Source organism: Euleptes europaea, chromosome 7 (genome assembly GCF_029931775.1).
Source record: "Euleptes europaea isolate rEulEur1 chromosome 7, rEulEur1.hap1, whole genome shotgun sequence".
NCBI lineage: Eukaryota > Metazoa > Chordata > Lepidosauria > Squamata > Sphaerodactylidae > Euleptes > Euleptes europaea.
Window position 1 is genome coordinate 63965210 of NC_079318.1, and position 72089 is coordinate 64037298.

General features: G+C 43.3%; 1 protein-coding gene across 1 annotated transcript; it reads right to left on the minus strand.

Annotated features, from left to right (window-relative positions):
* Nucleotides 1-2738: 2738 nt before the first annotated feature.
* Nucleotides 2739-59112, minus strand: KCNK12 (potassium two pore domain channel subfamily K member 12). The gene is made up of 2 exons (XM_056853260.1): nt 58605-59112; nt 2739-3647 (listed from the first exon to the last, which is right to left on the minus strand). Exons 1-2 carry the CDS (start codon nt 58945-58947, stop codon nt 2752-2754), a joined length of 1239 nt encoding a protein of 412 aa, XP_056709238.1. The 5' UTR covers nt 58948-59112; the 3' UTR covers nt 2739-2751.
* Between the last annotated feature and the right edge of the window lie 12977 nt (nt 59113-72089).

Sequence of the window (72089 nt, forward strand, 5' to 3'; positions counted from 1 at the left end):
AAGTGCTGGCTGGCAAGGGACAGCAGGATCCCGTCTTACCACTGATTATTATTTTCCCTCATTAAAATGTATGACTGGGCTATGGTTGCCTTCTGGCCACCTGGTGTTGAGAGCCAAGTCCAAACTGAAAGATCTGATCTTTCTTATCTATCTACACAGTGGTTTCTATTCTAACTGGCAGCATCTCAGGTAGAGGTTTGTCACATCACCAATTATCTGATTCTACTTTAAGGTGGAGATTCTGGGGATTGAACCTGGGACCTTCTGCATGCAAGGCAGATGCTCTATCACTGAGCCATGCCCCTCCTCTCTGGAAAGGCCTCTGCCAGGGAGCCCATTAGAGTAGACCACAGTGGGGGGTAGGTGAACTGATGCAGTACAAAGCAGCATCTTAAATCTTATGCCAACAAATGCTAGCTCTTGAATGAATTAAGAAAATGTGGATTGTATTTGTTTATTTTGGAACTCTTAACGCATGAAATATAGCCTTGACAAGAGTTTTCAGCTGCCAGAGAGGATAGGCAGACGATCAGTGCAAACTGAAGACCCCCTCAGCATGTGTGATTTGTGGAGGTCAAGTGTGCATCTGACGCCCTCTAAAACATTTATGGAGACATTGCTTGAAATGCAGGATGCACCAAATGTTTGCTAATTTCAATATTTGCTTTGATATGAGCATATCTGATGCAGCCAAACTAATTACCACAAAAATAATCATCAACAACAGTTGCCTTCTTTCTATGGGGTTCAGCGCCCTTTGGTTTCCCTGGGTGCTGCCACATCTTGGTGCCAGTATTCATTTGTATTCTTAATCCTCCTTGAACTCACTGCTTTTAATCTGACTGGCGGAGGATGACCCATTTGTGTGCCTTCATGAAGTTCTTATGTCAGGCGTAGTCTTCTGAAGACTGGGGTGCTATGCAGAGGAAGGCGATGGCAAACCACCTCTGCTCATCTCTTGCCTTGAAAATCCCCTGAGGTGGAACTTTATGGGGTTGCCATGAGTCAGCTGTGACTCAACAGTGCACTTCACTTCCGTAGTCTTCTGATAGCATGGACAAAATCATGTGAGTTGCCACAGCCAATTAGTTTATGTGGTATGGAAGGCAAATGAAGTTAAGAACAATGAAGGCAAAAAAGAAAAAATGGTTTTGGGAAGCAGCAGCAGCCAGAACAATTAAAGAGCTCTGAACCACACTGAAACAATCCTAAGATAATTGTTGAAAATGACATTTGATGACACTCAAACAAGCAGAAAAACTAGACAAGTAATTCTGGCTGAGCCCTACTTGAATTAGATGTGTATGTCAGAGATCGTTGGTGCAGGAAAGTTGTGCCTTTCTAAATCCAGGAAAGTCTTAGAAAGCTTAAAAGGGTGTAACTCTGTTTAGGGTTGCACTGTGGGAGGTCTAGTGAACTTGAATCTGGGGTACCTGAGTTCTAGCACTACCTTTGCCATGGAGTTATTTGGTGGCATTGGGCAAATCACTCTCTCTCAGCTGCAATTTCCCATCTATAAAGACGGAAGGATATCAATAACCTGCCTCGTACAAAATTAGAAAGCATTTTTGCAAAGTTAAAAATATTACGTAACTGATAGTAGCATTATCATTCTCATATTTAGGTGTACATAGATTTTTTTCAGACTTGGATATGCCTTCTGGGAATGAAACAGAATATTTTAAAAGTGTGAAAAGCAGCACTAAAGCTTCACCCAATATCTGAATGCATAACACCCTAAGTAGACAGAATCTTCAGTCATGATCCAAAGGCACATGCTGCAATCTTGCTGAAGCTATGCATGTGTGGGGTCTCAACAGTGCTTAGATGGGAAACCTCCTGGCAATCCCATGTATGCTGCCATAAGTTCCACAGAAGGAAGGTGGGACATAAATGTAATTAACAACATGGGGAGAAATGAAATCAAGTTAACCATTTTCATCAGTTCTTCATAGAAGTAAGCTGATCTAGAGTGTTTTGAACCATTGTTGCGGCATTTTAATCCTTTAAAATATCAAAATATTCTTGAGCTTAAAATTATGGTGACCAGCCACACTCCTTCAGTTCAGACATAATGGGAAACCATGGTTTAATTACGGTTCTTTTGTGAAACCAGGACTCAGCTTGCAGGTGCTCATTCAAATCCTGGTTTCCTTGGCCAATGCAGGTGTTGTCACTTTTTGCTCTTTCCTCCATCTCACCTGCAGAGTACAGGTTGGTATCTCAGCGTGCACTGGCATGAAAGCAGTGCCAGGGAACAAATCAGGATTAAGCCAAAAGATCCATCTTTGTTTGTCATCTGAAATCGTAGTTGAGACTAACTGTGGTGAATAAACAAATTCTAAGCCACAGTTTCAGATCCTAGTATGATGTACCGTAACTAACCATAGTTACTGGAGTAGCCCGCATTTGGGCAATCACACTACTATTCATGATCAGTTTAATTAAACCACAGTTCGGCATGATGTCTGAACTGAGCCTCCACCATTAAACAATAACACACTCCATTATTATAAGTACTAATCATGATTCTCTGTGTAAGAATCAAAAAAGGGAGAGAAATACTGATGCATTTGGGGGAACTTTTGTTTTTAAAAAACTCTTTTAAACAAATTGCATGTATTTTTTTTTAAAAAACCCACAAACCTTTCCATAAACCTACCCTTGAGAACAGCTGGACCATTTTATATTGTTTTATTAACTAAAGAATAAGAAAGTGTCTTTGTCCTATAGAGGATAATTTCAAAATTTCTACCTAGAATCGCTTGTCTCTGCCAGTCTGTTATTCATGATGGCTAGAGCACCCACACCTCCCGAAAAGCCATTTTGTCTAGTGTTTATACAGACATTCCTAGGGTAGCCATTGGCTGTCTCAGATAATTGCTTTTGCAGAAGCGCCAGAGAGACTTTGTTGGAGGCGGTGAGATCCCTCATGGAGATCATTTCCCCCGACAGCCTTCTCCCTTCTGTGTCACTGTCATACTGTCCGTCGGTTTCCACAGAGATGTTGTGCCGGCGGAAGCGGGATCCCGGCGTGATGGCATTGCGCCGCCCAAGGCGAGCAGTTGGCTTATGGCAATCAGGGCAACACCTGCATCGAAACTTTCTTAGCATCCAGTTTAAAACCTGCTTGATTACAATCGAGATGACATTAAAAAGAGAGTATATGCAGCATACCCCCATTAATATAAACATGAAGTTCCCAAATCTGTACAATCCCTGATTTCGGTACACAGCGTTTTGACTGCTCACCAGATCGCCAAATCCAATGGTGCTGAAGGTGACAAAGCAGTAGTACAAGGAGTCAATATAATTCCACCCTTCCACGGCTGTGTACATGGCCGAGGCACAGCAAGAGATAATAATGGCCAAGATTCCCAGAATCAGCATCACATGATAGACTGATGGCTTCCACCCAATCAGGCTGTCCGCATCAGAGATGGCAGAGCCCCTTCGGCAGGTTGGAGGTAGAAGACCGCTTCTCCGCAGCTGTCTCTCATGGCAAGCTTTCATGACCAAGGCCAGAAGTGAGATGATCCGTTCCAGGAAGAGATTGAAGAAGAGAATAGTCCCGGCACACCCAAAGAGACCATAAACTATAAGGAAGGCTTTTCCAGCTACTGTCGCTGGGGTGGACATCCCAAAACCTGGAGAGGCAGAAAGATAAAGCCATTAGGATCAGAGATAGCCTGAGAAGTTTTGGTGCCTGAACTAAAATATTCAAATGGTCAAAACAGGGGTGGAGGTGGGGAAGGACCAACCTAAAAACAAAATTGGGTACCCAAAGGTTGGGTGGAAAAGAGCTCAATTAAACTATGAAATATATTTATTATGAAACACTCATGCATGTATTAAAAACAAGCCCATATGGCAACAAATATAAGGTTTTGTCGAATGCTTTCATGGTCAGAATTCATCGGTTCTTGTAGGTTATCCGGGCTGTGTGACTGTGGTCTTGGTATTTTCTTTCCTGACTTTTCGCCACCACGGTCACACAGCCCGGATAACCTACAAGAACCGATGAAATATAAGGTTGATGATCTAAAACCACCTGCCAAATGCTTTTTGGCCCCCACAACTTCATCAGTGGTCTAGTAAAACATATTATGCACACATACACATAAATCAACAGATAGAACGATCTTGTAACAGGCCAGGTATGTATTTAAAGATGTATTCCAAATGGACTCTGTGCCTATGATATCAGATTGTTATTAAAATATGTTTTGAATTGTAAAGGCACACATCCATGGAATGCAGTCTAAATATTTCTTTCTGGACTGGACTCACCTTACATTCAAAGTGTGCATAACATTATCAACCAAATAGACGGCAATCAAGCAACACCTGCATCGAAACTTTCGTAGTTTTTGTTATAAAATTTGTAATAATGTATGTTCCCAGAACATGATGATCTAAAAATTACTATTCTTCAGTAAAAGAACTTCAAAAGGTAGACTTCAGTATGAAACTGAGGAATTAGAATCCAGAGGTTTGACATACTACTTCTCCTCCCCCCACCCCCAATTTGGGATTCCTTAGTTGTTTTAGGTATTAAGAATTTTAGTAAAACCTGGGACTCCTTAACCATTAGAAGAAGAAGAGTTGGTTTTGATATGCTGACTTTCTCTCCCACTTAAGGCAGAATCAAAGTGGCTTACAATCACCTTCTCTTCCCCTCCTCACAACAGACACCCTGTGAGGTAGGTGGGGCTGAGAGTGTGTGACTCGCACAAGGTCACCCAGCTGGCTTTGTGTGTAGGAGTGGGGAAACAAATCCATTTCACCAGATTAGCGTCCATCGCTCATGTGGAGGAGTGGGGAATCAAACCCGGTTCTCCAGATCAGACTCCACCGCTCCAAACCACCACTCTTAACCACTACACCACGCTGGCTCTCAGGAGCTTTATAGCTTAGCTAAACTGGAGAAATGGCCAGTTTTACTGCTATTGAAAATGATTTCTATACTTTCTTGATTACATTTCGATCTGCCCTGTTCTTTCTGCATTGATGGCCCTGCCGTTTATTTTTTTATAACCTCATATATAAATGTTTGCCCACTACACTGCTTCTGATAAAGTGAGCTGCAGCCCTCAAAAGCTTATACTGAAATAATTTTTTTAAGGTTTCATTAAAAATAAAAAAAACTTTCTTAGCATCCAGTTTAAAACCTGAGCTAGCTGGAAGAACTTAAGTCTTTTAAGGATGAGAATGTCAAGACAACCCAGAGTCCTTTGCATCATCACAGGGTTACCAGAAACCTTCCATTTTAAGGGATGTACTTTTATCAAAGATCTGCCTGTCACTTCAGAATTCTATTCTATGCCATCATTTGGAAGTCTGTGGAATAATCAACCCAGCTTGGCAGTGTTCCTTTCATTTGAAACTGTTATCTGGCAACCTCGCTCATACTTTACTCAGTGACAAACCAAGGGCTTAATTCAAGAGCTTATTTACTAGAGCATGATTGTGGTGGGGAGGAGTGCGAAATCTTAAATAGAACACTGTTGATGGATGAATAATTTTTTTCCCAACAAAACCCCATATTCAGGAGGCTAAAGTATGATAATATACTACCAGGGAGCGAGACAGCTGTAGAGATTTAGAACTCTTGCAGGGGAAAAAAATTACACCCTTGTTTGACCTCCACACCAATCAAATTCTTTTCAGTGGCATCTAAACAACTCAAGGACATTAAAAAAAATAGGATGTTGCCAATTTAAGCTTTCAGATCATTCACCAGTAAATGCAGGGCGAGTTTTCAAAAGCAGTCCTTATCCCCTAAACTGGCATACAAAGAATGGAAACAGACAACTGTGAATGACACAACTGCAGCTTAAAAGCTCACTGCAGGGCAGTTGAAGAAACCACAAGGTGAGTCACAGGCCTTGGACCACATGAGAAAATAAAAGTCATTCCCCATCCCAAAGGCTTCTAATTTGGAGAAGGAGGGGTGAGCAGCAAGGGTGGATTTACTACCGTATATGGACAGAGACTACAAATTACTGCACTACTACAGGGTTATTGATATTTATTTAGTGTGTTTTTAGTGCACTTTTCCTCCAAGGAACTCATTGTTTTCCTGTACTCCATTGTATCCTCAAAACAACCTTGTGAGGTAGGTTAATCTGAGAGAGAGTGCTGGTCCAACGTCAGCCAACAAGTTTCATGGCAGAGTGGGGATTTGAACTCGAGTCACCCAGATCCTAGTCTGAATGCTAATCACTATACCACACCAGCTGTCAGATACCATGGTATAGGTGGCTATTCTGTGTTTCCAAGGGCCCATTTCAGATACCTTAGTCACAATGGAACCGCTTCTTGTGGTTTGGTCCTGTGATGGTTGGGTAATATATGAAACCAACCACCACACAGAATGTGTGCGATAACATGTTTATTTCCCATTATGATAGCGAACGTGTTTTCCTATTGCTATTCATTTATTGTTCAATGGGGTTTTCTGTGCTGGCTTCCACTCCTCTTGAATTCCACTTTAACCAGGAGAATTTCTGAAATGAATTGTGGAAATGGTGCATGTACAGTTTGCAGCAGCTGTCAGCTCCTTCAGATTGTTTGTGCTCTTACATTAGTGATGCATAGATATTTGTCTATGCGAAGACTAACATCTGGGATGTTTCCCCATCATTGTCTCTACTAGTCGCAGCTACCTAATGTTCCACCAGCTCCCAAGAGAAGCTGCAGTACTTTGTGAAGCTTCTTCATTGTATAAATGAAGTTCAACTAAAATGGAACTGTATATCTGAACAACTGGATTCAATTAAAAATGTAATAGGTTTGAATTGTAAGCTACTTTAGTATTTCATTCAGCTGAAAACCATTACAGAAGTGTTTGCATGGTGTAGTAGTTAAAATATTGAATTAGAGCTGAAGAGAGTGGAATTCAAATCTTGACCCTGCCATGATACTCATTGGGAGACCTTCAGCCAGTCATTTTCTTTCAGCCTTTCCTGTCAGAGTCATGAGGATAAAACGGAGAGGGGAGAACCATATTTGCCACCTTGATGGAACTCCTTGATGGAAAGATTGGATAAAAATATAATAGACAGATGTGTGTTGATAACTCACAGCAAAAAAGCAGCTGTACACATGATTGGGCCAAGATTTTTTTGACCAGTATTTTACCAGTATTCACAATCCTGTTCATTTGTGAAACAACACACAAAAAGAATACTGATATAAGCTTGTACAAATCACCTGTCGTCAAGAATTTTTGCAGTGTCTTACTAATATGCGTGAGTACACGTACACAACAGTAAAATGCCACCTCAAAGAATCTTGTTACAGTATTATAGACAACGATTGTGGTGGTGTTTAAAGAGTGAGACTAATATGTGGGAGACTCAAGCTTGCTGGGTGACCTTGGGCCAGTCATACAGTCTCAGCTTAACCTATGTCACAGGGTTGTTGTAACAAACGGAGGAGAGGAGAACGATATATAAGTCTCTTTGGGTCCCCATTGGGGAGAAAGGTGGGATATAAATTAAATAAAACAAAAAATAAGTAAAAATCGCATCAAGTTTTATTGATTTATTTGCTGGTGATACACCAAGATTATTCCCTCACTATTGGTGCACACATGTACATTGTTAATATAAGTGTGTGTGTGTGTGTGTGTGTAGGAGGAGAAATGTGAATGAATTTTGGGAACAGAAAATGGCAGAAAACTGCACATGCTCATTACTCTGCATTAAAGTACCAACACTGTCATGGGCGATGTATGCTGTCATCAAAACCAATACCTCACACAAATACTCTCCTTTTGCATTGCAAATACTTCAAGCAGACTCTCGTGCTGCTAAGATAACAACTCAGTTGGGCCCTAGTAATTTGTTTCCCCTGAAATATAAGGATGTTGGCCATTTATGCAGGGATGTTTCCCTCGCAGTCACCCCACCGACTGCTTCAGGGTTTCCTTTTGATTATGCACGCCCTTCCCAACCATCAGAGGTCACCTCGCTCTCCCCGAGCGTTTCCAAGCGTTTTGCCCGTGTTTTCCGAATGCTGTTTTAGCCAGAATCCAGAAAATGCGGGCAAAACACACGGGAACACATGGGGAGCGTGAGGTGACCTCTGACAGTCAGGAAGGGCATGCATAATCAAAAGGAAGCCCTGAAGCAGTCGGTGGGGGTGACTGCAGGGAAACAACCCTGCATCAATGGCCTTAGAAGCACCCACAGTATGAAATATAAAACAAGTGTTTGTTCTACTGTTCAAACATGGCAGTACATCAGATCTAAAGAATCATTTTGTTGTTTTTCAAACACTTGTATTTATGTAGTGCTATAACTGTTAGGTTCTTCTGTCAGTTTTTCTCATGCATTAAATGGAAGAACATCTTTGAATTTTGTTTAATTTTTCTCATGCTGTACTTCAAGAGTCCCCATTTGCCTGCTTATGGTATGGGACCTCCAGGAAATTGCAGCCATTGCCTGCTAATGCTCACCTGGTCAGTGGGCAGAAACTTGCTGGCCAAACAGGGGGCACAATTATCATCCCCATGTGATGACGAAACGTCTGGCACAACGCCATTGCTTCTGGGTCACACTAGGGGTGATGCTTTAGCAGATTTTGGCCGAGTGCTTGAGTGTTGACCCTGGTATGATGCCGTCACTTCTGGCTCATACCAGACATTGCATCATCACACAGGGATGATGATGGCCCCTCCCCTTGGTAAGTTCCTGCCTCCCTCTATCTCCCACTGGTTGCCAGGCCATGTCTGTACTTCCACGTGTAAAATACCCTCCTCTGAGCAGAAGAGTACATTGGAATTTGTGAGGATAAGGTTCCTTTAAGTGATGGGTGGGAAGGAACAACTAAACAGACACTAATGGTGGGGTGTGGTTATCAGACAGAAGCGCTTCAGGAGCCCAAGCAGAAAGGGGCTCTACAAATGGAGTCCTCTGGTTAGCTATGTTAATAAAATACTGTTAATTATAGAGAAATACTCCTGCATAATTTACCAGCCAGAGAACACCACAGAATTCAGCTCAAGATCTGCTATTTTACAAAACAAAAAGAAACAGAATATTGTCGAAGGCTTTCACGTGGTTCTTGTAGGTTATCCGGGCTGTGTAACCGTGGTCTTGGAATTTTCTTTCCTGACGTTTCGCCAGCAGCTGTGGCAGGCATCTTCAGAGGAGTAACACTGAAGTAACACTGAAGGACAGTGTCTCTCAGTGTCAAGTGTGTAGAGAGGGGTTGGGTTTGAGCTGAGTACTGTCCTGCAGACATAATGTGCTAATCATTGTCCTGTAAGTATCAAGATAATGTACTAATGAGGGTGTGGTATGTTAATATGGAACCATTGTATCCTGAAGTGATCTGTTAATGTGTGAAATCCAAAGCTAATCTGCATGGCTATTGTTGACTGCAGCCTTTGTTAGTCTGGAGGTTTTTCAGGACAGGAAGCCAAGCCTTATTCATTCTTAAACTCTTTCCTTTTCTGTTAAAGTTGGGCTGATGTTTATGAATTTCAATGGCTTCTCTGTGCAATCTGACAAAATAGTTGGTAGAATTGTCCAGTCTTTCAGTGTCTTGGAATAAGACCCTGTGTCCTACACACCCTGTGTCCTACACACTTGACACTGAGAGACACTGTCCTTCAGTGTTACTACTCTGAAGATGCCTGCCACAGCTGCTGGCGAAAAGTCAGGAAAGAAAATTCCAAGACCACGGTTACACAGCCCGGATAACCTACAAGAACCAAAAAGAAACAGGTTGGTTGGAGTGTACACCAGTGGCATACTGGTCCAGTGTTCAGTCCCTCTCCCCAGGAAAACCTGGTAACTGGGGTGGGGGCGATGGGAGTCTCTATTCTCAGCTTTCTTCTCAGTCTCCAGATCAAGCTGTGCAAATGAAGCGTGATGAAACTAAAGAATACCAGGTGACTCAAACAAGTGAGCCAAACTGTGGAGGGCAACACCCACCACCAACCCACCTGGGCTTCTGTATGCTTTGATGGTAAGGAAAAATTCTTTCTTGGGGGAGAGTGTAATGAAGGGAATCTCTTTTTAAAAATTGGCACAGTCAGACATTGGCTAAGATTGATGACCCATCAGAGGGCCTACAGCTGACAGAATCCATAGCTCCTACTTGTCATCTTACTCCGTGTTGCTGGTTGCTCACTAATTCACTGCCTCCCTGGTTCTTGCCACAATCAGATTGCCAACCGACCAAAGGGGGGGGGAAGTCCTGTCTCTTTAATACAGGGGTGGGGAACCTTTTTCCTGCCAAGGGCCATTTGCACATTTATAACATCATTCGGGGGCCATACCAGGTGTAGATCTCCCGGTATGTGGGGGGGGGGAAAGGCTAGGGTTGCCAGGTCTCCGGCCACCACCTGGAGGTTGGCGACCCCAGGGGAGGCCATGCAGAGAAGGCTGGAGGGCTCCCCCGGTCCTCCGCCCCTCCCAGGCGGGAGGGCAGCCAGTGGTGGGCCTGAGCAAACGAGGCGCCAGGGAGGCGCAGCCCGCGGTCGATCGGCAAGGGAGGAAGGAAGGAAAACAGAGAAAGAGGAAAAGGGAGAGAGGGTGAAAGAAATGGAAAGGGGGAGAAAGAAAAGGACACAGGGAGACAAAGAAAGAGACAGAAAGAGAGGAAGAGAGAAAAGCCTTCCCCCACACACACACCCGCCGGCCCCACGTGACCTGGCCTGAGGCTCCCTGCCCTCCCCGCCCCAGAGTCCACAAAAGGCCCCCTGAAACCCGATTGGCTCCTGAGCACATGCTCTGCCGCCGGGAGTCACGGGCCTCTTCCCCCCCCCCTTGCTGCTCAACAGCCGACAGGCAGCAAGAGGGGCTTACAGTGTGCCCCGGCGTTCCTGCACGCTGCGGTTATAGGGGGAAGAGGAGGAGGCGAGAGGAGGTCCAAAGGGCGCCGCAGCAACCCTGCAAGCCGTGGCCCCAGGAACACCCTCAGGGAGGGCCGCCCTATGCCACGCCTCCACGGCGGGGGCCCGGAGCTCCCGAGGGCCACAAAAAATGTCCTCGGGGGCCGCATATGGCCCCCGGGCCTGAGGTTCCCCATCCCTGCTTTAATAGATGCTTAATGGGATGTTATATAACAGGCGATGTTATTTATCTCAGTTCCATGAAAAGCTTCCTGCGCTCATTTTCACACACAAAGCATCTCTTAAAGGGACAGGATATTATCTCTAGGCCTGTTGGCAACCCTAGAAGTAGCAGAAGCCCTTTTGTTTGCCCCACACTCTCCCTCTAGGGGGTGATAGGGATTTGGCCTAGGTTGGGGGCGGAGCAAGAAGGCAAGGCAACCAAATGAGTGTTCCCTCTGAAAAAGTGTGGGAGGCCTGCCAAATGAGCATGAAGGATGGAGACGAGAGGCAGCTGCCAACTCCTTTGCCCCACAGGGAGAGGAAAAGTGAGCAGGCAGCAATAGCAATAAGGAGGACAGGATGACTGTGGGAATGGAGACCCACTGAGGGCATCTGTCTTTGCTGACACATAGTACTTTAACCTGCTCCAGTTACCAGAAATGTAGTAAGACTTTACAAACCCCACATCAAAAACTCCCTGTGAGGGTTCTTAGGACACTGAGGAGAAATGTTCAAGCCTAGCTTTCTTTCTGATTTAAAAAGAAAGGGGGGGGGAGCACTGGAACTTGTGGGCCTGCCATTTCCAGCCTGAAGGTACCACTGCAGGTGTCTTCTGAACTGGCCTTGAGGCTTCCAAAAGAAAATCAATCCTACCACTTCAGAATTAGGCACAGCCCCTTACCTAATTTTAGAAACTGGCAAACACACTGTGACAACACAAGCAATTTATAAGCATGGAAAAAGCAGACCCATTAGCAGACCCGTTGTTAGAACAATAGCACAGTAGATTAACCTTAACTGCTACATAGCCTCCAGGAGCAGAAGAAATAATGAGAGAATTTGGAAGCTTAGAGTGAACAATTATACCTAGGAAATGAGCATGACTTCCCCAGCAATATATTTTATTGCTAATAGTTTGCAAATATGTCCTTGGAGCCCCACGAGGAGAGGGAACACCATGTGGCAGTTCCAGGGTCTGCTCCTCCCTTCTGCTGTACCAGCATGGACCCACCTTTCCCCCTTCTACAATACATGAAGAAGTGCTCAGTAGTGGCAGCAATGACTGGATATGCTTCAAGGCAGCATCAGGTCCAGTGAAGCAGGCGTTCCACTCCAGTGCGTGGAGGCAAGGGGTTGTGGCTCCCATGTGTCTGGTGCTGGGAAAGAGATGGATGCTATGGCAGAAAGCACTGAACCTGCTCCCTGCCCTAAGCCAGATGTGATGCCCAAGAAAGTCTGCCAAGGGGCTTCCTCTTGGAAGAAGAAGAGTTGGTTTTTACAGTGTGTGTGTGTGTATTTGTTACTGAATATTATTTTCCTGTTCAATGCATTGTTTTCCTAATTGAAGCTATATATCTAGATTTCAAGGTTTCTCTGAGTCCATTCTTACATGCAGCTTAATACACATCTGGAGTTCTCCCACATTTCCCCAAGTTTGCAACATTAGTAGCCAATTAAAAATCACCGATTGAAAATCATCACTATCCTGTAGATTCCAAGTAGTGGAAGAAATCACACTATTGTATTTAAAGTTTGAAGGGCAAATACATTGTCCAAAATCACGTTTAAATATCGCAAATGTCCGCCAATAGTGGCTGGATTACTGGATGTGACCAAAACATAAGAATGATGGTGACTAGAGGTTTGCTATGTTTTAAACTCATATTAGTCACTTGCATGCCTTTTTCATTAAATAAATGTAAATAAATATGTTCCATACATTCTGTGTGAGGTCTAATAAACTCTGTAGTGTATTTTTTGCTGAATCACCCATAATGCAACAACTACCATATAGATTCCAATGAACTCCCCGGTCTATGAGACTTTGTCCCTGCTCAAATGATTCTGTAGTGACAGTCCTTCATGTTTTATTTTACTGTGCTTTGTATGTTGCTGAGAGAAAATGGTTAATCAAACCTTTATTACAGCGTTTTACCTTAGCCGGAAATTCCTTACACCAGTCTGAGAGCTTTTTCTTGAGATATCTCTTGGCTACTAATGTTGCAAACAAGAATATGGGGATATCACGTTCGGTAGCAAAATTTTTGTTCAATCCAATTACCAAACGTAAGGCACTCACAAACAAACCAGATTCCCCGCAGTCTGATAAACATTGAGACTTTTTTATCACAGTGTAAATTATTATGCATGGATTTTAATTGGTCAATCATGTATAAGACCTATATAATGTTTATAATTAATTCTCAGCTGTTTACATGTTTTGGATTACTTTATATTCCTCCTAAACTTAATATTTTTATTTTCTGTACATGTGACGGATATTTTGACTGGTCATGGACCGTTTCAATAAACTGACTGACTGACTGACTGACTGACAACAACTACCATAGATTGTTTGATGGCTAGCAAAACACCTTCCCACTTAGATTGAGAGATTGTTATTGTCCATTAATTTTCTCACTGTGATCTACATTTGTTGATGTTGAATCTAGTCAATGATTTTGTTTCCTTCTATGCTTTTATTGCAGGTTTGGGGAGGATATCAATGCCCTCAATGAGTTTAACAAGTGAGGCCTGATCTATTTTTCTGCATTCCCACAGAAACTTAATTTGCAAAGGTCCACATTTGAAGGTAAGGAGATGCTTAAACTGGTTGTACCACCACTAAGTTGTCAAAGGAAGGCCATGATCGTCTGAAGTTAGGCATATTCTAAAATATTTGAGATATTGCGAGTTTGGTTCCAATAATAAAGCGAATATCGCAATAAAGCGAGTCACACCTTTTTTTTATTTCCTAATGCATATAAAAGTTATGTTTACACTATACTGTAGTCTGTTAAGTGTGAAATAGCATTATGTTTAAAAAAATGTACTGTCATAATAATGAACCATTTGAAATATTGCAAGAATTACCAGAATGTGACACAGAGTCACGAAGTGAGTACATGCTGTTAGAAAAATGGCACTGATATACTTGCTTGAAAACGCAATATCTGCAAAGTACAATAAAGCAAAGCTCAATTAAACGAGGTATGCCTGTATATCATTCGGTCTGATCAGATGGTCTATTAGGACCAAGTCTTACCTAATGTAGAGCTTCCTGTCTATCTGAAATATTTGGTTGGAATTAGCCTGCCATGGATGAGAAGGCAAATTTCAGAAGCTTCTACATTCTAATTTTGTGGTGATCATTGGAAACATTAGTATAATGTTGTTTGCTTCCTAATACTAGCCAATTCACAAAGTGATGTGTGTGTGAGTAAAGTGCCGTCATAAAGAGTCTAAAATTGCTCCATTTGATGTGGTGTCAGTATCAGTACTGACAATAGTCAATAGTTTACTGGGAATTGAGCTCTTTCTCATCTTTTCTAAGCAAGAGAGGAGGAAGAGCAATGATGAGTTAATCAGGGAATAGTTTTATCCAGTCCCATGGCAACCGGAAGACTCATGTAATTGGCAGCTGTTATGGAGCTGTAATAACCTCCTCCTTAGGGTTCTACAGAAGTTTATATGATGCAAAACCATGTGGGTCAAGTAAAAATAGATCCATAACTTGTTCCAGTGTTTCCACCCACTGCCCCAGTTTGTGTGCATGTTAAGTGCCATCAAGTCACTTCCCTATGAATCAATGTCCTCCAAAATGTCCTATTGTTAACAGCCTTGCTCAGGTCTTGCAAACTGAGACCCATGGCTTCCTTGATTGAGTAAATCCAACTCATGCTGGGTCTTCCTCTTTTCCTGCTGCCTTCAACTCTTCCTAGCATTATTATCTTTTCCAGTGAGTCTTGTCTTCTCATAATGTGACCAAAGTATCATAGCCTCGGTGTAGTCATTTGAGCTTCTAGGGAGAGTTCGGGCTTGATTTGATCTAGAACCCACTGATTTGTCTTTTTGGTGGTCAACGGTATCTGTAAAACTCTCCTCTAACATCACATTTCAAAGAAATTTACTTTCTTTCTGTCAGCTTTCTTCATTGTACAACTTTCACAATATGTACTAATAGGGAATACTATAGCATGAATTAACTCGATCTTGGTCATCAGCGACACATCCTTACACTTAAGAACCTTTTCTAGCTCCTTCATGGCTGCCCTTTCCAGTCTCAACCTTTCTTGGAGGCTTATCGCACCCAGTCCAGGAAACGTGCGGAAAACACCTTAAAAGCGTTTGTTCCGGATGCGAGTTCCAGTCCCCCCCCGCACTCCTGCCCGTTCTAACGTCTTTGAAACGTCTGCTTTCAGAGCGCACCTCAAATAAAATAGCGCGCACACAAGAGAGAAAGGGGCATGGAGGGAGCAACACGTCATTATGACGTTGCTTGGGTTCCCCTCTACCTCCCCCCTCAGCATTTTGGATCGTCATTGCAACGGGACGATAGGACAATGGGCTCACGTTTTCCCCTGATGTCTCTAGTTGTCGCACGCACACAAACCACACACAGAACTCTCTAATCAGATTGCATTGTAACCGACTAGTGAAACTAATGGGGGGGGGAAGTGCCCTAGAAGTTGGGTGGTTGGGAAAACAGAGGGGTCTTGCAATCAATCGGGACCCAGAAGCAGAATAGGGAAAGTCCTTCTGCCTAGAGATTGGGGGGGGGTGCACTAGAAGTTATCATGGTTTAAATAAAGGGGGGGGGGCTTGCAAGCGTACACTTTTATTTCTCCAATTACCAGAGGCTGACAGAAATGCTCGCTGTGGTGGTTTGGAGGTTAAGAAAGGGTTTTTTCCCTCCAAAAACATGAAATTCCCTTTGAGGCTACGTAGAGAGCAGACAATTCCCCAATGTGATGGGGAGGAATGCTTGGCAATACAATCCACCCGCTCATGTTTAAGTGATGGTACAGTCCAAGCACAAACCAATCAAAAGGAGCGTATCCCATCTGGGATCCTGTAGCCTGCTCTCTTCCACCCCCTCAACTTCGTCTCAACGAACAAGCCTCCCTTTGACCCAACAATAGCAAAAGCAGATGGCGATAAAAAAAATGGAGGACACAAGCAAATAAAAGAGGGAAATGTTTGATTGGGACCCTGCACACATACAAATGGTTGATCTAATGTTCCAACGGTCCCGTGTTCCTTTGTAAGACCACAAGCACTTGGGAGGGAGGGGGAATTAAGTAACAATAATGATTGGATGCAAACGGGAGGGGAGGGGGAAGGTGGGATGGGAGGAGAAAGGCTTTTCATTGGGTGTTGCAAAAAGAGGGGAGGAGAACTGAATAGTGCATGTAACTGAACGCACCCCTTGGATTGCTGGTTTTGAAATGACATAACGAAATACATCGTGGTATAGGCGTTTTGGGAAAAAACAGATGTCTGGCGCTTCCAAAGCATTTCTAAGCCGTAATAGGAGGTCTGAGGTGCGATCTAACCTGGATAACACGTTTTTTTAAGCGTAGTATATACTGAGTGCGTTAGGCCCCTTGGTTGCAGTCTCTCTTTATAGATCAGGTTTTTTAAAGTGCTACAAATCTGGAGAAAGAGGGCCATTATGAATCTGAATATTTGTTAAAAGTTTCAAAGCTGTATGTGTTATTTACGATTGAAATATTCTCTCAATCTAGCAGTGGAAGACTGCATCGTGCTACAGGCAGGATCTCGTGAAAAGAAATATTGGCCTGAAGTTGTGTAAACTCCTCCAACTATTAAATTACAACTGCCCCCAGTTAACAGATGGATCATAGCTGTAAATATGCTGTTTGCCTTCAATTCCCATCTGCAGAACTTCACCCAGCTTCTACTTCCCGGATTACAGAGAAACACTGTTCTCTCTTTCATGCTCTTTCTACAATAACAGCAAAGTAAACATAATATCTCCATAACAACCATATACATCAACATTACCTCTTTGGAAGTTGTTAGCAAATAACCATTTTCACAGTTCCTAAAAAGTGTACCTATTTCCCCATTGTTTTCTTTCATTCTGGTTGTTCTAACCAAGTTTTCTATTGCATTTTAAAGATTCTCTCTAAAAGACAGGCGAACTGAGAAGGTAACACCATACCTAAGTTTTCTAGATGCAGGCACTGGTTCTCAAGAGAAGCAAGTGTTGCTTGATCAAACTAGGGGGAATCAAACTCAAACAAGGCTGGTAATTGTAGCATGTGACAAAAATAGCCTGTGAACACCCCAGATGAAAACAATTAGTAATAGCAAATTGGTAAAGCAACGATAGTAGAGCCTGAACAACTTGTGACTTAGCAAACTGAATAGATTTATTAGCAGTGTCTTAAGCTTGCCATACCCCCGCCAGGGGCGGGGGATCCTTCACTTTGGGCCCCTCCCCCCAGCTCCCCCCAGCTCCCCCCAGGAGGCTAGCGGTGGCCTTACCAGGCTTAAAATGAGGCCCAGGCTTCGACAGCACCAGCATGATGATATCATGTTTTTGTGGGCGGAGCCTGAGGAGGGCGGGGTTTGGGGAGGGGAGGGACTTCAATGCCATAGAGTCCAATTGCCAAAGTGGCCATTTTCTCCAAGTGAACTGATCTCTATCGGCTGGAGATCAGTTGTAATAGCAGGAGATCTCCAGCTAGTACCTGGAGGTTACAAACCAATTAGAACACCTGCGCTGATAAATTAGTGACAGCTGGAGTAAACAAACAGCATGAAGGCTCAGTAATTACAATCCATATAAACAACTTTACTGGTTAAAGCCATATAATAACATTATAGGAACACAATCCCAACAGAAAGAACACATAAATATTGTGGAGGCGTATCTTCCAAACCTGTTTATATGGATTGTAATTACTGAGCCTTCATGCTGTTTGTTTACTCCAGCAGTACCTGGAAGTTGGCAACCCTAACCATAGAGGTTTTGCCCAAATACCAGAGTGCCTCCCTCAACATTGCCGGTGTGATGACGTCACTTCCAGATAGGGTTGCCAAGTCCTTCTTTGTCACCGGCGGGAGGTTTTTGGGGCAAAGCCTGGGGAGGGCAGGGTTTGGGGAGAGGAGGGACTTCAATGCCATAGAGTCCAATTGCCCAAGGCGGCTATTTTCTCCAGGTGAACTGATCTCTATCGGCCAGAGAACAGTTGTAATAGCAGGAGATCTCTAGCTAGTACCTGGAGGTTGGCAACCCTACTTTCAGATGTGAGGTCATCATGCAGGTGACGTCGAGGCCTAGGCATCATTGTAAGCCTGGTAAGATCCCCACCTAGGGTTGCCAAGTCCCTCTTCACCACTGGCGGGAGGTTTTTGGTGTGGAGCCTGAGGAGGGTGGGGTTTGGGGAGGGGAGGGACTTCAGTGTCATAGAGTCCAATGTCAAAGCGGCCATTTTCTCCAGGTGAACTGTTCTCTATTGGCTGGAGATCAGTTGTAATAGCAGGAGATCTCCAGCTACTACCTGGATGTTGGCAACCCTGTCCCCACTCCCCACCCCACACCTCTCACACCAATGGCCAGGGGGGACCTGGCAACCCTATAGTGTATGGTGGCTAGAGTTGCCAACTCCAGGTTGGGAAATATTTGGAGATTTTGGGGGTGGAGCCTGGGAAGGGAGGGGTTTGTAGAGGAGCAGGACCTCAGTGGGATATAATTCCATAGAGTCCCCCCTCCAAAGCAGCCATTTTCTCCAAGGGAACTGATCTTTGTCATCTGGAGAGGAATTCTAATTCCAAGAGTTCTCCAGGCCCTACCTGAAGGTTGGCATCCCTAATGGTGGCCCAGTTTGGGGCCAGGGCATAAGGCAGTAATACTGCAGTCAAATGGCTTTGAATCCAACATTAAGTGTATTTTACATGCTCTTTCTGACACAAAGCATTGTGAACTCTCAAAATAGCAAAAAACCATTTCTCTCCTCCTCGTTCTCTTTCCCTATTCTCTCCAGTGCTGGCCTGGTGTGGCACGGGTGTAAGGCAAGCAGTGTTTCAGACTATGACTGTAATTAAGGATGCTATGACGCAGAAATCATTCTTCATGGTACCATTTTATTACTGCATGGATTCTGGCAAATGCCATATTGTAAATCTTACTGCTAAATCCATGCCCAAGGGTGAAAAGTATAATCTTTAGCATTATAGGAGCTACCAGTGATCCTAATTTAGGGCATGAAAAGAGGACCAGGCAGGCCATGCAATGCTTCATAAGTCCTAAGGTGCATATTATGAGTATTTTAGGGTTGGATTTTATGTTACACTGCTATTAGCCTGTTAGACTCTAATCCTAGTTCATAATGACTTGAGAGAATAGTTTTGCTGCTCAGTTAATCATCTCAAGAATTTTTTCATCTTCTGTACCCAAATGAAAAATGTAGGACATGAAACCTATGCTTACATTCTTTAAAAGGTAGAAAGTGATGCTACAAAAGATCCTGAGTTTATTTGAGAATAAGACAATTGGCAGCTGCACTCATTTATCTGGAGGCTTTTTCTGGCTAGTACAAGTCCCTCTGCTATAGCTTTGAATGAAAGTTTTGGAAGAAAAGAAGGAGAAACAGTGTACATAACGTTCCACTCATTTCTGCTGAAAGAGCAGCTTAAAGGGCTTGCAGGGTGAGAAGATTCACACATTTAGGTATACACTTAAATTTAAAATAAATATGTAAACAAGTGGGGTACAAACTTGTATTTGTGAACATGTTGTCTCTTACAAACATGTATCAAACATATTGGGAGCCAGAACTAGCTGCCGCTCCCTATCAAGTCGTAAAGTCAAGTCTATACTGCACAACGTGTGAGAAAGAACTCTCTACAGGAGAGAGGGTTTTACTATGGCCCATTCACAGAAGAGAGAGCCAGCATGGTTAAGGTGTCAGACTAGGACCTGGGAAACCCAGGTTCACATCCCCGCTTGCCATGGAAGCTTGCTGGGTTACCTTGGGCCATTCACACACTCTCAGTCCTGAACCTGACTAGTATTTGGATGGGAGACTTCCAAGGAATAACAGGATCCTGACACGGAGGCAGGCAATGGCAAACCACCTCTGAACCTCCCTTGCCTTGAAAACCCTGCGGTATCGTCGTAACTCAGCTGTGACTTGATGGCCTTTGCCCCACTGTGAGACAAGATTGCCCTTGCTTCAAATAACTGCTCTTAAAGCACATATGTGGGCAAGGTTCTTGCAAATTAGAAATTGCCACTCCCCACCCCCACGTGTGAAACCTCTTGTCTCAGTAATGTGAATGATGCCGAAAAATCATATCTTGGGACATGAGCTGTGATTCACAAAGGCTCATTTAAATATATATATAAAAATCACAATCTTCAGACAGAAAAGAATAAATATTGAAATAAATATTGAAAATAAATATTGAAATAAATGTTGTTCGTCTTTATGATGCCACTGGCTTTTTAAATTTTTTCCAGAAAAAAACAACCAACACGTGTTAAAAATATTTTTTTCATGTCCCCACATGGAAAAAAGGGCACTTCAGTGAAAACTGTTCCATTCACATGGAAGACTGAATATATTTTAATAGTATTTTAAGATAATATTGTCACTGCAGTCCTTCCTGATCTATTTACCACATTTACATCACATGCTTATTTCATGGAGCTCAGGGTGACTCCATTTTGTTCTATCTTGTGAGGTAGGCTAACTAGGGTTGCCAGGTCCCTCTTCTCAACCGGTGGGATATTTTGGGGGGTGGGGTTTAGGGAGGGGAGGGACTTCAGTGCCATAGAGTTCAATTGCCAAAGCGGCCATTTTTCTCCAGGTGATCTGATCTCTATCAGCTGGAGATCAGTTGAAATAGCAGGAGATCTCCTGCTACTACCTGGCAGTTGGCAACCCTAAGGCTAACCTATGAGATACTGATTGTTTCATCCATTTTATTCTTTAGTGCGTCACACACTATGCTGAGCTACCTCTTCTCAGTTCCTTCTGGCAACCCTAGAGAACGCTCTCTGTTGGTTGGGGTGTCCTATTTGAGTCTTCAGTGGATAAGGTCAAGCTCATTCTATTGTGGCTCACTGAAGGCAAACTCTGACCAAACCCCAAGGCTGGAGATTTGTCTTGGTGCCACAAACCATTTCTTGAACGGCTTTTTGTATTGCTGTTTGATAAAGTTCTACTTATAAAACGGATGCCTGTAGCTTAGTGTGAGAAATGAACGTCCTCACAGCTAAAACCACAGAGTGGCCATCTCAGAGAGGGAAGCAAAGACATTGTGAGATTTATAGGGGCCTTCATGAGGCAGTGAGGAATCAGAAAGAAAGATTTATAGGAGTGTTTATAGCAGGCAGCAGCAGAATGAGAAGATTTATGAACACGTTTTCAAAAGGGGTAAGTTGGCCTGATATATGATATGTACTGCATTTCAACTTTTTTGTTGCCCTACCTGTTGGGTTTTAGTAACACCCCACTCACTATGTAGGTTTGATGCAATTAATTCATCTTCCTGGGGGTTGCCAACAAGCCTGGAGAAAAATGTCCTTAATTGATGCTTTATGGGTAGAAATGGGCAGCTGAAGCTTCTTGCGGCATGGAGGTAAATAACATCACCTGGTCAACAACATCCCAATAAGCCTCTCTTAAAGGGACAAAACATTTTTTCTCCAGCCTAATCTCCTCTCTCCCTGAGCCAGTGTGACATAGCTGTTAGAAGTGTTTACAGGTATTAAATCCAGGATGTGACTACAGATGTGAGCCAAAGGACCAGACCAGGATATGGTTTTTGTGCTTGTTTGCTTACATTGTATTTGTTATTTTGGAGGAGAAAAGTGTGGTAAAATGCTTCACTAAGTAGAACATTGAGCTAGGACCAGGGAGTCCCAGATTCAAATTCCGATTCAGTGACCTTGGGCCAGTCTCTTAGCATAACCTAATTCAAGGTGCTATTTTAAGGATCTAACAATAATACTTGTAGTTAAACTACACCAAATTTATAAATGAAATACAGAGTACGTGGATGTATTAAGGATAACATGGAAGACTTGCACCCAATAATCTAAGCTCAGCCTCCTCCCCTGCTGTAATTAGATCTGAGAAAAACTTGAAGATGCCTCATTCGCCTATCAAGGTGAGTATTCGCTGGCAGCAGCTCTCTGGGATCTCAGGAAGAGCTCTTTCAAATCATAGAATCATAGGGCGAAAACGCATGGTCACTTTATCCTCCTTTAATCCCTGTTTCAGCCAGGATTCAGCCAGGATCGAACACATGCGTTTCACTTAATGTGCATTCAATCCTGGCTAAAACAGGGATTAAAGGAGGATAAAGCGACCATGTGTTTTCGCCCATAGAATCATAGAGTTGGAAGGGACCACCAGGGTCATCTAGTCCAACCCCCTGCATAATGCAGGAAATTCACAACTACCTCCCCCTACAACCCCAATGACCCATACTCCATGCCCAGAAGATGGCCAAGATGCCCTCCCTCTCATGATCTGCCTAATGTAATAGAATCAGCATTGCTGACAGATGGCCATCTAGCCTCTGCTTAAAAACCTCCCGGGAAGGAGAGCTTACCACCTCCCAAAGAAGCCTGTACCACTGAGGAACCACTCTAGCTGTTAGAAAATTCTTCCTAATGTCTAGATGGAAACTCTTTTAATTTCAACCTGTTGGTTCTGGTCCGACCTTCTGGGGCAACAGAAAACAACTCGGCACCATCCTCTATATGACAGCCCTTCAAGTACTTGAAGATGGTTATCATATCCCCTCTCAGTCTTCTTCTCTTCAGGCTAAGCATACCCAGCTCCTTCAACCTTTCCTCATAGGACTTAGTCTCCAGACCCCTCACCATCTTTGTTGCCCTCCTCTGGACACGTTCCAGCTTGTCTACATCCTTCTTAAATTGCAGTGCCCAAACTGAACACAATACTGTAGGTGAAGTCTAACCAGAGCAGAGTAAAGTGATACCATCACTTTGTGTGATCTGGACCCTATACTTCTGTTGATATAGCCCAAGATTGCATTTGCCTCTTTAGCTACAGCATCACACTGCTGACTCATGTTCAGTGTTTGGTCTACTAAGACCCCAAGATCCTTTTTGCACACACTATTGCTGAGACAAGTCTCCCCCATTCTATAATTATGCATTTGATTTTTCCTACCTAAATGCAGAACTTTACATTTATCTCTGCTGAAATGCATTTTATTGGTTTTAGCCCAATTCTCCAGCCTGTCAAGATCATCCTGTATCCTGGCTTTGTCTTCTACCGTGTTTGCTACCCCTCCTAATTTAGTATCATCTGTAAATTTAATAAGCATCCCCTCTATTCCTTCATCCAAATCATTTATAAAGATATTGAACAACACAGAGCCCAGGACAGATTCCTGAGGCACTCCACTAGTCACTCCTCTCCAAGTGGATGAGAAACCATTAACAAGCACTCTTTGGGTGCGATCAACCAATTACAGATCCACCTAACAGTAACAGGATCTGAATCACATTTTCCCAATTTGTCAACAAGAATATTATGGGGAACCTTATCCAGAGCCTTACTGAAATCAAGATACCGTATATACTCGCGTATAAGACGAGTTTTTCAGCCCAAAAAAAGGGCTGAAAAAGCCGGCTTCGGCTTATACGCGGGTCAATACGGTAGGGGAGGGGGGAGGGAGAGAGGAGGGAGGAGGGAGGGGGGAACTTACCGCCGCCGCCATCGCCACCTCCGCCGCCATTGCTGCCGTGCCCGCGTGGCTTCCCCCGGCCAGGAGCGCCCTGGGAGGGCCTCCAGAGGCCTCTGGAGGCCCCGTCACCGCCCCTGCCGGGCGGAGCGAGGCTCCTGCCGGCCGGCGCCGGCCTGGGAGACCCTCCAGAGGCCCCGTCGCCGCCCCTGCCGGGCGGAGCGAGGACCCTGCCGGCCGGCGCCGGCCTGGGAGGGCCTCCAGAGGCCTCCAGAGGCCCCGTCGCCGCCCCTGCCGGGCGGAATGAGGAACCTGCCGGCCGGCGCCGGCCTGGGAGGGCCTCCAGAGGCCCCGTCGCCGCCCCTGCCGGGCGGAGCGAAGACCCTGCCGGCCGGAGCCGGCCTGGGAGGCCCTCCAGAGGCCCCGTCGCCGCCCCTGCCGGGCAGAGCGAGGACCCTGCCGGCCGGGGCCAGCCTGGGAGGGCCTCCAGAGGCCCCGTCGCCGCCCCTGTCGGGCACAGCGAGGACCCTGCCGGCCGGCGCCGGCCTGGGAGGCCCTCCAGAGGCCCCGTCGCTGCCCCTGCCGGGCAGAGCGAGGACCCTGCCGGCCGGCGCCGGCCTGGGAGGGCCTCCAGAGGCCCCGTCGCCGCCCCTGTCGGGCACAGCGAGGACCCTGCCAGCCGGCGCCGGCCTGGGAGGCCCCCCAGAGGCCTCTGGAGGCCCCATCGCCACCCCTGCCGGGCGCAGCGAGGCTCCTGCCGGCCGGCGCCGGCCTGCGCACCTGGATTGAGGTAAGCCTGCGGGGGGGAGGGGTTATAAGCCGACCCTTGGCTTATACGCGGGTGCCTAATTTTTCCCCATTTTGGGGGAGAAATTAGGCACCTCGGCTTATACGCGGGTCGGCCTAATCACGGGTATATACGGTAACCTATGTCTACTGCATTCCCCTGATCCAGCAAGGTAGTAACTTTCTCAAAAAAGGAGATAAGATTAGTCTGACATGACTTGTTCTTGAGAAACCCGAACTGGTTCTTAGTAATCAGATCCATCCTTTCTAAATGCTCAAGGACTGACTGACTGATGATTTGTTCAAAAACTTTTCACGGTATAGACGTGAAGCTGATGGGTCGGTAGTTACTTGGGTCCTCCTTTTTCTCTACCACTGAGCCACAGCGGCTACCCCAAACAGATTGTGAAAGGAAGAGAGAAGAGACAGTGCTGCCCACCCCCCCCTTAACTGAGGCCTTACATGGCTTCTATAGCTGATTTCAAAATGCTGTGAAGATGTGATCATAGATCTAGTCTCTTACATGGTTTGACCCTTTCAGAAAGAACCAAAGCCCAAGAAAGGCATCAAAGATCTAGGAAATATCCACTAAACTTTCTCCAAAGACAATTTAGGTGCAAATCAGCCATTGGAGAGAGGCACCAGACAATAGGGATTACCCCTTGTAAACACTGTTGGGGCTAATATTTTGAAGCTTCACTGAGTAGAAAACAGCATGAATTAATGACAATACAAATGGCACTACACAGAGCTGGCAGATGGATTCCTGCCTGTCTCACTGTGAAAACTGGGATTTCCTACAATTAGAATTTATCATCCACAGAAAATTTCATATCTTTAATCTCTCCTCTCGACAGGATACCATAAAGCAAAATGTTTAGTTTCATATGAATGAAAAAAATTGAGCACTTCAAAATGTCAAGAGTGTTTTTTAAATATCACATCAACATTTTTTTTTTAAAAAACCAATGAACAGTTAGAATGTCTTTCAAAATGGAAAGCTTGTCTTGTTTGGGGGCTTGTCTTTTCTTACAGAGCCATGGCTCTGTTCCAGAGAAGAATTCAAGAAGATCAAGATATGAAGCCTTGTAAAGCAGCTTTTGAAACAGAGTGGGTTGATGTTTGGGGGAAAAAATTAAGAATATTCTGTGTACATGAAAATGTTGTGTGTTTTATGTAGTAGTGCTAAAAGGTTCGGGTGGGATTCTTGTAGGTCTTTTTGTTGTTTTGCCATTCAAAAGGGGGGAAAGTACAAGTAATTTGTGGTTCTTCTCCCCACAATTATGACAGGAGACCTCCTACTGGCAATCTCCTGCTTAGTGCAAGAGGGCAAGAAAAAAATCACAAGCGTTGTGTGCATCATGACATCATCGTGTCACTAGGAATTGCCGGAAACTCTATGGTAGAGTTTCCAGGAATTCTTAGAGCACTGTGACATTACTTCCAGTGCCTCTGTGTCCCTGCCCCTTTCTCCCTACCCACACTTACTGGTCTCACCCAAAGGAAAGAGGGAGATGAGTAGGGTTGCCAGGTCTCCCCTTGCCATTGGCAGGAGCTTTGGTGGTGATGGGGATTTGTGAGCATGTAACACACGTATGCAATAATGTCACTTCCAGGATAAAGCTGGAGATGACGGGGATGCTCTAGCACATCCCTCAAAAACTCTATGGAAACCACAGAGTTTTTAAGAGGGATGTGCTAGAACACCCCCATCAAATCTGGAAGTGGCAGGGACACTCTAGCATACTCCTCTAAAAAACTCTCTGTCACTTCTGTGTTTACCTTGGAAGGGATAGTATTGTGCCATCCTTTAGCTGGCCTGTTTCCCCTGCTGGCCAGCTGAGGGGCGGTGGGCAGGCCTGTTAATTGGCAGGCAATTGCCTGCCATGAACAGGCACCTGGCAACCCTAGAGATGAGTGTTTCCCCAAAAAGTTAGCTGCATGTTCCACATCCACACCAAGAGATAGTGCAACTCCCAAGAGGAAAAATGCAAATATCAGATGTTGGCTGGGATTCAGAAGTGTCTTCTCTTTCTCTTGAATATTTAAAGTAGGGGATGCCAATTTAGGATTTAAAAATTCTTAATCGGTAGGCATGGCCAGTGGGTGAAACTAGAGTTTTGATTAGCCAGGAGAGGTCGGTGTGATTCAGCCTGCCTGGTTCCTGTGGCTGAGGGGACAGAGCGTATGTGTGTATATGGGTGGCTGTCTGTGGAAGGGTCAAATATTTCTATTATCATTAAGAGGTCTTTATTATTAAAAATATAGCTGGAAAGCATTCAAAGATATTCAACCTTCCAGTTTTTGCTCTGCTGCAATTAAGATCCGTACAGGAAAGGTAACCACTGGAACTGGTTAATTTTTATCTGGTAAATTATTGGTCTTAACTGTTGGAGAGATCTTAATCTCTCACAGGTTATAGTTGGACTTTTATTCTGGCTTTTGCCGTAAATAAATGTATTATGATATTTTTTTAACCTTCCAGTTATAAGCAACACAGCGTGGATAGAATACCAGCTCTGGGATGATCATTTGGATGCATGTCTGTACACAAACTGTGAACATTTTCCGTGCGTCTGTTGCACTTTTACTTAGCTCAATGACTCACTCCATCCCTGGTAAGGAAGGAGCTCCAACAAAGATCCTCCACATATGCAACATCAGCTTTTGCTGCCACTTTCTGTGGGGATGGGGGGAAAAACGTGGTTTATGTCAGCAACAGCCCTGTATGATATTGAAATGTTCCAGCATACAGCTCTGGAAAATGTTATTTGGGAAATCTGAAGGTCAGCCAATGAAATGTCTTTGTAAAGTACAACCAACGGCAGGGGCAGAATGTTGCTAGTAGATCTTCAGATCGCTGCATGTTTAGGAATGAGAAACAGCAAATTCGTGGAACAATTTAAAAATGAGCAAGCAAAAAACAGGACCTTCCAGTATGAGCGAATAAAAATGCAACATGATGTAATAAAGCCCAGGCCTTTTATGCCTCCCAGATTGGTGCTTCTAATCAGGGAATGTGGGGCTTCAGCAGGGAATATCCTGGGCTCAGGAGCCTTTTTCGGGATGCATCAGACCCAGGAATTAGCAAGCAGTATGAAGCAGGAGTTGGGCTTCTGCTCTTGCTTAGATAACAGAGCAGTACCTTTCAGCAGGACTGCAGAGAGCCACCATGCCCCCCAATTCCATCTGGGCCCCCCTCATGACCCTGATCCAAAACAAAAAGCATAAGAAAACAAATCACTTGGTTTGCAGTTACTGTGAACAGTATAATAATTCTTCTGGGGGAAATGCCCCATTGAATTAAGTGAGACATCAGTCTCTCTCAAATAGTACTAAACAGCAAAAATATTTCTACTAACCCAAAACAATAAAAAAGCTGACTTAGTCAATATTATAAAGCAGTAAATTCAATGTCATGAAGTCATAATAGTGCTTTATAGGGAAGATCGTAAGAGGGAAGCAAAATTGTGTATGTTCACCCAGTTAAAGTTATTTTCTGTCTATTTTAGTTTAGGTGTATGTAATGTATTGTCTGTGTCTTTTTCTGTTATGTGTTTTATATTTATTTGTATTTTATAGTTATGAAATAAAAACTTAATTCAAAAAAAGAAAAGAAAAAATGCTGATTTACAGGATGCTTAATGGGGGGAAGAAAATTGGGAAGATGTGAGAAGTCAGTTTAATCATTCAGGGAATGGAAGCCGGTGAGCCAAGCCCCAAATGGTGCTGGTTTCCTGTACCTGCACCAACTTTAGAAAGCAATTCTAGTCCCTGGATGCTAAAATCCAACTAATTCCAGCTCTCTCTTCCCATCCCATCCCATCCCATCTCCTGCTGCCTCATTAAAGAGGAAAAACCAAAGCAGGTCCCTCTTCGCCACCAGCAGGAGGTTTTTGGGCCGGGATCTGAGGAGGACGAAGTTTGGGGAGGCGAGGGACTTCAATGCCATAGAGTCCAATTGCCAAGATGGGAATTACTTCTAAGGATACCTGTTTAGGATTACTTCCAAAAGATCTAGTCAATTCTGTACCCTTTGATCTGCTAAGGAGCTATACCTTCAACCTGATCAGGAGCGTGGATTATGATATGATTGCACAGTCTGTGATATACATATTGAACTCACCACTGAATGCTGTTTGTAAAACTTGTTTGTAAAACTAGTTCTTGGTGCTTTTTGTGTTTGCACAGTTTGTGCTGCACATGTTGTAAAGAGGCTTTTTTTAGCCTATTGAAAATCCTCCATGCGGGGTTATTCTTTCATGTTTATGCTTTTGTTTTATTATCATTGTCAGCCTGGTGAGGCTACGTCTTAGTTAATTGCCATTATTTATAGCTTCAAGCCCTGAGTGGCAGCTCATAAATTACAAGTCCAGTTGAAGAAGCCACTTCTGAAGAAGTGAGCTGTGGCTCACGAAAGCTCATACCCTGCCAGAAAATATTTTTGTTAGTCTTTAAGGTGCTACTGGACTCTTGCTCTTTTCTACTACTGCAGACAGACTAACACGGCTACCCACTGTGAATTGTCAGTTGAAGTTATCTGTTAAATATTTCATATTAATTTTTATTGCTTTAAGCCCTGCGAGGCGGTTTTGTTCTTTGGTGGGTGTGTCCAGCAACACTCCAGTTCATATAATTGGTTTCCCTTTGGAGTTGCATATATTAATTACTTAAGAAAATACAATTTTTACTCCAATAGCTTATTTTTCTTTTTCATTTTGTATAAATGAGCCACGTGCTGCTTTTTCCATTAACCTCCAGGAACTAGCTGGAGATTACAACTGATCTCCAGCCGATAGAGATCAGTTCACCTGGAGAAAATGGCTGCTTTGGCCATTGCCTCCCCTTTCTTTTCAGTTTGCTCTGTTTTTTGTTGTTCTTAAAATGCTTTTTTATGTGGCAATTGGGTTTGGGGGGGGATTTTCTCTCACAGTAAGCACTACAAATAAGCCAATTACAAAGTAGCATGTAAAGGGGCAGGGTCTTGATTTGAGCTTGGAGACTGCTGGTGCACAGATTCCCAACAGGAAAGTGTGGATCTAGTGAGCAATGAACCTCAGGTAAAACTCCCATGTATAAACAACCTTTGACTCTGACCGAGAAGATCTGGGGAAAAAGTGAGCTCCTGATGAAGTTTTCGTTCCATTTTGGCAATGACACAAACCGTTCCCCATAATTCTTCCTGATAGTTTTATAGCCCTATAATTAATAATTTCCCATCACTTGCTCAGTATCAGCCAGAGGATTGGCAAGTGGGAGCAACCTTTGCTGAATCTTACCATGCTGTTTGCTTTCACACTGATTTGTGTGAGAGGCTTGCCAATGGGAGACAGAGACTGTCAGCAGCTCGTTGCTATATTACTTTCCCTGATAGGGATGGGCCCCCTGAGCTGGACAGTCAACCTTCATCACTGGGAGGACTCACGGGCCAGTCCAGTGCAACAGAGGGCGTCTCTTCAATGCATAAACCCACTTCTGTTGGCATTTCGTAGAGTTCAGCTGAGAAAAAGGAAATCAGGTTGCTTACTTTTGAGCCAGCTCTTAAACTGTGCCTTTAAGCTAGAGATAAGTGGGGTTTCTCCATTCCAAGCCTTCATTATTCTGGAATTTCACTCTGTACTGCATTTCGCTGCTTCTGAATTTCAGTTAATTGAAGACTTACTAAAATTAATTCCGTAATTAGAGCATGCACAGTCTGAAGTAACTTTCAATCCCTTCAGCTCTTTTTTGTCTTTCCCTCCTCTGCATTACTGGTGTGCACGCGCATATTGATGCTGTTGCTTATATCTGCGTTGTTGAAAAATGTGTTTATGATTATATAAAAATTCTTTTGTGTAGTGTTTATTACCCCTGTGGGTTGGACAAACACCATATGAAAATAATCTTGATACAATTTATGTACATCCATATCTTGCGGTGTTTTATCGATACGTGTGGGCATGTTCGTAACACAAAAAGTAGAGAGACAGTCATGAACGGAATGAACTGACACATGTGGCAAATTGTGAATGCAGAGCACATTTGAAAATAAAAAATAGAACAATGGAGGAGTCCTGCTGCCCTGGTCTCACTTTGGAAATAAGATTAGGTAATTCGGAACTCCAAAATCCTGGGAGAAATTTAGATAAGGATAATTTGTAATAATAATGATTAGCAGGTACTAACATTTTATTATGGTTTTAACTGGAATTGTTTTTTTTAACTATTATTGTAAACTGCCTTGAACCACGTGAAAAGGTGAGGTATGTTTTAATAAATAAACAAACATTTGCCTCTATAGCTAAAAATTTTTTATTAGAAGTAAAATATTTTTTTGGGGGTCTTTCCTTGGCAATTAAAGAAAAGGGTGGAGAGAAAAACTGCAACGAAGCAGAATTTGAAGAGCATTTGTTATCCCCTTCCCCTTTTAAAGCATCTCAGGGCAATGTTACCTCTTCCAACACTGTCAACACTGGAGTTCCTTTGTGACAACCACAGCTTTGAGCTTGGAAGTCACATGAGTTGGCTACATTTAGGGTTCAGGATCTCTCTTTCTCTCTGTCTCTCTTTCTGGGAGTTTGATGTGGGGTGGCAGATCTGCTGACTTTTAGGTGTACCAACTTGTCTCCACCAGTGTTAGGTTTTTATATTTGGAAATATAAAAGAAAGTGTACCCCCATGAAATTCCAGTGCTCTCTCCTTCAGAGGGAACCAACCCAGGAAAACTGCTACCCCTTCTCATTGCTCAGGAAAGAGATTGCATATTAACCATATAGACAGCAAAAGATACAAATTCTTTAGCTAATACACATTTCAGAAACTTATGGGGTTGGAGAAGGCATTTGCAGGGGTGAATCAGTGGATCTCACTAGACGTTTAACCCTTCCCATGCCTGCCATTTCTTCCTCCATAACTTCTTCCTTCCCAACCACTGGGCTTGTTGGTGGATGCGGGCAGGTAAAACTAGCAGGGTGGGTGTGGGGCTATTGGGAAGAATTTGTGGGTGGGGAGGGGGCAAAATATTCTCACCACCTGCTGATTCTTTCCTCAGCGTTTCCACCAGCCCCTGCATTTGTGGCATGAGGCAATTACAGCTTTGGGATTTGTAGCCTTGAAATTAAACTGTTGAGTAGGAGAAGGGTGTCTGGCCTTGAATACAAAGGCTCATCGAATGGAACATCTTCCTAGAATTAATAATAGGAAAGATGCTATCCAGCTTTCATTATGTGCGAGGACAATTGTGAAGATTCTTGCCCTGTTTGTACTGAATTAAGACATGTTTGCCGTAATTTTAGTGGGAGAGCCTTCTGCTCACAGCAAGACTTGAATCAAAGAATCTTTGAAGTTTAATGCAGCTCATACTAAGGCCAGGGAGAGGTAGTTGTTTATTGGCTGGATTATATGATCACTGTTTTCTGGACCTGCAACTGAAAAACAGTGATGGGAAATCTTTAAAAATGAGTGATAGCACTTCCCGACTAGGAAATTAGCCCAATGACTTACACATCCTACCTGTGATTCTGCACTGCATTTTTTTTATTTCTCTGAATAAAAAGAATGTTCAGAGAATGTTGTAGGCTGATTGAGATCCTGTTGTCCTTAGGCTGTTATCAGGCAGGGTATCCATCCTCCGGGTGGTGGCTGGAGGTCTCTGGAGTTTACATCTCCAGGTGACACAAATCAGTTCACCTGGAGAAAAAGGTAGACTCTATGGCATTATACCCCATTGAAGTCCCTCCCATCCCCAAAATCCTCCCTCCTCAGGCTCCACCCTCAAAATCTCCAGGTATTTCCCAATCTGGAGCTGGCAACCCTACACACACTTGAGGCTGAGCCATGGTGTGAAAGATAAAGTCTCCAGCAAACTTGCTTGAGAGTAGGCACCACTGGACCAAGGGAAGTGCCTTAACTCAGAGGTAGTGTACAAGCTTTACATGCATATGGTGCAGGTTCAGTCCCTGACACCTTCAGTTAAGAGATACTGGGAAACATCTCCTCTCCCAAGACCCCAGAATGCTTTTGCCAGTCAGAGAAGTTAATTCTGGGCTGGGACTGACTAATGGTCTGACTAAAACATTCATTGTGTTCATTCAGAGAGACTTGCTTCTGAGCAAACATGTTTATGATTAGATTGCTCATTGTGTTGGCAACATCCAACCAGCAACAATGTGTTGGGGAAGCTCTTTGGAGATACAGTTATCACAAGGAGGTGTTGATCACTGGTCATGTTAGTGATGGTAAGGCCGTTAGGGAGACCATCATGCATGAAACTTCTATGTGCTCTGGGGATCCAATAGCAGTGTTAATGTAGATTCCATTGATATGTCTTGCTGTGGCTTTTGGTGCAGATGGGATGGCATATTTCCATCCACAGCCACGGGTTCCTGTGGGTGACCTAGATGAGCACAAACAGGAGCTGGACTAGGGCCACATTCACTGAAGCAGCTGAATTTGTCCTCAGATGTAAACTGCTTCTTGTTTTGATTTAGCTTCAAAATTATCCATGACTAATAGCCTCTGGCAGACTGGCCCTTTTGTCAAACAACGCCAAGCTTAGCAGCCAGCACGCCAAGAAACGAGTATTGACAATTAGCAAACGGAATTAAATTTTGGATTGGCTATTGCTTTTCGGTCTGGATCCGATTTCTACAAAAGCACATGATCGTGCTGCCTGAGAGTGGGGCTTCTCCGTGTGATCTTTGAGAATATTCAATGGTAATTGTGTAAGATGGGCTGTGCTGTTCTTTTGGTAAGAAAGTGCATAACATTTGATTCCTCCTTACGAAGTAATTATGAGGGACTTCCCAATAATGGTTCTGTAGCACCAGGTTGGAAAATCAAGGCAGGCTAGACCGGGAACGGGGGCAGCAGTATATGTTTTAAAAAATGAATTACATTTTTACCTCACCTTTTCTTTAAAGAGACAGGCAGTGTACACAGACGGCAACCTGGCATTCCTAGGCTGTATCCACTTGGGGGTACAGAAATGTGCCCCCCACAGTAGCAGCAGCAAGTGGTATGGGAACTTGCTGCTGCTGCTATCCCAACCTCTGCTCTGGCTCCCTTTTCCCATTGTTCCTGCAAAAAAAAATGCAAACCCATGGGGATTTTATTGGGATCCTCCACAACCCAGAAACCCGCCTTCCTTCCCCTTTCCCTACTGAACTGCACTTTTTAAATATTACTGCATGCCTTGTGGGGAAAGAAGTCCTGTCAAGGGCTGAGAGGAGGGGGTAAATGTGAAGTTTAGCTCTGCCCGTTCCCTGTGATGGCTACAGGGGATGCATGCTCCATCCGCAGCCATTTTACTTTACTTTGGAGACAATTAGTCTTATCTATGGAGTTTTATTCTGTGGAGTACAGGGGACAAAAACCAGGAGCCAAATGAGTCGTGCACAGATCCAAAGGTTATGGGGCAGGAACAAAAGTATGGGGTAGGAACAAGCCCCAGAGAAGCAGTTCCAATGCCATAACCAGCCACAGACAGATTACCTGAAGGATCGCTTTCTCCCATATTAGGGTTGCCAGCTCTGGGTTGGGAAATACCTGGAGATTTTTGGGGCAGAGCCTGAGGAAGGCAGAGTTTGGGATGGGAGGGACTTCAATGCCATAGAGTCCAATTGCCAAAGTGGCCATTTTCTCCAGGTGAACTGAACTGCATTGTGCAGGGGGTTGGACTAGATGACCCTATGATTCTATCTCTATCAGCTGGAGATCAGTTGTAATAGCTTAACATATACACATTTAGCTCCAGCAATAAAAGCTATAATATATAAAAATTGGCACATAATTAGTGACATCTCTGGATGCAATTCTTTACCCAAAATAGGTTTAAAAAAACCTCTAGCAATTAAGGATCATCTCATACGGTCTGATTTCAGCATAAAAAAGCATGTCCAACCAATTATTAAGGGTCATTTTTCATGTGGACATTGTGTCCAATGCCATCTATCATTACCTGTGAAAGAATTTGTTTGCCAACAGACAGGCTTTAGATTTGTGCTCAAATCCTTTACAAATTGTGATTCAAAGGGGACAATTTACATCATTAAATGTGCCTGTAATCTAATTTACATTGGCAAAACCCTTAGGGCATTAAAATATAGAATAGGGGAGCACAGGTCCAGAATTCGGAATAAGGTATTAGAGGCTCCCATGGTTCCCCATTTTATAGAAAAAGGACACAGAGATATAGATTTACAATTTTTTGCCATCTGGCAAATACAGAAAGACCCTTATATTAATGCTGATAGAATTTTATGTCAGCAAGAGGCACGGTTCATTCATTTATTTCAATCAATTCATCCCCAAGGATTAAATTCTGCTTTGGATCTGTCCAGTTATCTATGAATAGTAACAAATATCAAGTATTAATTCTTATGTAATCATCCACAGGAATCAGGTTTGCAGTATCCTTTTAACACTCTCAAAATTCTTAAAATTTATTAAATTAATTATAAATCTTAAAACTTTTAAAATTCTTAAAAGCATTAATAAAATCTTAAAAATATTTAAAAATAAATTTAAAAATGTATTTATAAGAGTATTTAAAAATGTATTTAAAATAATTACAACAAAATAAGTTCACACTGAATACTTACCACAGTAGATTTCAGCATTTACACCTGTTAAAGACTATTTAAAGTCAGGTGAATGGCACAAAGAAAAAAAGTGACTATGGGTCATTCTCATGAACAGCAAGTCTGCTGTCAGGTAGGATAAAATCACTTTGATATTTTATATTAAATGCACAAGGGTGGGTTTCAGAGAAAATTGTATTTCATTGGTATGTAATTGTAATGTTGTTAATATTTTAGAGATATTATCGCACAGTCTGAGGAAGCACATTGCACTTTTATGCGAAACAAGGAGATATAACCGGGAACTTGTCTGAACAGCAAGTCTGCTGTCAGAGATATTATCTCACAGTCTGAGGAAGCACATTGCACTTTTATGCGAAACAAGGAGATATAACCGGGAACTTGTCATCATTTATGTGCCATATATATCATAACAACAAAAACGCATAGCCACAGAAGCTAGCGTTTAAAATCGGCTCAACCAGCAGTTAAGGAAGCAAAATCATCGGATTGGTCTACGCGGGATCAGCTGACCGCGAATGAGAACACTTTGAATTTGTATTGCCTGATTCGTGGCGAAGCATAATACATCTTAAAGACTTTGTGGACCTTGCTGCTGGTCGTAAGAAATATTCCCCTTGGGGGTATTATGATCTGGGGTGATTGTACCATAAAGAAAAAAAACTGTGTAAATGTATAGAAGCCTATTTAACATGATTTCAGGCTTTCTGTAGTTTAGAACCTTGTAATTTAGAACTTAGTTACATAGTGTTGAGCATATTGTGCATATTGCAGTAGTATATCAGTAAAGGTGCATATGTTAAAGAAAATCAGTGGCTGTGTACTGAGATCATTTCCTTAGGGATTTACTACCTGGAGATTGGCAACCCTATTCCATATGAATCTGTCCATCAATTAAGATAATCCAGTGAGGCCCTCCTCCAGGTGCCTCCCTACATTCAGAGGTTATATTGATGGCTAGTGACATCCAGGCTCCCCAGGCAAATCTACCTGGCATTCTCTAGGTACACAGTGAAATCCTGAGCTTTTAACACTAATAAATATCAAATGCTGGCTTATTAATATGGAAAATTGCAGGTGTTGTTGTTTTTAAATTATTGCTTGAATTATAGCTGGAACATTATTAGGGGAAAGGTGGAAAAAGAAGGAGAAAGGTGGAAACACTTAAGGGGGAAATGTTAACATTTTAAAATTAAGTAATAAAACAAATGTGTGTGTATGCCATTTTTTATGGGACTTCAGAAATCATAAACATGGTGAGTTTGGGGGCACAGAATTCAGCTTTGAGAGAAACTAATAGATTTTTTAAAAGGACATTTCTAGCCCTAATGTTTATGTTTGACAGTATGTGACTGAGGTGTGGCAATTTCAGAAGCCACAAAGTCGGTTGAGATAGATTTCTAGTGGCTGGGAGAAGGAGCTTGGTGACCAAATGATACAAAAGGGGAAGAATTATGCAAATGTGTGCAATTTGCATAATTTATAGAAGGTGCAGAATCCAATTTTGCTGGGTGCAGAATTTGGAGCTTTACATTGTTTTAGAGCTGTATAGTCCCAGCCATGCCTAACGGCCTAACTGGATGTGAGAGGAAGATTCATGTGCCTCTATTCATGTATCTTCCTGTTCACATAATTCAAGAGGTGGGGTCTATTGATATAAAAAAATCCACCCTGCTCCCCACTCCCCTGTCCTCTGGACCTAAGCCAGGCAGGAAGAAAAGTGCTCGTAGCACAAAGAGGGAAGGGTTTAATAGTTCTCCTCTTTGGGTGTTTTATTTTCGCTGCTGATCTTGCTATGCCTATTCATCTCCAGAGGCTGCTAAGCCAGGGACAGGGTCACACCTTTACTGACTACATTTGAATGGATTCTGTATTCACCACAGAGCTCTGGGACGCATTTACAGCTCTCTCTTCTAGTGCTTAACCTCTTAGTTTCCTGTTGCAAAAATCAACAACTCTACCATTATTCCCCCCCTCTTCTTCCATTGGTCCTCATGCCCTCTCCACACTGCTATGGGCAGGCTCTAGTCCATGAAAGTGTATGCTACCATAAATGTGTTAGTTTTTAAGGTACTACAATGCTTTTTGTTGGTTTTGCTGCAAACGGACTAGCACAGCGCCCCCCCCTCCACTGGAATCCTTAACTGTATGAGATAACACAGAGATAATAAAATTGTTACTATTATGGCTTCAAAGTAGGGTTACCAACCTCCAGGTACTAGCTGGAGATCTCCTGCTATTACAACTGATCTCCAGCCGATAGAGATCAGTTCCCCTGGAGAAAATGGCAGCTTTGGCGATTGGACTCTATGACAGTGAAGTCCCTCCGCAAACCCCACCTTCCTCAGGCTCTGCCCTCAAATCCTCCCACCAATGGTGAAGACAGACCTGACAACCCTATTTCAAAGTGATGCACAACAACACAAAATCCAAAAGCAAATCCATACAAAAACCAATCCATCAAAACCACGAGAACCAACTCAGTCAGTCAATTTATTAGTGTTATGGTCATGGACCTTAATGATAGCAAAGTTACAACTGTACACAATAATTACAATAACAGCAAAGGCCATAATGACAATTGAGAACCGACTGACCATTGACCAAGGCTCTTTGAAATAAAGCTGTCGCACAGACTGTTCCAAGGATGCATGCCAGACCTCAAAAGGCAGCCCATTCCGTAACGTAGGGTGTGCCTTCAGAGACTGTCCTGGAACAGAATGCCACTGAACCCACACCCTTGTGTGAGGGAAGGGAACAAATATATTGCAGATGTAATTCAGACTAAGGAGCCTCGTGGCGCAGAGTGGTAAGCTGCAGTACTGCAGTCCAAGCTCTGCTCACGACCTGAGTTTGATCCCAACAGGAGTCGGTTTCAGGTAGCCGGCTCAAGGTTGACTCAGCCTTCCATCCTTCCGAGGTTGGTAAAATGAGCACCTGGCTTGCTGGGGGTAAAGGGAAGGCAACTGGGGAAGGCACTGGCAAAGTCTGCCTAGTAAACGTCGAGATGTGATGTCACCCCATGGGTCAGGAATGACCCTGTGCTTGCACACGGGACCTTTACCTTTATAATTCAGACCTAAGAGTCAGCAGAACAGTACCCAGTGTTTACTTTAAGATTCCTACCCCCCTCTATTATGTCCAACCCTGCATGACTCTTAGCGCCGTGATAGCCATCATTAATATAGCAGATTCAAAGGCACTTAGATTCAATACAGCAGATTCATAGGCACTTAGGTAAGAAAGCTTAATGGCTGCTATTGAATCTGAAGTAGCTGCAGATCCTAGGTGCTCTAGTCTGAGTTCCAAACAAAGAAACCTTACATTTGTTTCACTGATTTATATACCACCTGTTTTTTTTGTACCGAGGTTGGTGTTATGTATGTTGGGGTTGCCCATGATCTGCCACTTTATAAAGCTACAGAATTCACTACCATAAAACATATTTAGTTTAGTTGCTGTAGAAATGAATTAGACAAACTAGGATTAGACCATCAACAGCCACTAACCACCATAGCTAAATGGAACCTCCATGTAAAAAGGCAGTGTACCTTTGAATACCAGATGTTGTTGAAAACATCACCAACTTCATACCCTACTTGTGGACAGCTAGACACATCTGGCTGGAAACAGAATGCTGGATTGGATGGACCGTTTGGCTGATCCAGCAGGGCAGGTCTTATGTTCAGCCACAATTAAAACAAGAGAAGCTTTTTGCACAGATCGAGTTGCTCCCTCTCACCCTAGCCCTTAATAATGTACCTTCCTTTCTCTTTAAAAGAATGATGTGGCACAAGAGAATCCAGTGCAGATACTTGTCCTAGGATGGTATAGACATGCCCACTGCAAATGGACCAGAGGTTTTTGTGGGCATGTTGCTCCATCTGTGGGCACGTGGCTAGTTTCACACTTGCAGTTCTGACAACTTTAGCTCTGTTATGGATGGAAATGGGGTTTTTAATTGACACAAGTTTTAAAGTGCTAGAAAAAGAATATCATCAATACTGGATAATTGCAAAGATTTTCCTCCTCCCAAATGTCAAATGATATGAGCATTACTGCGTTACTGCACTAATCTCTCCCTTTTAACCAAGCTGCCTCATTGATTTCTATGATACTACACTCTGCAGTGGCTCTTCCATTAGGTTGTGCAGCCAAACATTCACTAATCGAGATCCAATCTGAACAATGCTCATTTGTAAATACAGAAGCATATGATCTGAATCAGAACAGAATTATCCCTGACAACTGTAAGCAGTTCTGATCTGACAGCTATTTTGGTGCCTTGCTGTCTGGTTCCAGTTTCCCAGCACCCGTGCCATCAAAGGGAGAGATTGACTTGGCAAGTATGTGTCTGATAGGGGCATCATCCAAACAGAAAAGTTAGTTAACCTCCCATCCAAACAAGACTGTTCTGATTGGTATTTCTATGTATAGTGTCTCTACTTTCTACCAATCATTGGACCATCTCACTGTCTTTGGGAGGGCTTTTAGTGAGAGATGTTGCATTCTCTGGGGCTTCTTGCACATGCTATAAGGGAGGATGGAGGGGAGGGGAGGTCTACTTTTGCCTTCCCTCTTTTTGAGAGAAACAAAGTCCACTTGCAACATGGGGAAGAGATAACACCTTTGTAAATGCTGGTAAGTAGGCAAGGTCACAGAGATAAAGGGACGAAATAGAGGCAGAGAACTAGGCTTTGCCCTCTCTGACAATAAGCGGATGGTTAGTACCACAGGATGGGGGGGGGGTAGCACAAGAGGCTCTCCCCCCATGATAGTAAAGAGCAAGCACAGAACCCATAAGAGAAATCTAATGGCAATCCGACCATCTCTCTGTACAAAGGAAAACTACTGGTTCGGATTTAAGGTACATCCTTATTGTATTTCAAGGCACTGCAGATGTATAAGGGCTCCTGATATACATGAGTCAAGTGGTGTAAAGCAGGGGAGGATTTCTTTTGAACCAAAGACTGCAGTGTGTGGGTAAGGGGCACTAACTCCCCACCCCCTTTACTTCACTCCATGCCACTGTTTGAAATAATTTCTCCTGACCAGGATCCAAAACAAGAAATCAGATGGGCTGCGAGAAAAATGCTAAAAGAAACATAAAGAGGCAAGGGAGTGGGAAGGGCAGGATTTAGCTCCCCTCACCCATGCCTTTCATTCTTACCCCTTCCATAAGAACATAAGAAAGGCCCTGCTGGATCAGACTAAGGCCCATCAAGTCCAGCAGTCTGTTCACACAGTGGCCAACCAGGTGCCTCTAGGAAGCCACAAACAAGACGACTGCAGCTGCACCATCTTGCCTGTGTTCCACCGCACCCAATATAGTAGGCATGCTCCTCTGATACTAGAGAGAATAGGTATGCAGCACGACTAGTATCCATTCTAATTAATAGCCATGAATACCCCTTTCCTCTGTGAACATGTCCACTCCCCTCTTAAAGCCCTCCAAGCTGGCAGCCATCACCACATCCTGGGGTAGGGAGTTCCACAATTTAACTATGCGTTGTGTAAAAAAATACTTCTTTTTATCTGTTTTGAATCTCTCGCCCTCCAGCTTTAGCAGATGACCCCATGTTCTAGTATTATGGGAGAGGGAGAAAAACTTCTCCCTGTCCACTCTCTCCGAACCATGCATAATTTTATAGACCTCTATCATGTCTCCCCTCAGCCACCTTCTTTTCCAAGCTAAACAGCCCTAAGCGTCTTAACCGCTCCCCATAGGACAGTTGCTCTAGTCCCCTAATCATTTTGGTTGCTCTTTGCTGCACCTTCTCAAGCTCTGTAATATCCTTTTTTAGGTGTGGTGACCAGAACTGTACACAGTATTCCAAGTGTGGTCTCACCATAGATTTGTACAAGGGCAGTATGATGTCAGCAGTTTTATTCTCTATTCCTCGTCTAATTATGGCCAGCATGGAATTTGCCTTTTTTACAGCAGCCGCACACTGGGTTGACATCTTCATTGAGCTATCCACTACCACCCCAAGATCCCTTTCTTGGTCTGTCGCTGCCAGTACAGATCCCATCAGTGTATATGTGGAGTTGGGATTTTTTGTCCCAATATGCATCACTTTACACTTACTCACATTGAATCTCATTTGCCATTTTAATGCCCATTCTTCCAGTATGCAGAGATCCTTCTGGAGCTCTTCACAGTCCAATTTTGTTTTAACCACCCTAAATAATTTGGTGTCATCTGCAAACTTGGCTACTTCACTGTTTAACCCCGACTCCAGGTCATTGATGAACAGGTTGAAAAGCACTGGTCCCAACACAGATCCCTGAGGCACCCCACTGCTCACATCCCACCATTGTGAGAACTGACCATTGATTCCTACTCTCTGCTTCCTATTTTTCAGCCAGCTCTCAATCCATAAGAGGACTTGTCCTCTTATACCGTGACTATGAAGTTTGCTTAGCAGTCTTTGGTGGGGGACTTTGTCAAAAGCTTTTTGGAAATCCAAATACACAATATCCACAGGCTCATTCCTGTCCACATGCTTATTGACGCTTTCAAAAAACTCTAATAGGTTAGTGAGACAGGACCTACCCTTACAGAAGCCATGTTGGGTTTTGCCCAGCAGACCTTGCCCTTCTATATGCTTGACAATTCTATCTTTAATAATGCTTTCCACCAATTTACCCGGAACAGACGTTAAGCTAACTGGCCTGTAATTTCCTGGGTCCCCCCTGGAATCTTTTTTATAAATGGGTGTTACATTGGCCATTCTCCAGTCCTCTGGTACAGAGGCTGATCGAAGGGACATATTACATATCTTTGTTAAAAGTTCAGCAAGTACCCATTTGAGTTCTTGAAGAACTCTAGGATGAATACCGTCTGGTCCCTGTGACTTGTTAGTTTGCAGTTTGTCTAGATGTTCTAGGACTTCCTGCCTTGTTACCACTATTTGCCTCAGTTCCTCATTTTCCCCTCTCCAAAATCTCTGTTCAGGAGAAGGAATCTGCCCTGTATCTTCAACAGTGAAGACAGATGAGAAGAATTCATTTAGTTTTTCAGCAATCGCTTTATCCTCCCTTACAGTTCCTTTCCAGATATTGATTGTGCCCACACTTTTGATCATTTGCATAGGGAAGGGGTTAGAAGGAGAATATGATGATTCTGACTGGTGAGCAGTGTAGGGACATGGCTTAATTTGCACCAGGTTTCAGATAGTTGAGAAAAGAGTGCTTCTGAGGATGTGCAGAGTGCTTCTGTCTCCATGGAGTAACCAAAATCAACTTCCACAAATCTGGAGTTAAGGTTAGGTCTTCTAGGTTAAAAGATGTCATTCCTAAGCCTCTGAATATGGACCAGGAGACTTTGGAGTAAAGTTATACAGGAAGCAGACACAGAGGTCTGTATCCCATTGGGAGCCCACAGTTTATCTAATGGAGGTCCAGATGATAATTTCAGTCCTCTTAAAGTCCCAAGTACTGTTCACCACTAACATTTTTAAGCTATTCTGTGAAACTGAGGACTAGAAAGATGATTCTTTCTCTCCTTTTGAAGAACGGAACCCAGCTTTCTCAAGATTCAAAGCTTGTGAGAGACGAAGATTTCATTTGTTTCTGGAATTCAATACTATAAAGAATACAGCCCTGCCCCTAAGCGGGATTGCAATTCAGAAATTGTTAAATGAGGAACATTCCTGCTGGGAACTTGGAAAGAGTCTAAACTTGTTTTACTTGCCAGGGTCAATTACACTCCATGGTGCAACTGTCAGTCAGTGGAAGTATGAAAAGAAAACCCAAACCACTCTTGAGACACTGTCATCCTGTATATCACATGCAATCAGCAGAAGTGGAAGAGCGGAGAAATATATATATATGAGAGGAGAAATATATAATAGATAAAAATATAATACATACACTTTCTCTCTCACACACACACTCATACAGAAATGCATATATTGGGCATAGCTGGAAAGGTAAAAAAGGTAAAGGTCCCCTGTGCAAGCACTGGGTCATTCCTGACCCATGGGGTGATGTCACATCTCGACTTTTACTAGGCAGACTTTGTTTACGGGGTGGTTTGCCAGTGCCTTCCCCAGTCATCTTCCCGTTACCCCCAGCAAGCTGGGTACTCATTTTACTGACCTCAGAAGGATGGAAGGCTGAGTCAACCTTGAGTCGGCTACCTGAAACCAACTTCCGTTGGGATCGAACTCAGGTCGTGAGCAGAGCTTGGATTGCAGAACTGCAGCTTACTACTCTGTGCCATGGGGCTCTTAGCTGGAAAGAAGACATAGATAAAGCAGTGGTCATGCTGTGGTATATCTACTTGAGTGGGCATTTTAGGCTGCTTTCACGTGGACATTTACCTCGGACCTGCTACCCCTAAATGCAGTGCTTTTTGTTTGAGCTTCCACACAATATTGTCCTGCAATCACACATCATCTGGGTTTTCCCCTAACTAACAGCATTCGCCCCCCTCCCAAACTTTCTTTGGTATGATTTTCTTTGGTATGATGTAAAGCCAGCTTCTACAGTACTGGCAGGGGAGCCAGGGTCAGGCCAGTGTTGTTTACAACAAGGGTATACTTCTGGAGCTGGGGGGAAGTGGGCTTTTAGTAGTGGGAGATTTAGTTATTCAGAATATAGAGAGCAGGGTATGTGACCAGCATTTTGACACCAACGTGTCAATGTGTATGTGACCAGCATGTTGACACCAATGACACTGGGAAATGTATTCGTGTGGTCGTAGAGGAAAAAATAGGTTAGTGGGTAGAATGTTAAAGTCCAGGACCTCAAAGGTAGAATTCTTAGCATTGCTACTGGTTCCATGCACAGGGCCAGCTAGACAGTCACAGATTATGGGTCTCAATGTGTGGATGAGATAGTGGTGCCAGGTGGAAGGGTCAGATTTGTTAGGCACTGGGAAATTTTCCTGGACAAGACAAATGTGTACAAAAGAGACAGGGTTTGCTTAAACCAAAGAGGAACCACTCTGCTGGTGCTTAATATCAACAAGGTGGTGGAACAGCTTTTAAACTAATCCCAGGAGAAAGCTGATAGGAGCTGGGGTGTCTCTGGTTTGGAACAACTCAGTCCAAAGGGACAATAAGGGTTACTTAAAAGTGAGAGTATACTATTGCCCACCTGATCAAATCCGTGAGGCTGATCTCCAGATGGAGTGGAAAATAAGAGAGGTGACTAAAGCAGATAATGTTGTGCTTCTGGGTGGGTTCAGCTACCCTCACATTGACTGTGTAAATGTGCTCAAATCATGCTGTAGAAAAGAGGTTCCTATACATCATAAATGATTGTGCACTAGAACAGTTGGATCATAGAGCCAACCAGAGGGGTTGTGATCTTAGACTTGGTTGTCAGTGGGCTCAGGACCCGGTGCAAGATGTAGGTGCATCAGTTGGAGACAGTGACCACCATGCCATTAAATTCAGCATTTGCATCAATGGAAAGTTACCCCTAAAGTCCAAAACAGTAACATTTGCTTTTCAAAGTGGGAACTTTACAAAAAATGTGGGGACCAGTTAGAAGGAAGCTGAAAGGGTGATTCAAGAGAGTCAGATCCCTAGAGGATGTTTGGAGTCTATTTTAAATCACATTAATTGAAGCCCAGATAGAATGCATTTCCCAGATTAGGAAAGGTACTGTCAAATCTAAAAGGATGCCTGTTTGGTTAATGACTCAAATCAAGGAAGCCTTAAAAGGTAAAAAGGCTTATTTTAAAAAGTAGAAGTGATAAATGAAGTGAACAGAAGGGAGCACAGGGTCTGGCAAAAGAAGTGCAAATTAATAATTAGCCAAACAAAAAGAGAATTTGAGGAACAAATTGCTTAACAAATAAGCATTTTGTTAAATATATTTGGAGCAGGAAACTGGACAGGCAGTTGGGACTTCAGATTACCAAGGAATAAAGGATTGCTAAAGGAAGATGGGAAGATGGCAGAGATGCTAAATGAATTATTTGCATCTGTGTTCACTGTGGAAAGTGTGGGGCATGTACCCATGCCACGGCCACTATTTTCAGAACAGAGACTAAAGAACTGAGACAAACTGAGGTTATGAGAGATGAAGTTCTAGACCTACTGGGGAATTTAAAAACCATTAAGTCTCCGGGTTCTGATGGCATATACCCAAGAGTTTCTAGAGAATTCAAATGTGAAATTGTTGATCTGCTAATCAGTATACGTAACTTGTCACTAAAATCAGCCACTGTACCAGAGGATTAGAGTAGCAAGCATTACACCAATTTTTAAAAAGGGGTCCAGAGGGGAATTACGCATCAGTTAGCCTAAGGTCTACCCCAGCCAAATTACTAGAAACTGTAACCATAAACTGAATTATTAGACACAAAGCCTGCTGAGGGGGAAATCAGCATGGCTTCTGCCATCAAAACTCCTGCCTAACTAAACGTTTGGAGTTTTTTTGAGTAATTGAACAAGCATGTAGGTAACGGTGACCCGATAGGTATTATATACTTGGACTTCCAAATGTCTTTTGGTGAGGTACCTCCCCAAAGATTCCTGAGTAAGCTTAGCATTCATGGAATAAGAGGATGGGTCCTTTTATGGATTAAAAATTGGCTAAATGAAAGGAAGCAGAGAGTAGGAATAAGCTGGACAGTTCTCATAATGGAGGGAAGTAAGCAGTAAGATCCCACAAGGATTGGTATTGGGGGTGGTGCTATTTAATTTGTCCATAAATGATCTGGAACTGGGGGTGAGCAGTGTAGTGGCCACATTTTCAGATGACAGAATTATTCAAGATGATGAAAACTAAGACAGTTGTGAAGAGCTCCAGGTAGATCTCCACAAATTGAATGAGCAGGCAACAATGTGACATGTTGGTAAATGGAAGGTGAGGCATACTGGCACAACTCCCCCACACTTTAAGTATATGCTAATGGAGTCTGAACTTGTTGAGAATGAGAAGGACAGAGATCTTGGGGTTGTAGTGGATAGATCAACAAAAATGTCAACCCAGTGTGCCGCAGCAGTGAAAAAGGCAAAGCGTATATTAGGGATTATTAGGAATGGGATTGAAAATAAAACAGCCAATATTATAATGCCCCTGTATAGCTCTAATTTGGAATACTCTGTGCAGTTCTTTTTACCATATCCCCAAAAGGACATTGCAGAGCTGGAAAAAGTACAGAAGAAAGCGATCAAGATAATTAAGAGCTAGATTTGAGTCCAGTAGCAACTGGACTCGAGACCAACAAGATTTACAGGGTATAAGCTTTCTATAGTCAAAGCGCCCTTTGTCAGATACAAGATGATTAAGGGTTAGAGTATCTTTCCTATGAAGAAAGGCTGAAGAGTCTGGAACTTTTCAGTTTAGAAAGAACTTTTTCTCCTCCCAAAATATTAGAACTCGAGGACATCCAATGAAGTTGAATGGATAGTAGATTCAGGACAGACAAAAGGAAATGCTTCTTTACTGAACAAGTGATGACAATGTGGAATTTGTTGCCAGAGGATGTCTAAAAGGGGATTAGACAATTTCATGGAGGGTAGGTCCATCAATGGCTCCTAGCCATGTTGATTAAAGGGAATCTCCATGTTCGGAGGTGGTAAACCTCTGAATACTAGTGACAGGAGGCAACATCAAAGGAAGTCTTAGAGGGTGGAAGTAGAGCATGATTCTTTCATGGCTTTGGAGCATGACAGGGACCTGCTTGGCTCCTCTCCAGGCATTGCTCTGTGTGTGAAACAGGAGATCATCCAGACTAGGTCCCTGTGATCTGCTTTTCCTGGCAGGAGCAATAATCAAACTGTTCCAGTGGGTGGTGGTCCCTCTGCCAGGCTGTGGGCCTTGGCAGATGCCCCTCCATGTGGACCTTTAATGTCGGCTCATCAGGCATGTTGTACCCTCCCTCCATGACCTTCTAGCTGCTGACATCAAACTGCCAGAATGTACAAATGTGTCTAGATGGAAAGCGCTAATACATTATTCAGTGTTAAAAAACATTGCAATATTAACACAGCTATAGTCATCATTTTCTTTTGTTTCTTGGTGATAGCATACGGGCCTGCCTAAATCTCCAGGACTGGACCTGGCAACCCGGTATGCAAGCGCACAGACTGCTTTCTAGCCGCACGCCTGCCTCAAACGCTACTGGGCAGTCGCGGCGCGACTCATTTGAAACTGACACAGCTGCTCTTGCCAGCCCGGGCAACCAGCTACTAGGAACCAGATGCAAAGGGCTGTCTCTTGTGAACCTGAGAGGAGCCATGTTCCTGTACATCTCTGTTTTAGAAGCAGCCATTTCGCAGAGAGCTGACAGCCACGTACCTAATGCGAGCTGCTCCCCCTCCCAACTTCCTCCGTTGCTCAATGAGTCGTTAGCAGTAATCCTGATATCCAGATGAGTCATCCCTCCTGTCCAGCTGCAGAGACCCCAGGACATTTGCACAGATCGCACCTATTGTTCCGGAATGTAAATCCCATCAGCAGAAAGATTCTTGACCATCTCGGGTTGTGAAAGCCATTGGAATTATAATAGATTTCCAAATTCTCACTACCCTGCCCCGGTAGACACAGCTTAATCCTTTTGTCCACCTTTTTGCCACCTGGGAACCTGGGAGGGGTCAAACCCCTCTGCCCGCCCCCAGAAAACAGTATAATTAGGATACCCCTGGCCCATTCATAGCACCTTAGGTCTTTCCTGGCACCTTTGCCGTTACTCTGTTGGTTTGGTCTGCGCAGCCTTACCACGCTCCCTCCCGCCTTGCTGGTCAAGTCCACGGGAACCCCCACCCCCATCTCGGTCTTCCTTTTCAATCTGTTTATAGTCTGCGTGAGTTGGACAACACCTCATCTAGATAAGGTAAATATATTGGGTCTACGATATCCTGCCAAATTGGCAAATTTCCCTGTACTACTGCCTTTAATTTACTAGCTTCTTGTATGCTTGTGATGCACCATTTGAATGCCTGAATACATAAACACTGTTTAATTTGGAACTCCTAGCCTCTGTCTTTATTCAAACGTCTCATTAAACGGATTCTGGTATAGTTGAGTGCGATACCGCTCTAAAAATACATAGTTGCCGATTGCTCAGCTAATTTCCCCATATAAAGGAGCAATTCGGCTAACATTGGTGATTAGCTCTTTGACTGATAAAAACCGCTTCCAGAAGCTCCCATGTGCAGCAAATAGTTACTATTTTTTTCACAGAATTGTCAAAACATGATCTTGCAACTTAGAGACATGATCTGGATTTGAGAATAATATTGTTAGCTGAAAAATCTGGTGGGATTCTTTAAGAACAGTTGTAAGCGTGTGCTCTTCGGGTACTAAAACGACCTTCTTTTTAGACATTTATATAGCTTGATTGCTGAAAGCACTCAGTTCATGGCCGGTGATGGTGAGGGGGCTGAGCCATGACACTGGAATTGATGTCACCCCCCTATCTGTCTGGTGGGGCAGAAGAAAATAATTTTACAGCTAGCATTTGACCAGAGAAGATGTGTGGGTTTTTTTTCCTTTTTCTGCTGGCTATGAAGAAGGATGCTTTTGGGGAGCATGTACAATCTGCATGTGTGCCTGACTGCTTACCTTCTGCTCAACTTAGATGTTTTCCAGTTAACGGATTATAAGAAATTTAAATAGACTATATAACCTATCAAGACATGATTAATACATGTGGACAAATCAAAACCAAATAAATGGAGAGAAGAAAAATATAAGTTGGCTAACTTATTGTCAATTGGTTTCAAAATTAAGAAAAGACTGTTATGTAGAAGGCAAACTTATAGAATTTACTTATTTTGAAAAGCTGATTGTGAAAAATGAAGATAATCTTTTGGGTAAGGTATACAAACTGTTATTACAATATGAAACAGAATCTGAACAAGTAAAAATATGCATGGTTAAGTGGATGCAAAATTTTGGAGAAGACATAACTATGCAACAATGGGAGCATCTTTGAATTAAAGCGATTAAATTTACAGCAAGTCAGAGCCTGAGAGAAAATTGGTACAAACTGTTTTTTTGATGGTATATTACACCAAAAGACATTAGTAAGATGAACAAGAGAGTTGATGGACATTGCTGGAAATGTAAAGAGGCGGATGGAACATTTTTTTCATACATGGTGGTCTTGTAAGAAGATAAAAAATTTCTGGACCAAAGTACATTGGGAAATGCAAACTTTTTGGAGATTAATTTTCCACTGGACCCTAAAATTATATTATTAGGTATCTTATCACCGCTGATAGGCAAAAATGTGGAAGAATTATTCAGATATATGATTACTGCAGTGAGGGTGGCTATTGCTACTAAGTGGAAACTGGAAGAAGTTCCTAAAATACATGACTGGCGAGATAAATTAGCAGAATATGCAGTGATGGCCAAGCTGACCAATGTAGTAACAAAAGAACTATGGAAGAGTTTAAGAACAACTGAAAAGTGTATTATGATTATGTGTTTTAAATTGCTTTCAAATCTGTAAAGGGAAGTTATTGAGTAATGAAATTAAGTACATGAACTTGTATAGTGATGATGAATAAAATGGAACAAACTTAAATAGATTAGAATATTTTTAAAAAGGAAAAAAAATCTAAATAGATATAACTGCAAATGAGAAGTGACTGAGAGATAGCCATGATTCGATTTCTCTTTATCCCGCTTAAATGCTAAAAGTAGCTGTGAAGGATGAGGGAAGATCTGGATCAGGACTGTGGTGTGAAGGTGGAGTTTCAGATTTCCCCCCCCCCCCATATGCCAAGGGGTCCCTGTACATTTCCCCCCATGGGGCAGGTAGTAACTCTAGGGCTGAAGAGCGATAATGAGAGACTCCAACTAGGATCTGGGAGACCCAGGTTTGAATACCCACTCTGCTGTGAAAGTTTGCTGGGGTGAGCTCGGGTCAGTCATACCCTACGTCACAGGGTGGTTGTTGAGGATAAAATGGAGGATAGGAGAATGATATAAGACGCTTTGGGTCCCCTCCGGGAAGACAGGTGGGGTATAAATGAAGTAAAATTAAAAAAAAATCTCTGTCCCATTTCACAGTTCTGATTTAGATCTCTCTTTCCCCATCCCCCCAAGCTGGTCTCCCCCCCCCCCACAGCTGTATTTTGTATTTTAACCCTTCTTCACAGGAGAAATTGATCATGGACTCTCCCCGTGACATAGACTAGATGCTGGAAGATCAGAGATCCAAGGGGAGGCAGGGAGAAGTAGTGAACCCCCTCCCCCAAATGGATTCAAACTGGGGATTTCCACAGTTGCTAGTTACAAAAAAATGCACAAAAAAGTTCTGGAGATCCTGTAACTGCATCATTTAGTGATGATTTGCCTGTGTGAATGAGCAGATCCTGGTCTGGCTTCAGTACTCTGTTCTCACAGAGGACCTGATCCTGTAGAAAGGCAGCCTCTGGACCTTCCTCAGCAGCCTAGAATGTTTTTCCCTTTCCTTTTAGGGGTTGGGTAGAGCACCTTCACTACAAGGGCAAGCTAAAGCATTTTTAGAACAGATGATGGATGAACAGGATGTGAGAACAGGTTTATAAAATTGTACATGATACTGAAATTGTACATGAGACTGAAAAATAAAGGACGTTTACTCCCTCTCTCATAACATTAGAATTTGGGATCATTTAATTTGGGACTGACAAAAGGAAGCCCTTTAGTTTAGCCGAGCTTTCAAAAAGAATCAGACAAACTCAGTCACAAGAGCTTAATGGAGCCTCCATGTACAGAAGAAATATGCCTCTGAATACCTGATACTAGAGACAAAGAACAAGGGAGAGCTATCGCTGTTGTGCCCTCTTTGTGAATGCTGAGAAACATTTTGCTGTCCTGTGCTGGAAACAAAATGCTGAACTAGATGAAAACTTAGTCTGATTCAGCAAGGCGCTTTATTATTTTTATTTGTCTCCTGGTCAGGGAAGGAGGGAAGCTTGAAACAGTACTGAAAATGGAATGAAACTGTACACAATAGCCGCACTGATCTATCTTCTTAACTTCTGACTTTTTTTTTCCTCAAGAGGTGCTGTTTTCTAATATATCTCCTCCCGCAGTCAAAATTGCTGTTCAGATTGCTGCTAGAATGAAAAAATGAACGAAACTCATTTAACCATGATCCATGATGTATTGAGGGAGCTCAGATTTTGCTGGTGTGAAGTGCCTTTCCTGGGCTCTGCATTCCTTTCTAAAACCCCAGATGGCACTGATATTCAAGGAGATGCTTCAGTTAAGTTCATTTGGTTTCTTTGTGCATTTTAAAGTCGGATGTGGAAAGAAGTATGCCCATTAAAAAATTGTCTGCCTGCAAGAAAGCTTTAGTCTTTCTTGTATGCCATTGGTATTATTAGGTATATGAGAAAATTATATTATATTATTCAGGTAAATTTTCCATGGTTCTCCCAGGGAGTTAACTGTCAGTTGCTTGAAGTGAATGATTATGGAGTCTTAAGTTACATATGTAATGGCATACAAATTGTGTCTATGCTTGGAATACAAATGCATAGCAAAAGGAGAACAACTTGCAGATCTTATTCACAGGCCCACTTTGGTACCTGGGAAGGGTACTGTTGGCCAGTTTGGACAACCATGTGCATCACTTCCTAACTGGTATCCCCTTCTGTGTGTGTGAAGGAGCAACCTCAGATCTAAAATCAAAAATAAAACTTTCATACAGTTTTCTTATCGACTCAGACATGGTATCTTTAATGATACCCGTTTACTCATTCTGCTGTAGATCAGCAAGTAATTACTGAGAAGTCAAGTGGAGGAGAGTCACCATGGTGTAGTGGTTAGACTATCTTACTAGGCTGCGAGTGAACTGGATTCAGATCCCCAGAGTACCATGGGTGACCTTGAGCCCATCACTTACTCTCAGAATGAGCTACCTCACAGGGCTGTTTAAATGGGGATAAAGTGGAGGAAGAGAGAACATTGTTGCAAATTGCTTTGCTTCCCCATTGGAGAGAAAAGTGGAATATACATTTTTTAAAAGGATGTGTATGAGTGAACTGTTGTGGCTGTGTTTGGCATGGTCAGCGCTAGTTGACTATGGGGGGCCCTCAGTCAAGGTGACCTCTATAGCCCCCCTCAATCTGGAAAAGGTAGGGCATGTAAATTGAAAAATGTCTTCATCCTGCCTCGAAACCTTTTGGTTTCAGGAAGGTAGTTGTTGGTCTGCTGTAGAAAAGCAAGATTTGAGTCCAGTAGCACCTTAAAGACCAATATGATTTCCAGGGTATAAGCTTGCAAGAGTCCAAATTCCCTTGACAGCTTATACTCTTAAAATCTTGTTGGTCTTTTAAGGTGCTACTGGACTCTAAAGGGAGAGGCTATGGCTCAGGGAATGAGCCTCTGTGTTGCATACTGAAGGACCCAAGTTCAATCCCTGGTATCTCCAGTTAAAAGGATCTCTGCCTGAGACCTTAGAGAGCCGTTGCAATTCTGAGTAGACAGTGCTGAGTAGACAATACTTGATGGACCAAGTGTTTGCATTGCTTCCATATAAGGCAGCTTCAAGTGTGCATTTTGGGTGCCCCATGAAAAACGAAGAGGTCACTGTGAACTCTTTGCCAGTCTTGAGGCTGTAGCAAACACCCAGCCTCACCACCCTCTGGATCCTGGTGAATATTCATAAACTAATCTTGCAAATGCTGTGACATGTTGAAATTAAGGGAACACTTTTGAAAAGCAGATTGAGCTGGGAGACAGCAATGCTTCATTAGCTTCCCTCCTTTGTTTCTGCATAATTTTGTCTACCCTTTGATCATTTTCTCACACACTTATGTTGTATATTTTATTTACTTGCTTGCTATGTTCTGCATATAGATGGATAAATATATCATAAGGGAAGCTGGATTAGGTTTAGATGAAGGAAAATTGGGAGAAAGAACACTAACAGTTTGAGATATGCAGATGACACCAGATTATTGGCAGAAAATAGTGAAGACTTGAATTGACATGTGATGGCTAAAGCAGGATTATAGCTGAACATCAAGAAGACAAAAGTAATGGCTACTGGGAAATTATATAAGGCTGATGATAAAGAAATTGAAATTGTTAAAGATTTTCGATTCCTTAGCTCACTCATCAACCAAAAGGGAGACTGCGACCAAGGAATCAGGACGTTAAGACTGAGAAGGGCAGCCATAAAAGAGTTAGAAAAGATTTTTAAGTGTAAGGATGTCTTGCTAGCGACCAAGATCAAGTTAATTCATGCTATAAGATTCCCCATTACTATGTATGGGTGTGAAAGTTGGACTAGGAAGAAAGCTGACAGGAAGCAAGTAGATTCCTTTGAAATGTGGTGTTGGAGGAGAGTTCTACGAATACTACGGACCACCAAAAAGACAAATAAGTGAGTTTTAGATCAAATCAAGCCTGAACTGTCCCTAGATGCTAAAATAATTAAACTAAGGCTATCATACTTTGGTCACGTTATGAGAAGACAAGAGTCACTGAAAAAGACAATAATTCTAGTGAAAGTTGAAGGCAGCAGGAAAAGAGGAAGACCCAACATGAGATGGAGTTACTCTATAAAGGAAGCCATGGCCCTCAGTTTGTAAAACTTGAGCAAAGTTGTTAACAATAGGATGCTTTGAAAGACATTAATTCATAGAGTCGCCATAAATCAGAATTGACTTGATGGTACTTTTATCCAAAGAGCTCAGAGTAGTCTTATTATGAGGACCCCGTCACAGCCTACTTGGGAGGTTCTGCTGAAAAAGAGTGGCTGGCTCTAGGTTACTCGGTGGGTTCTGTGCTTGAATAAAGATCCATCCTCAGATCTTTTTGATTTATCCTAACATCTGCCCACTTCACTTCATTGACTTTCTTCTTCCCTGTATATCTCTGGCCAGGTTCCAAAGTCACACATTCACATTATAGGAGGGGGAAAGGAACAAAACTGGAGTTTTCTTTGTTTACACTATTGGTAAAGTACCAAGCCATTTTTAAAACTGCAAAGCAGCTTGCCTCTTTGGCAGCTGAAAGTGTTGCACCAAAAACCACGAAAAGCATCTCCAGATGTTGGCACAACTTTCTTGTATATGGACTCTAGCTTTTGCCTGGAATAGCCTTGTCTGGTTCAAATGTTTCCCAAGAGCCACTTTTTAAACAAAAACACCCTAACCTCAGTAGAGATTTATCTATATTATTCAGTAAGGTTGCCTGGAGAAAACAACAACAGCCTGTCCCATTAATAGAGGCTTAATGGGTTGTTATTTACCTGGTAGCATTATTTACCTCTGCCACGAAAATCTCTATTAGTGATATTTTTCTCCAGGCCAGTTTGCCACCCTACTACTCATTGTAAAAATACATTGTCTGCCCTTCGGTTTCCCACCTTAACCATAGATTGAAAGCCTCTGAGGCAGGGACAGTGCTACTGCGTTTCTGCACGTTGCATGGCACAATTTAAGCATAGCAAAGTAATGGGAGCAATCTTTTTGATGTGAGCCAGAACATTCTCTGGTCCTTTGTCTGACCTTCAAGGTGGCACTAGAAAACGTTTTCCTGCCTTCAGTTAGCCATACTGCAACCTAGTAAAGCCAAAGGATTAGGATCCAAGGCCTCCTTTCTTCCAGCGCAAGATGCCTTCAACTGGCAGAAAAGACTCTGCTGACACAGGAGGGGCAAATTCAACCACTACCTTTTCCTTGCAGCCATCCATTATGCATATATTTTAGTTCACATGGGTCTCCCAGTCCCTGACATTCCTCATAGGAAGCTACTGAGGAAAGGCAGGAGGCATCCACCTCTGCCAGCACAGGGCACTGCAGCTGCAGAGGATCCATCTCCACGTATTTAATTGGATGCATCTAGCTTGGGATCCCAAGGCTGCAACCCTGAACTCTGTGGGGCTTGCTTCTGAGTAAACACATCAGGCAGCATGTCGCATATGTGGTGGTAGGCACCACTAAAAATCAAAGAAAATTTATTTATTATTTGGGTTGATGTAGATTAAAGATTTTTGTTAGTTAACCAGCTGTGTGTTAAGTGGCTATATCAAATAATAAATCAATAAAATTTAAATAAACATGCATATTGCTACAGCTTCAGCCCAGGAGCCTTTATGAGAAATTGTGGGAAGTGTGAGGTAGCTTGCAATTTGATAAAGAAAAGGGACCAAATGATTAGAAGAAATATTTCCCACTATTATAGACACCAAAACTATAGCAACCCCCATAACAAACAGGCATGCTTTACTCTCAGCCTTCTGGATTAAACTTGCCCACAGCCTGATCTAAAACTTTAGAATTATGGTTGATCAAAGCAATTAACACTTCCAGTCTTATATTTCAATATCTATTTGTTACATTTGTAACCAGACCTTTCTCCAGGTTACTTAGAGAGATACCAATGAAGCTGAGAGATACAAAAGATTTTTTGTGAGCTTCTAATGTTGAGCAGAAATTTAAGGTGACATAATTCAACGCCAGCATACATTATTTGGGTCAGGATCAGCATGCATCTCACAGTCTTCAATGGGATAAAAGAATTCAATCAGAAGGTATTTCTTTCAAATCCTTGGTTGTTGTACCAAGAGTTAGGAAGAAATGTTTCGTAATCACAACCTTTAGTCCCGCTGGAAACAATAGAGGCACACACTCATCCTGCCCTAAATACATGTTGGTGTTACCGAAAGGTAACTGCTGGGAATAACAACAAATGATGACTATTGCCATCCTGGCTTTCTTGTGAACCTCCCTGAGGCAGCTGGCTGGCCACCAGCAGACAGAATGCTCAGCTGGATAGATCATCGGTATGTCAATTCTTATGATTTTATGCTATGTTCCCCTCTAAGCAGTTATACAACTACTGCTGAGCAACCACTAAAGATAAATTATCAGAAGTAAAGAGGTGCCAAGCAAGGCCTGATTCTTACACATAGGAGCGTGAGGTGGCAGTGACCTGAGGTGGTAGATTAAGAACATAAGAAAGGCCATGCTGAATCAGACCAAGGTCCATCAAGTTTAGCAGTCTGTTCACACAGTGGCCAACCAGGTGCCTCTAGGAAGCCCACAGACAAGATGACTGCAGCAGCATCCTGCCTGTGTTTCGCCTGTGTTTCACCTGTGTTTCACCTAACGGGCATGCTCCTGAACACATGATGCTGCCTCATACTGAATCAGACCCTTGGTCCATCAAAGTTAGTATTGTCTACTCAGACTGGCAGCGGCTCTCCAGGGTCTCAGGTAGGGGTCTTTCACATCACCTACCTGCCTAGTCCCTCTAACTGGAGAGGCCGGGGATTGAACCTGGGACCTTCTGCATGCAAAGCAGAGGCTCTACCGCTGAGCCACAGCCCCTCCCCAATATCAGCCTCCTCTGATATTGTAGGGAATAGGTATGCATCATGACTAGTATTTCTTTTGACTAGTAGCCATGGATTATAGCCATAGATGGGCCTATGCCACTTCAGATTGAGGGTGGCAGATTCTATTAATCTTCCTCTATATAAAAAACAAAAAACCCTCACTGCAAATGGAAAACCAGGATAGCAGGGAGAAAGTTTATACCCCCTTCTCTGGGCTTGATGTGCTCATTTGCTGTTTGTGGGGAGTGTTTAATGTAGGGGGTCCTTCCAAACTGTGGTCCATGGTCTTCTGCTTGCCGTCTGAAATGGTGCCATTCATTTCACCCCTGCAACACTCTGCCACCTCACTTTTGTTGTTGCATATGTAACTAGGGCCTAACTCTAGTGCAATGCACAGGTAGACGACAATCTCTTGCAGGTTAAAATGCTACCTGATTCCTAGAGCAGAAGGAAGTTTCAGAGCAGAGGGGGCCTAGATGTTTCAGAAAGATAATTTCCATATAAGGGCTGGGGAGTGATGGTTCTGTAGTGCATCAACTGTGAGGTAATCTTTGAACTGCCAAATGAAAGTATAATTCCTTGCGCCACAAAATTTTGTAAAACTTCAAGGTTATTTTGTAACGGCCTATGGCTATACAAATAAATTTACTCTCTCTTACTAGGAAGAGATCTAATTTTAAAACAATAAAAATTGAGTCAGTAGTGCCTTTTTTTTACAAGTTATACACTGGGATACACCCAGGTATCAGCACAGACACTGCTAGTCTTTAAGGTAGTATCAACTTCCCCCAAAGTAAGGCACATACCCTATTCAAACATTATCAACCCCCCTCAGAACTGTGGGTCCTCCAGTGACCACATTCCAACTCTACGAAATGGTTTCTCAACAACTTCTCCCAGACGGGAGTGATCATTAGACAGTAGCCACCAGCCATCAAAGGATCATCTATCAACTGACCATTAGTGCCCATGAAAGGAATTTTTTTTTCTATTAGCGATACAAAAGCCTAGAGATGGTTATTTTTTCATCTGGCCTGACAGAGTTCCTGTTATACCAATAACATATTCCAGGGTAAATGCTGGAGATAAGTGTGAGACCCTAAATAATTCTGCTATGGAATGGACCACACAATTTATGTACCAATTTTGTTGGCAATCTTACCCCTACAAGGAAAACTATTGTAACCAATTGATACCAACACTGCAAAGAAACAAGAAATCTGTCTGAATATCACTTCTGTAGGATGTGTTGTTAGTTATTTGTTAGTTCTTGTTTAGAAATAAGAATTTCACATTCTGATTCATGCCGAGGGACTGTTAGATAAAATGTTGTGTTGGTCAAAATGATCTCCTTACAGGTAGGATTATTATTTTTTTGTGGGTAGAGAATTCCATCGTGTAAACTTCTTGCAATCTGAAGTGGTATGGCTCAGGCACAAGTTTAGCACTTCAGTGGGAACTAGGCTGCTGAACTGACAAGGCATATGTATAAAAGAGGAAGCATGCAGGAATTTTAGCATCCCCCCCCCCCCGCAAATCTCCCTGGATCTAAACTACAGTCAATTGCTCAGAGTAGGGGAATACCAGCTCTCTCTCTCTCTCTGAGCCATCCTTGCTTTCAAACCACTTTCCAAACTCCGGTTGCTATAGCAATTTAAGAAAGCTTTCTAGAAAGAAAAACAACATTCCACATTTCACAACCTCACCCAACTTACTTCATCGAAGTGTAGCAGCTGTTTATTTTTTGTTTGGATTTTTGAAAGGGGTGTGTGCTTGAATGTTACTCATCCATTATTATTTTTTCCTCCTGGAAAAAAGTGCCCTACTGAATAATTTTGGCTCCCAGATCCTCCTCTTCCACACATGCCTACTGTATTGCTTTCATTAAGAGCATTTTCACACGTGACACCCAAAAGGGCATCTGAGATATTTGTATCTCATGTGACTGTTGTTAAAGAAATGGAATGGAATATTCCTTATAAGTTTTATATTCTTAATAGACTGCTTTAAACACAAACTAATTTCATTTTTACAGATGAATGTATATTGACTTTACTGTCTTTCACTTGTTAATTTACATCAGCAATATCAGTGTCTTGCACAGCAAAGTCAAGAAACAGAGATGTCAGACAGAAAGGTGAGAAAGAGGAAAGGCAAGAGAAAGAGGAAAAGGGAATCACAAATGCCGAAAGAGAGGGCTGTGTACCATTTTACAATAATGCATACAACACTGTTCACTGAAGGACATCACCTTGAAAAGCATTCAACCCCATTGTGCTACCCTCATTGGCTCCCAAAATTCTTTGCACACATGCTGTATTCTATATGGATGGAAAGACCTGGTGAAGATCATTATGAGACTATGCACTAGTTAAACAAGTAGGTGGTATGTAGGCTCTGAGTGTGGGAAAGAAAGAGAAAGGCTTACCTATAGTCGACACTACTGTGCCCACAAAATAGAAAGCCCCTGTGAAGTCCCATCTTGGCCGGAGGGCATCTGCCCTGATGCCCGCTGCCATGGCTGCTTCATAACTTCGTAGGAAGGCCCTTAGCTCAGGGAGGCTAATATTGAAGATTTGGCTGAAGTTCTGTAGGGTCCAGTTCCAACGATGCTGCGCTTCTGCTTCAGACGGGCTCTCAATGACTGAGAAAATAGTGGCTCCAGCGGTCAGGTATGCCACAATGAGCACTGCTAAGAGGACGAACCTGCCATTGTCCTCATTGAAATGCGACACGCAGCAACAGCCCTTGGGTCTCCTGATAGACATCATCCAAATTTCAGCACCACAGAGGTGACGGACAGCGACCAACACCTCATTGGAGACACCGGCATGGAGCTACCGTCTAGTTAAAGAGTCCAAGAGGAAAACTTAGTTCCATGTTCACGGGAAAGGTTTCTTCTTTGAGTCATTGATCTTGGCTCGTCATGCTTAATGGCAGTGTGGAATTCCACTAACCTGTATCCCATAGGGCTCTCCCACATCAGCCTAGGGACAGAGACTTCCTTAAATCCACATTGGGAGTTCCTTGATCCTCCCAGCCCATCACTGAGTTCTGGAGTGTGGTGGTCGTTTGCCTGTAAGACATGGCTTTACTCTCCAGTCCCAGCTTGCTCTGTAGGGCCATATTCCTTGTATTCCAGACTTTATCCAAATGAAAGGCAGCTGGATCTTGTTTCTTTTGCCATCTACTATCGAGCAGAAAATACGTTCAATCAATTATTTCTGTAGTGCTGGGGTATGGTAGGCAAGGCCAACAGAATCTGCTGTGCTTTTCTCCTATAGGCTTTCCAGTGAATTCAGTCATCTCTGTGCAATTAGCTCCTGGTTGTTCCTCCTTCCCTTTTAGTTGAATATGGTTGGAAAGCAAATTCCCTCAGTTAAGCATAGCAAAATTTCATCTTTTTCCTCCATTGGGTTGACTAGATTCTTTATGCAAGTTGCCTTCTTATGCACTAGATGTTGCTGGAAAAATACTTGAAGTAAGGGTAGGACAACAGACGCCAGTTGCATTCAATACACTCTTTTGAGGCTGTAGGAGTGCAGATGTGTTTAACAGTTATTGAGATACCGCCAACCAATTGTTGCGTTGCACCAATTCATCCAACCAGCCCCTGTGTTTCTCATTTGCTTTGGTTCTGCAGACATCTCCTTGACTTGGAAAAACCTAGATCAATGGAACACCAACAGAACTTCATTTAGGTCTTAGCAAACACCTCACACATCTACATAGATCTATACACACAATGTGGACTTTTCCTCTAGGTTTGACATACACAACAGAATGTTGTTGACTTTCTTTTTACTAGCATACAAGTATCACCCCAACATGAACCAAGTTTTTTTTTGGGGGGGGGGTTGCATGGAGAGAAGAATAATCACCCCCCAAAAAAACAAATAACAACGGGACGTGGACTTTTACATGGAAAAGATTTAAAGCAGAAAAAAGACTAGAACAAAATCCGAAGGTCACCCAGTCCAACCCTTTCCTTAAACCAGCACCGCCCTGTATACACAATCCCTCCAGACTACACAAATCAGATTGTGCCAAAAGCAAAGAACGGGAGTGAACAAAACGTACTTTGCCCATGAGTACTCATCCCCCCCCCTTACCCTTCTTTTAGTTCAGGCACAGCTCTCCCTGCAGAATCTCTTTCCGCCTCCCCTTCAAAAGCACTCGTTTGGCAATTCACTGCCCCCCTTTCCGACCCCCCAAAATCCCAGTCTCGGACTAAAAGACTTCCCCTTAATCTAACCGTGAGCAAAACACACACCGTGTTCTTTTTCAAAGTATAGCTGACCCCCTCCCCCAGGAAGGCGCAGTTGTAAGTCTCAAAGCGTCACTGAAGCGGCTTCCCGTAAACCTTGAGGGTCTCTCAGAGCTCCGGGGCGAGTTGGCGGCTGGCGGCGGCGGTGGGGGCGCGATAGCTGGCGAAGGGAGTGCGGCTTTTCAGCACCGCGGATAGCGCACTGCAGCTCCGCCTGCGCCCGCGACTCCCGCCTGTCCCCGCCTGTGGCTGAGCGGCGGGGGGCTGCGGGGCTGTTCCGGCTCCAGCGCCGGGAGGGGATGGACGGTCGTTGCCTCCTTCTCGTTTATTTCGCGGCAGATCCGCCGACCGAAAAGCACGCAGAGCAATCCGAAGCCAAGGGGAAAATGGTGGTTGAGCCCGCCCTGCCCAAGAACCGGGTGGTGGTTTTTTATTTATTTTTTATTTTTGGGCTGTTCTGTTGCTGTTTGTGCTAGAGAGGCGTCTTGCGATGCTGTTGCTGCCCGGGGTTTACTCGGGAGGGTGGGTCGGGTGGGGAGAGGAAGAAGGATGGTCCGCGGCAGAATTATTTCCAGAAGCAACAGGGAGAAGACCAGCCGCAAAACGCTTCGTGCTGGAAAGGGGACTCGTGTTTTTCAACCCTGCAAAACCGGGTACAAGGAGCGTCACTTTCCCTGCATATAAAGTCCAGGACAGTTTTAAATCGTCTCGCTGATTTGGAGCGTCGGTATCTTATCTAATCAATAGCTATGTTTCTCACAGACCTATTATGATAGATGAGTCTGCTTGCAGATTTATAGATTTACTGGGGGGCGGGAGGGAAATGTATCCAATGTAAAACCAATGTATTGTATTTTTTCCAAGAAATAAAAAAAGACCCACTTCATCACCCCCACCCCTCCCAATCAACCCACTTTCCTGCTATGGCTGCAGACAGACAGTGGTTATTTTTGGTAAGCTGAAAAAGGCGCCATTTGGCTGCAATGTATGCAAGCTCTACTCTGGTAACCCAAGTTTTGCAGGTTTCTGTAGTTTTAAAACACGTTTAACCAATGGCAAAAGAAATGTGTGTAATACACCAAGGACAATGATGCCTTTTGACCATACTCCTTCCATCTCTTCAAAAGTATCCCTTCATTCTCAGTCACAAGATGCTTGCCCATTTCCCCCTTTTTCCCCAGGGAAACATCTAAATGGGCAAATAAGTGTAAAGCTGCTGTGTAGTCCCAGTGTATCTTCTGCAAGGTCTTAACTTATTCCAAGCAAGCTAGCTTCAATCATCAGCTGGATCTGCAAAACAATGTCTTTACTAATGCATCCATGTACTTTGTTGCATCATTGTTGCCTCCGGATCTTGTGTGCAATATTGTGTGATGGGCAATGTGAAACCGGTATGCAAAGTGCCATGAGATGTCGTGGTGTGCCTAATAGTAACCTCCACAAATTGAGCTAAAATAAAATAAAAATGTCAAACTTTTCTCACAGCTTTGGCTGGCTGGAACTATCCATTCAGCGGAGACCCAGCCCCTTCCCTAGCTTGAATAAATGCTGTGGTGAGAGTGAAGTTGAAGGGGAAAGAAGCAGGGAAGGGAAGGGTTAAGACCTTCCTTGACCACTCACCACTTCTCCTCTTCAAACCATTCCTCCCCCCTGCCACTTGCAGCTGTTTGGCAGAGGCCTGAGGTCTCCAGAAGGCAGTGCAGTGCAGTGCAGTTTGTAAAATCAGAAGCTCCTATAAGGGTGCTTGTATGCTCCAACAGTTTTTCAGCAGGAGGAAACGTGTCTTGGGCAGCTTCTCTCGCCATTGTATCACAGTGGTGGGAGAACCTGGAGTTGTCCAGTTTTTTTCTTCTCTGCACATCTGTTATAGATTTTGCCGAGTGTCTTAGAATGTGAGGAGATTCTAAAGCAAAGTGCAGAAATGATGTCAGTGCCGTGGATCCCACCCCTATTCTCCCACTTCACTGAGCCAAGTTTGAAGCCTTCCTCCAGTCTAAGGGGCATTTCCTCCAATTTAAGTGACTTTTCTGTTGGAGGAAAAACCACTTACGTTGGAGGAAGGTTCCTCGGAGAGTGCTTGGATTCCTTTGTCACCAATAATATTAAAACTGCTCTACAGAGGAGTTAGGGGGAGGGAGGAAAATAAAAGTCACAGCATGAAGGGCTGAGGCAGGAAGCATGCTGATCTTTCTTGGACTTACATGGCAAAGAAGAACCCCCTGTGATTAAAGAGAAAACTGGAATGAAAGCTAAGCTCAGATAAAGAGAACAGCAAGGTATCCTGGATAACTCTCCCTCTCCAGCAAAGAGAACCTCATGGAGAACTCTCAACTCCAATGATCCTTCAGCCCCCACTACTGATTTTCAGTGCATCCGGACAGCTGAAGAGGGACTGCTCTGCATTGGAAGCTTGGCTCTGCAAGCCCTTGGGAAGTCCATGGGTCTGGGCAACTGCATTGCTTTGCCAGTTGCTGGCACCAGCCACGCCTTGAAAGAAGAACAGAGAACAACTCTGGAATAGCCTCACATGACTTCACTGATCATGAAGATATAAAGATATAATTGTTGCACAGTACAGCTCTGGAGAATCCTCAAATCTACAGAGGGGTTGAAATCAAAGTAATGCTGTTTGGACAACCTGATTTCCATGCAACAGTTGAGCCAGGCAGTGGGTAAAAACGTACAGCTGGTAATGCAAAAAATGGATGGGACGGGGCAAACCTTTACTAACTTCTAAGCCCATTGACTTCAAAGGTGTTAACTCCGCTTAGCCTTGTACTGTAAGTCTTCTCTTCTTTAGTCTTCTTTTGTGCAACTCTAAGCAGTAGTCTGAGGTTTCAGCACTTTATAGCATATCTTTATTCCAGTTAGGGCTGGCTCATGTTATTGCTACTTTTTGCAAAACAATACTTCATTTATATTTCATTTTTGTCATTTTCCATGTTTATGAATGATCAAGAAAACAAACACAAAAATCAAAATCCTACATGCACCATATTGCACAGGAATGTTGAAATGTGATAGTAAATCAACATCGCTGCGTGGCTATGGAAAACTGATGCAAGCGCATCTGAAACAATCTTTCTGTTTTACACATGAGCAAACCTACAATGAGAAGGGGGCTGAAAGGCATTTCAAGTGGCATGTACAAATGTGGAGGTTGTTAAGCAACATGAAAAAGAAAAACAGTAAATCCCATCAAGGATTTGGACATTCTAGGAGCTGATAGCCAAGGCCTGTGTCTACCAGCTAGGGGCATTTGGGGACCAGTTTGGGGATCTGCTATGAAATGTAAACTCTTCCCAGATTCTCCTACTTTTCAAAGTATTTACAGCCATATCTGTTTGTGTGCTGATTACCACAGGGGATGGGGTTTTCCTCACTTTTAATTTACTTCAAATGCAGGCAAGTCTAAGTGTTGGAGAGGCCATAGATGGCTGATGTCGGGGGAGCAATGGTATAAACAAGTTTTGGAAGTGGGTAATTAAATGTTTTGGTGGTTTCTTCTGAATTTTTTGCTAAATGAGGTGTACAGCCCAAGATAATGTAGAATTAACAGGGTTGGACTTTTTGCTAATCATGTGGTGCTCAGTTCTTCTTCCCTCTTTAATCAGTCATCTTATTATTTAAACATGTTTTAAATGGAGATCAAATATGAACACAACAGAAGCCCAATTTCCTGTGTGTGCTGCATTGGCCTTTTTTTAAAGGAGGTCTGGGTTGGTAAAAGCAATTATTTTTCTAATAGAATAATTAATAGTGTTAGCGTGGTTGTTTGGATAACATCTATGCAAAAGAAAGAAGATGCGCTCATTTGATATTTTACTAGGCCGTCTGTCTGAAAGTGGGCCTTATCTCAGAACAACACAAGCATCTAAAGAAATAAAATTACTTTGTGATGGTCCTGTGACCCCAGGAATGAAGTCTCCTGGGGTTGGAAAGAACTGCTGGGGGGAGGGAGAAGATAGGACTGTTTGTGGTCCTTGCATGATCTTTGCTGTGAATGCAACCCACTATTTTGATAGACAGGCACAAGTGTTTTAGAACATACTAACCTGAGATTGATAGCCAAGCGGCCAGAGGCCAAGAGGCCCACCCCTCTACGGTTTCGATTACCAAGGAGGAGATGACTCAGGTAAAGGAGTTTTTTATTAAGCCGGCGGGAGAAAAGCACAGCACAGCAGGGCTGAAATCAGTTCTCCAAAGATTTCCGCCCAAGGATTCAGCATTTATACATTTTTGCATACGCCATATTAGGAGCGCCTTTTATCTTACACTATCTATTGGTTGCCTTGTCCTACATCATTCTCTTATCTCCATGATTTCTGCTATTTCGGGGGATTTCCGTGGTGGGCCTCGGTATGGGTAATGTCTATATCTGGGTTCCCCAGGTGTCAGCTATTTGTGTCTTGCAGGGTCAGCGTCATTGCTTTTGCCAACTTTGTGGTTAGTAGTTTTGCTTATGTGACGGTTAGTAATTGAAACTTTCATTTGAGCAAGCAAGGGCATGTGGCAGTGAGGCATTCTTGACAGCTGCTACACAAGTGTGGAACTACCATCCTATGGAAAACCATCAAAGCCTGAACCTGAACATCTTTCAGAAATATTGGAAGGCCATCCACAATACTAGCCCTGAGCATGCTGTGTCACAAATAACATGCACTTCCAGCCTAAGATCTTTCAGTTTGGGCTAGGTAATGGGGTTTTGCCCTGACCTGGATGGCCCAGGCTAGCCTGATCTCGTCAGATCTCGGAAGCTAAGCAGGGTCAGCCCTGGCTAGTATTTGGATGGGAGACCACCAAGGAATATCAGGGTTGCTGTTCAGAGGAAGGCACTGGCAAACCACCTCTTGCCATGAAAACCCCAAAAAGGGGTCGCCATAAGTCGGCTGCGACTTGAAGGCACTATACACACAAACAATGGGGTTTTAGTAATACACCTGAACCACAATTATTTCAAACAACTCAGTGTGTGTTGTTCTCACACATATTGTGATTACAATAGTTTACTGCAAATTAATCAACTAAAAGCTTTAGTTGATTACTCAACCAACTAAAAATTACACCCCCCAACTTTAAATTATTGTTTATAGTAAACAGCTCTGGGATCTTAGGATATCAAGGAGCTAGACATTTCACTAGGCAGAAAGAGGAAAACATGGTTTGTTTCTCATGGGTTACAACTAGAGTTGTCAATTGGCCTAGAGAAAATGCCCTGTCCCCTAATGGGATGTTATTTACCTCTGTACCACAAAAAGCTTCTGTTGCCCATTTGCACACATTAAGCTACTATTAAAAGGACATGACATTTTTTTCTCCAGGCTTGTTGACACCCCTATTTTTTTGCCATCAAGTTGCAACCCTGTACTTCCTTGGTGGTCTCCCATCTAAGAACTAACCAGGGCCAACTCTGCTTAGTTTCTGAGATATGACGAGATCAGGCTAGTCTGGGCTATCCAGCCAGCAGTGACAGAAGATTCCCTCATTTATTGTACTCTTTTTCTTACAACATACTTCCATTTGAGCTGATCATTTGGCACTGGGGGAAAAAAACACTTATGAGGAAAATCCGAATATGCCCCCAATCTCAGCTGTGTGGATTTCAGTCACAACCCTTAAAATTCTGACAGATCTTTTTTATCAGCAGTCCCCTGAAAATAGCTACTTACCAGCTACATAAGCATTAGAAGGGGATGGGAACCCTGTATGTTTCCTTATCTTGCTAAATCTGCCCTAGCTCCCCGCAATTACTGCTTTAATAGGCAGTAGATAGACCCATTCCTGCCTCTTCACCCTTATTCCCCTTGTAACTGCTCTGTGAACAGAACATATGACACAGCACTTCACATCACAGATTGCGTTTACCTAGACAGAGCAAGGAAGTAGAGGGGGCAAAGATACATAGAGTGGCAACCCCTCCCGGTTGCTTATCACACCTAATTAATCTGCTGCTTAATAGGAAGCCAACAGTTCAGGCTTCCAGGTTTCCACTGTCAGTATTCTTGCAGTTATCAATAACAACAACAACACAATCTACTTCATTTCAATTGCTTTCAAACCACTTATCACAATTATCAGGCAATCCATGTGGCTTACACCTATTATTTTGAAAAGTAACACAATAATTCGTAACCCTTTAAACATCATCCCTCTAATTTTCTTGTAATGGAGCAACTAGCAACAGAGGTACCCGCTGAAAGCCTGGCAGAGAATACACTGTCTTCCTTTTACTAGTACAATGGAGTGAACACCACGTTTTACTTTTAAAAAATAAGTTTCTAGTCCTCAGGATTGCAGAAGAAAATTTAAAATATGTGTCATCCTTGGTGGTAGGAGCCCCGTGGCGCAGAGTGGTAAGCTGCTGTACTGCAGTCCAAGCTCTGCTCACGAACTGAGTTTGATCCTGACGGAAGTTGGTTTCAGGTAGCTGGCTCAAGGTTGACTCAGCCTTCCAAGGTCGGTCAAATGAGTACCCAGTTTGCTGGTGGTAAAGGGAAGATGACTGGGGAAGGCACTGGCAAACCACTACGTAAACAAAGTCTGCCTAGTAAACGTCGGGATGTGACGGGAGTGACCCGGGGCTTGCACAGGAGACTTTTACCTTTTACATCCATGGTGGAGGACTGTAACCATGATTCCACAGCCCCCTTCACTTCTCTTCCAGGCCTCCCCCCACAGTCAGTGTGGAATGCAGAAACATGCTGTGTGTGCAGGGTAATTATAGCTTCTAAGGTTCTGGTTGTTTTTTCTAATTCTGTTAATCTGTCTCCCTTAGATTAGAAGGTTATTTACTGGTAAGTGTCTGATTGGTGGCAGCAGCAAACAGCTTCAAAGATTTGAAGCCTAGCAAGCAGATTCCTACACTAATGAAGAAAGCTGATGTCTCCTTGGTTAGCTACATAACCAACAGAGAGGACTGCTGCTCCTTCTCTAACTTGAGCCAGGCGTCACATGGAAGCTGTCAGCTGAAGCCAGCAGCATGACGGAAGAGCAAGAGAACAAGGAACTTGGAGGCTGGCTGACTTGTGCAGATGACCAATTAACTGCCTCTCTCATTATTGTTCCTGCAGGGTTTCTTTTGTCTGCACTCTGCAAAGCTACACTGGGACGGGGGATAGATCTGTCCACGACGGTTAGGCACAAACATTAAATGGAACTTCCATGTGCAGAAGAAGGATGCCTCTGAATATCTGAACATCAGCAGAGAAGGGTGGTTGGCTTCATGCCCAAAGGAATCTAGCCGGATCCTGTTGGGAACAGAATGCTGATTTAGGTAGACATGCTGGAGCAGACCCAAGGTCTCATGTTCTTACAAAGTTCAAAGCAATTGTACAAATATTATGTTTTGTCAAAAAACCAATGCCAAGTTGTAGCCTGTAGGGAGAATACAATTTCTTCTCTCTGTCCAGATTGCATCTCTGTTCAAGAGAAATGGCCTTAGTCTTCACTCCAGCTGAACCCTGTTCCTTGAACAGCAGGCAGACAGACAGAAAACAAGCAGGCACAACTTAATGGAATAGGGATAAATTAGGAGAACCACTTCAGAGGGTCAGTTTCTGCTTGTACAAGGCACAGGAACAGGGCCAGTTAAAGAAAAGATTTTAAAAAGGAGTCTGGTAGCACATTAAAGGCCAAGAAGATTTTAGTCTTCTGTCACCTTCTGTCTTGTCCCAGCCAGGTCCAGGGGACACCAATGACTCCTCTGATGAAGAGACAGACGGCAGCCCTGGTTTCTGTCCACAGCCAGCGGCTGACGTGGTACAGGAAGAACAAGCCCCTGAAGGACCAGACCCAAACCAGTGCAGCAACCCCTCAGCCCTCCAGCTCATTAAGCCTCTATTAGAGGGACAGAACATGTTTCTCCAGGCTTGTTGGCAACTCTAATGCAGTGAAAAGTTTCAGGTGTTGATATTTGCATCTCAAGCTGCTGTTGAAGGCCTATGAGAGCAGAACCTAAGTGCCCTGCTAGATCAGACCAGTGGTCCATCTAGTCCAGTATTCTGTCTCACACAGTGGCCAACCAGTTGCCCAGAAGGACCAACAAACCATGCATGGAGGCCAAGACTTTCCCCTGATGCTGACTCCCGGCACGGCTATTCAGAGGTGTGTTGCCACTGTATATGGAGGCTCTCTTCAGTCACCACAGCTAGTAGCCATTGATGGAACTCTCCTTCATGAATCTGTCTAACCCCATAGGCATCACTACATCCTATGGCAAAGAATTCCACCATTTAATTACTTGTTGAATAAAGAAGTCCATCATGTATCTCTTGCCCATCAACTACATTGGGTGCCCCTGAGTCCCAGTATTATGGGACAGGGATAAAAAGCCCTTTTAATCCAATTGCTTCATCCCATGCATAAGTTTATAAAATTTGTATCATGTCCCACCTGAGCCTCCTCTTCTTTTCTCTAGACTGAAAAGACCCAGAGTCTGTAGCCTTAGGTGCTCCAAACCTTTGCTATTCTTGGAGGGCCTGTTCTGTAGTTTTATTTCCAGCTCTGCAATATCCTTTTTTGAGACACAGTGACCAGAACTATATGTAGTACTTCAGGTGAGGCTGCATCATGACTATACAAGGGCTTTACAATTGGCCATTTTATTTTCAGTCCTCCCCAGCATGGAAGTTGCCTTTTTTTTTAACCTGCTGCCACATGCCAAGACATTTTAATCAAATTTCTACAACATCTCTAAGATCTATTTCAATCTCAGTCAGTTCAGGTCTCTGTTCAGGAGGAGGCAATGGCATTTTTCCTAATCAGCTGGCAGCCGCAGAGTTGATACCGGAAGAAGAGTATATTTAAGTGTTTGGTTTTTAAAAAAGAAAAACCAGCCTTTTATTTACTTGTTGGTACTGAAGTCAAGTGTGGAGTGACAGCCTTTGGAATGGGAAATTTAAAGCACCTGATTTCAGCTATGATGGTCCGGAGTAGAAGGCATCTAGAAAACACTTTGTCCTGGTAAGAACTACATTTATGAAGGAACAGATAATCTTTCCCCAGACAAGGATCTCTTCCCCCCCCCCCGCACCCTCTGCAAGCTTTTGTAGCACAGAAAAGATATTGTATGCATGAGGCAACATATGCAACGGAATTGCTGCACCATTAAGTCTATGGAAATGTATAAGATAAGACATGTGGTTCAATGGTTTTGGTGTCATTCCAAATGAATGATGAAATAACCGACAGTAGGATGATACAGGGGCAATTGCCACGGGGCCTGTTTCCTTGTGAAATTATAGGAGACATATAGCATTTTTGTAATATATACACATTGGGCACAAGGCAGCAGACAAGCCCCCAGAGAGGCAAAACTAACCTTCAAGGGAGCCTCCGTTTCTCAAAAGCAAACCTCTTTCCTTTGCTGCTCTTGTAGATTGCTTCTTGTCAAACAGATTTCTTCTATCTCTCCCTCCCCTCTGGATCCTAAACTGTTTGTTTCCGCACCAACAGGCAGTGTATGTGTCCATTAGCTAAGAGCCACCAGCCATCATGGGTCATTTAAAGAGATGCCTTCTAGCTACCCAAGGCCAAGAAAGAAATATTTTCCTCTATTAGCTATTCAAAAGCAAAGGGGAAAGGCCATTTTCTTCCTTGGCACAGCCCCAGGAGTACACAACCAAATGGCTGCGCCATTTAACACGTGAAAATATGGAATGGTCTCAACCAGGTTGGCACCTTTCCAAATAAATGGTTTCTATAAGATGTACAATGGGAACATGGGGTGTGATTCAGCCCAAATTAAGCATATTTAAATCCCATTAATTTCTATACAAGAGGGTAAAGCTCAGCGAGTCAAGTGTGGTGCTGAAATTGCCTGCTGCTACTGTGTGCCTTGTAGCCTTGTGTGCCTTCTAATTAGTAGAGTCTTATTTGACAAACAAACCAACACTGATGGAACTGTAAAAGCCAACTATCTCAGAGGCTTCGTAAAGGAATATGAAGGCAATGAAGGCAATATGTTCCTGCCCCTTTTTGGAAATCAAGGGGTTTATGAAATTCAAACTTAATCATTGTGGCTGCATGACCTTATCCTGCAAAGTAAAATGGCTCCTTCTGCATTTCAAATGCAGGGCATATCTTCTAAATTCAAGGACCATGCATAATATGGAAAGTGGGACTTTGAAAAATGGAGCTCATGTGGTTTAGGCAGATCTTTTGCCCTACCTAGGGCAAAAGTCGGGATGCTTCTTAAACAAGGAAAAGCTTTATTTATAAACTAAAATCAGGTGCATTAGAAGAGAACCATGGCTCCTGTGGCTTGAGCTGCCCACTTTTCTGTCTAGCTGTCCCTTTAACATCAATTTTATTTGCAGGAATCACCAGGTGACGTCAGGTTCAACTGCCCGTTTTTGTTCATCAAACCTCTGTTAAAGGGACAAAACTTTTTTCCTGGCCAAAAAGGATCGATTAAATTAATACATGAATGCCAAATAATGGACACAGATGTCTGAACACAGGCTGCTAAATGCCTCAACGGGCTCCATTATGACAGAGGTGGTACCGGGTAATATAGAAGTTCTCTCCTGTTAAACTATGATGGCGCTTTCACACAATGCTGCAGTCATCAAATGATAGGCCATGCATGGGGGAATCAGCCCCTAGAAGTACAGGTTTTTTTGTTGATTTGTGCAGACTTTATTTGGCGATCCTGATAGACAAACTCTGCACAGCAGGCCCTGTGGGTTCTAAGGGGCCACAGAGATTAACGTGCAATACTGCGACTTCTTCCTGTCCTACAATGAGCACGAGCCCTTTCAGCTTATTAGCAATTAAATGGGGGTGGGGGACGGCTGAAACTATTTAATAAAAAGCTCCTGACACTCTGCAGTATCTAATTTCATACTAACAGCAAGGAGCAAATAGAAATTGCATTAGCAATTGGCATTCAGCAATGAAAGGGCTAAATTAATATTTGATCTATCATTTTGTCTGCCGTGCCTCAGATTCGGCTTATGCTGGCAAAGGAACATCTGCCTAGCAGGCACTCAGGGGTAAAAACGTCCAACATGAGAGCCAGTTGGACTCATCCTAAGGCCGATGTCCTCCGAGGTGCACTTCACTGATGCTGCTTGTGTTTGTATGATCAAAGTCTCAGCACTCAGAACCCCCCAAAGATCAAAGAGGCAAGCAGGAAACCGAGCTGCGTGACTTCCATGATCCGAAACACAACTCAAGATGTTGCTCTCACTGTTCAGCAATATAGGCTTTCAACACAGAAATCTTTTCCTTTGCAGCTCTCAGCAGACCCACAGGAAAAAACACAATAGCAAGAAGTACATTATTTGCCTTCCAAAGTACTGAGCCTGTCCAGCACCTCAGATGTGCCTGTTAATAAACAAAGGAACAATGGAGCACAGCATAGCTATAACAGATGCCGTAGCCATTCATAAATCAACTTGTCGCACTTGACAGTAAACCAAGACTTCCTCACTTTCTATTCAACTCTAACTCTCAACTGCCACTTGAATTTTGAGCACCATCCTTGAGAAAAGTGGCAGTCACTCTTTGTTAATTTGCATTCCCTTTTCTAAGTGTGGCACAACACCAGGCTGAAGTTGTTCCCAGTTTCTTATTTGTATTTCCTAGTTCCTTATTCATGACTCCAATCACAAGAATTGAAGATGATTTAAAAGCTTTGAACCC

Coding starts and splice junctions, on each gene's coding strand:
- KCNK12 (XM_056853260.1), bottom strand. CDS start 58,947: ATGATGTCTATCAGGAGACCCAAGGGCTGTTGCTGCGTGTCGCATTTC. Junction 3,648..58,604: donor CACAGTAGTGTCGACTATAG/GTAAGCCTTTCT, acceptor CTGCCTCTCCAG/GTTTTGGGATGTCCACCCCA.